Source organism: Dendrobates tinctorius, unplaced genomic scaffold (genome assembly GCF_039654945.1).
Source record: "Dendrobates tinctorius isolate UK_male_01 unplaced genomic scaffold, ASM3965494v1 ptg000039l, whole genome shotgun sequence".
In the NCBI taxonomy this organism is placed as follows: Eukaryota; Metazoa; Chordata; class Amphibia; order Anura; family Dendrobatidae; genus Dendrobates; species Dendrobates tinctorius.
Window position 1 is genome coordinate 40,119,018 of NW_027361707.1, and position 72,089 is coordinate 40,191,106.

Consider the following 72,089-nt stretch of genomic DNA (forward strand, 5'->3'; position numbering starts at 1 on the left):
AGCAGCGGAACGAGATAAGAACCAAACCGCCAGGATTATGGGGTTTTTTGGTCGCTGCAACATCGGAAAGTGGCATCAATAAAAACCCCTGGGGGCAAAGAATAACCCTCAGCCCCCGAAAAATGAGAACTCTACAGGAAAATGGCGACGTGATATGTATCTTATCACAACTGTAGAATATAGACTCCAGTCTGGTTCTTTGACCCCTAAAAAAAGGAAAGGAAAAAAGTTCTGGCTGTTACATCTATGACTGTAGAGCAGTGACTGTCATCTTCTGCTCATGCGCACAAGTGCAGGCCGGGACGGTCCAGCCCTGTATCCATGACTCCCCACCAGTCTGAGCCGCTCGGGCCCTGCTCTCGTTTCCCTGTGCTATGGCGCCATCTGGTGGCTAAAAAAAAACCACGGCTGTAGCTGTTATTCCACGCTTTGCCGCTGTGTGGCGATTCCCAGCTCCGGACATACTTTGTTGTTGGGAAGCACATTCTCTTCCGAAAATAAAGCATTAAAAAAAATCAGTTACCAAATCAATGATGGCGGCGTAGGGCGCATGCCAGTAGTGGTTGTGCAGGAAGACGTCCGGTGACGTCAGTAGCCCTGTTCTGTTCTTCTGTCTCATGGCGTCTTCTCTCAGCGGGATGTTCTCCGGGCAGCCTCCCGGGCCTCCGCCGCCCATGCAGCCTGGAGCAGGGCCTGGCCTGATGTCCACTCCTCCCGGGGCGAAGAACACCAACAGCACCCTGGTGGACGAGCTGGAGTCCTCGTTCGAGGTAGGAACGTGCAGACTGGAAACTGGGGCCGTCCGACTACAACTCCCAGCATTCCCTGATGACGTCAACATGCTGGGAGTTGTAGTTCCACAGCAGCTGCACAGTCTGCACTGCAGATGATGGAGGAGGGACAGGTGTATATTAGTAGTCTGCAGCCTCACTACAAGTCCCAGCATGCACACAGGACACTGGTGCTTCTCTCCCCCAGCTCTGGAGCACTGCAGCCCCCCCCCCCCAACAGCAGCTCTGGAGCACTGCAGCCCCCCCCCCCCCCAGCAGCTCTGGAGCACTGCAGCCCCCCCCCCCAGCAGCTCTGAAGCACTGCAGCACCCCCCCCCCCCCCAGCTCTGGAGCACTGCAGCCTCCCCCCCCCCCAGCAGCTCTGGAGCACTGCAGCCCCCCCCCCCCCCAGCAGCTCTGGAGCACTGCAGCCCCCCCCCCCCCCAGCAGCTCTGGAGCACTGCAGCCCCCCCCCCAGCAGCTCTGGAGCACTGCAGCCCCCCCCCCCCCCGAGCTCTGGAGCACTGCAGCCCCCCCCCCCCCCCCGAGCTCTGGAGCACTGCAGCCCCCCCACAGCAGCTCTGGAGCACTACAGCCCCCCCCCCCCCCCCCCCGAGCTCTGGAGCACTGCAGCCCCCCCACAGCAGCTCTGGAGCACTGCAGCCCCCCCCCCCCCCCCCAGCAGCTCTGGAGCACTGCAGCCCCCCCCCCCCCAGCAGCTCTGGAGCACTGCAGCCCCCCCCCCCCAGCAGCTCTGGAGCACTGCAGCCCCCCCCCCCCCAGCAGCTCTGGAGCACTGCAGCCCCCCCCCCCCCAGCAGCTCTGGAGCACTGCAGCCCCCCCCCCCCCCCCCCCGAGCTCTGGAGCACTGCAGCCCCCCCCCCCCCCCGAGCTCTGGAGCACTGCAGCCCCCCCCCCCCCCCCCGAGCTCTGGAGCACTGCAGCCCCCCCCCAGCTCTGGAGCACTGCAGACTACCCCCCCCCCCCCCCCAGCTCTGGAGCACTGCAGCCTCTGTCCCCCCCCCCCCAGCTCTGGAGCACTGCAGCCTCCCCCCCCAGCTCTGGAGCACTGCAGCCTCCCCCCCCCAGCTCTGGAGCACTGCAGCCTTCCCCCCCCCCCCCTGGAGCACTGCAGCCCCCCCCGAGCTCTGGAGCACTGCAGCCTCCCAGCTCTGAAGTACTGCAGCCCCCCGCCCCCCCCAGCAGCTCTGGAGCACTGCAGCCCCCCACCCGAGCTCTGGAGCACTGCAGCCCCCCCCCCCCAGCTCTGGAGCACTGCAGCGCCCCCCCCCCCCCAGCAGCTCTGGAGCACTGCAGCCCCCCCCCCCAGCTCTGGAGCACTGCAGCCCCCCCCCCCCCCCCCCCCCCAGCTCTGGAGCACTGCAGCCCCCCCCGGCTCTGGAGCTGTATACCTAACATCTTGGTCTGAGGGAAGAGATGATTTGTATTTTGCCTCCTCTATGGCAGACCCCGCTGACTTCTGTAACGGCGGCTCCGGTGTATTACCGGGGAGTTAGATGGAGGGGTCTGCATGCCGCCATGTCGGGAACACCGGGGTCTATGCACCACAATAACCAGCATTCCCTCTGTTCTAAGGGTGTGCTCACATTTCGCTCTGTCACCGTTCCTTGTCCCTGTTGGGGCTTATGTCCGAACCTCCCCGAAAAACGGGTTTCAGACGCATGAGCTGACGGGGCCATAGACTATAATGGTGGTGACAGGGCGAGCGTGGGCTCTGACGTGCGTCATTTTCAGGTGTATGTGACTACTGGAGGCGGCCGCTCGGACAGAGGAGACTGTGTCTAGTAGGTGTACACGCCCGAAAATGATGGACGTTCGAGCCCATGCTCGCTCTGTCAGCACCATTGTAGTCTATGGCCCTGTTGGCGAATATGTCCGAATCCTGTTTTGTGGGGGACGGTGAAGTAACCATCGACAGCGCCGCTGACCGGGGGGATAGACGCAATGTGAAGGCACCCTAAGGTATGTTCACACTGAGTGAAAAACAATTGGAAAACTTCCTATTCATTTCTATGGGAAATCCTCTGTGCTGTTCATATGATGAGGGTTTTCCTTTTAGAGTAGCTGCTGTTTTCATTTCTATGTCATGAATTGATAGGACACATGAAGATTAGACACGTTGTAATACATCAGAGAAATCTGCTTCTTTCTTATTCTCAAAATCCCATTACTGAGACAGGAGAAGACAGTTCACTGTAGAGAGGAGGGGGGAGGAGCTCTGCCTTTAGCCCCTCCTCCCTCATCTACATAGAATCTTATCGGCACCAACTGTCTTCCGTCTCATTAATGTAACAATGAATTCCAATTTTAACCAAGAATTGATTATTTTTAAAGTGATCAGTCCAGGAGGAGAAGAAATCAGATTTCTCTGAAAACATAGTTGTTGGACTTGTTTCCACTCAAGAAAGTATTGTGTGAACGTGTCCTAATGGTTTCCAGTGGTTTGTTAGGGTGATGCTGGGTGCGGCCACACAGAGACTTTTTCCATCACACAAGTTGGCGCAGTCTGAGATCGGTTACTGACTTAGGATAAAAGCCAAACCAGAATCTGTTTGCTGACACATGTTTGGAAGGTGTAACTCCCCCTCAGTGCAAAGCATGAGATCTGATTTGGTGTATGAGAGGCATCTGACTTGGGTCTACGGGGTAACAATCTCCATGTTTAGAGTGACATGTCTAGAATGCCAGTGTAAGGAGACTTAAAGGCCATACAATGCTCCTGGGAGGTATGTCACTCTCCACAAAGAGAGATGCCACCCTTTAGACCTCAGTCAGAGGCCTCTCCATACAGCAAAATTAGATCTCATGCTTTGCACTGAGGAGGGGTAATATCTCAAAACACGTCTGCAAGTTGAGATTTTGGTTTGACTTTTATCCAAAGTCATATGGCAAGGCTCGTTAAAGGGTCGATACTTAATTTTAGGATCGCTACTTCCAGTAGATGGCGCTAGAGTTCAAGTCCTCTTACTCTCTGAAGAGACAATTTGCATATTTAATTTCCCAGAGGAGCATTGTATGGCCTATAAGCCTCCTTACCCTGGCATGTCGCTCTCCAGGAGGAGAAACAGGGCACTTACATGTAAGTGCAGCCAATTTACATCTATGGTGTCTAACCTGTTAGGAAATCACAACTCTCTGCATGTGAAGATCAGCTCTCCACCCTCCTGTCAAAATCATGGGCGGACATACCGCCGGTTCAACCTGTGCAACTGCACAGGGGCCCAGAGCCTCCAGGGGGCCCTGCAAGGCGGCTAATGAGGAGGGCAATTTGGCCGATTTCTCCGGGCCCGAGGGGCAATGATATGATGGGGTGATGGGGAGAAGGCCGTGATGGGGAGAGGGCAATTATGGGATGGTGGGGGAAAATGAAATGATGATGGGGTGGTGGGGGAGAATGCAATGATGGTGGTGGAAAGGGCAATGAATGGGGGAGGTGGAGGTGGTGGAATGGGCAATGATGGGAGTGGTGGGGGAGAAAGCCAAAATAGTGGTGGGGGAGAAGAAAATGATGGAGGTGGTGAAGAGGGCAATGATGGCTTGGGGGAGAGGACAATAATGAGATGTGAGGGGAGGAGAACAATGAGGCGTGTGGGGGATTGGGATGGGAGGAAGGGGGACTTATAATTGCCTTAGGAACAGGGGGAGGTGGAGGAAGACATTATTATTATTACTTACTATGTCTAACACAGTCCCTAATTATATAGTGTACTCACTAATTCTGTATAACATCATCCTTAGTTACATAGTTTCCTCTTTTATTATGTATAACACCGTCCCTTATTACGTACCATCCTCTCTAGTTATATATGGTGCCGTCCCTTATTATATACCTTCCTCTGCTGTTATGTACAGTGCTGTCTCTTACATAGTGTATTCTTGCCCTCTTTTATTACATAGTCCCCTATCTTTTTAGATATAAAATGACTGCTGATCGAGGAGCCGGTGACCAGGCTACCAGTCCATCAGCTCCTCCATTAGAAAAGAAGCTTTCCCATGCTCCATCAGCCATCATTGCATTATACAGCTAACAAGACAGGACGGTAAGTAATAAAAAACAGGGCTCTATATAATTCAAAATGCAAGGGACCGTACTGTACATAACGAGAGGGCACACTGTAAGGGACAGCAATATACATAATAAAGGAGATTATGTAATATATATACATGTATGTGTGTGTGGCTATATACACACGTAGCTTTGACGCCATAAAAGGAGGGGGGCCCAGACACATTTCTTGCACAGGGGCCCCAAGCTGTCAGTGTCCGCCCCTGGTCAAGATCACACCTCACCACTTGTACGCTTGACCCACTCCCGTCCCACCTCATCCCTAACCTTGCCACAGTCTTCATCCCAATTCTAACACACCTCTTCAACCTTTCACTTACAAATGGTGTCTTTCCCTCTTAATGTGTACAAACTGTAAAGCGCTGCGTAATATGTTAGCGCTATATAAAAATAAAGATTATTATCCTTTAAACATGCCTCAATCACACCCATCCTCAAAAAGCCCTCCCTCGACCCATCCTCTGTGTCTAACTATCGCCCGATATCTCTTCTCCCTTATGCCTCAAAACTACTGGAACAGCATGTATATCTTGAACTGTCCTCCCACCTCTCCTCCTGTTCCCTATGTGATCGGTTACAATCTGGCTTCCGACCACATCACTCAACTGAAACTGCCCTAACTAAAGTCACCAAGGACCTACTAACCGCCAAGAGCAAGCGACACTACTCTGTCCTCCTTCTCCCGGACCTGTCTTTCTCCTTTGACACCGTGGACCACTCTCTCCTGCTACAAATTCTCTCATCTCTTGGCATCACAGGCTTGGCCCTATCCTGGATCTCATCATACCTAACAGACCGAACATTTAGTGTCTCCCTCTCACACACCACCTCCTCACCGCGCCCCCTGTCTGTTGGTGTTCAAGGCTCAGTTCTAGGACCCCTACTCTTCTCCATCTACACCTTCAGCCTGGGACAGCTCATAGAATCCCACGGTTTGCAGTATCACCTGTACGCCAATGACACGCAGATCTACCTATCTGGACCTGACCTGACCTCACCTCCTTACTGACCAAAATTCCACAATGTCTGTCTGCTGTTTCAGCCTTCTTTTCTGCTCGCTTTCTCAAAGTGAACATGGACAAAACAGAATTCATCATCTTTCCCCCATCTCACTCTACTCCTACACCAGACCTATCCATCATTGTGAATGGCTGCTCGCTTTCCCCAGTCCCGCATGCTCTGTGCCTTGGGGTCTTCCTCAACTCTGCCCTCTCTTTCAAACCACATATCTAAGCCCTTACCTCCTCATGCCGCCTCAAACTCAATTATTTCCCGGATCCGCGCATTCCTCAACCATGAAACCACAAAAACACTAGTGCATGCCCTTATCTCCTGCCTCGACTACTGCAACCCCCTACTCTCTGGCCTCCCCTCCAGCACTCTGGCACCACTCCAATCCATCCTGCACTCTGCTGCCCGACTAATCCACCTGTCTCCCCGTTATTCCCCAGCCTCCCCCCTATGCCAGGCCCTTCAATAGCTTCCTATTGCCCAGAGGCTCCAGTTCAAAACCCTAACCATAACATACAAAGCCACCCACAACCTGTCTCCCCCATACATCTGTCACATGGTCTCCCGGTACCTAATCGCACGCAACCTTCGATCATCTCAAGATCTCCTCCTCTACTCCCCCCGTATCTTTTTCCCACCACAACCACATACAAGACTTCTCCTGTGCTTCCCCCATACTCTGTAACGCTCTGCCGCAACACATCAGACTCTCACCAACAACGGAAACCTTCAAGAAGAACCTGAAGAACCACCTGTTCCGACACACAACCAGCACGACCTGCTCTACCCTCTCCTACTGTATCCTCACCCATCCCTGTAGACTGTGAGCCATCGCGGGCAGGGTCCCCTCTCCTTATGTACTTGTGTGTCCCTTGTCTTACAAATGTTTATTATACTTGTCTATATTTCTCATTTCACATGTAAAGTGCCTTGGAATAAATGGTGCTATATAAATGTATATTAATAATGTGTTAGGGCGTGCTGGGAGTTGTAGTTTTGTAACAGCTGGAAATCACTGAAATACGGAAGAAATTGTTAGTGTTTCCAGTACTCGGCGCATTGGGACAACGTCTGGTCTGTGCGCCCTGAGCTATTCACAGCATCCCTTACTACAATGTTTCTACTTTAGGGGTGTTTCACCCCAATCCTTCCCTGACTGCCCGGCCGTGCATGGAGATCAGACATGTCCTGTCCTCTTCTGGGTGCTTGCAGGGCAGCCATGTTCCTGCCCACTGTCAGTTTCATGGTTTTCCGCAGCATGTTGGAGATGGCAGCTGTCACTCACACTTGCTCCACAGAGAAGGACTTCTAGTCGGGGCAACGCTGTAACATGGCCGCCTCAGAAATGGTATAATCCATTGTAGATGTAATTCGTTTTCCTCTCTATTACAGGCTTGCTTTGCTTCTCTCGTGAGCCAGGACTATGTGAACGGCACAGACCAGGAGGAGATCCGCACAGGTAACATACGCCGAGATGCTGAGTCTCTGTCGTTTATAGGGATTTTACTTCTTTTACCAAATTTATCCAAATAGCTCTCCATACAAACCAGGTGATGGCACCATGGCTCAGAGGTCGTTATTACTCATTATTACCTTTTTTGATGCTGCTTTGGCTTTTGTTGTCTAAATTACATAGTGGGGAAAAAAGTATTTAGTCAGCCACCAATTGTTCAAGTTCTCCCACTTAAAATGATGAGAGGCCTGTAATTGGCATAATAGGTAGACCACAACTATGAGAGTCAAAATGAGAAAACAAATCCAGAAAATCACTTTGTCTGATTTGGCAAGAATTATTTTTCAAATTAAGGAGGAAAATAAGTATTTGGTCATCTAAAAACATGCAAGATTTCTGGCTCTCATAGACCTGTAACTTCTTCTTTAAGAGGCTCCTCTGTCCTCAACTCATTACCTGTAGTAATGGCACCTGTTTGAACTTATCAGTATAAAAGTCACCTGTCCACAACCTCAAACAGTCACACTCCAAACTCCACTATGGTGAAGACCAAAGAGCTGTCGAAGGACACCAGAAACACAATTGTAGCCCTGCACCAGGCTGGGAAGACTGAATCTGCAATAGGCAAGCAGCTTGGTGTGATGAAATTAACTGTGGGAGCAAAAATAAGAAAATGGAAGTCATAAAAGACCACTGATGATCTCCCTCGATCTGGGGCTCCACGCAAGATGTCACACCATGGGGTCAAAATGATCACAAGAACGGTGAGCAAAAATCCCAGAACCACAAGGGGGGACCTAGTGAATGACCTGCATAGAAATGGGACTGCCGTAACAAAGGCTACTTTCAGTAACACACTATACCGCCAGGGACTGAGATCCTCCAGTGCCAGACGTGTCCCCCTGCTTAAGCCAGTACATGTCCGGGGCCGTCTGAAGTTTGTTAAAGAGCATTTGGTTTATCCAGAAGAGTATTGGGAGAATGTCATATGGTCTGATGAAACCAAAGTAGAACTGTTTGGTAGAAACAAAACTCGTCGTGTTTGGAGGAGACTGTATGCAACTCCGCATTCTAAGAACACCATACCTACTGTGAAGCATGGGGATGGCAACATCATGCTTTGGGGCTGTTTCTCTGCCAAGGGACCAGGACGACTGATCCGTGTACACGAAAGAATGAATGGGGCCCATGTATCGTGAGACTTTGAGTGCAAATCTCCTACCATCAGCAAGGGCATTGCAGATGAAACGTGGATGGGTCTTTCAGCATAATGATCCCAACACACACCACCAGGGCAACGAAGGTGTGGCTTCGTAAGAAGCACATGAAGGTCCTGGAGTGACCTAGTCAGTATCCAGGTCTCAACCTCATAGAAAACTTTTGGAGGGATTTGAAAGTCTGTGTTGCCAAGCAACAGGCCCAAAACATCACTGCTCTAGAGGAGATCTGCATGGAGGAATGGGCCAACATACCACCAACAGTGTCGCCAACCTTGTGAAGACTTACTGAAATCGTAATTGGATTTGTTTTCTCATTTTGACTCTCATAGTTGTGGTCTACCTATGATGTCAATTACAGGCCTCTCTCATCTTTTTAAGTGGGAGAACTTGCACAATTGGTGGCTGACTAAATACTTTTTTTCCCTCACTGTATGTGAAGAACTACAGATCCAATGATTCCTCTTCCACCACACAGACATTTCTTATAGTTAAAAAGTAATTACTCACATAACACAGCTCCGGTACTGAAACTGTTCAGTCTGCTGCCCAGCTTGAGAAACACAATCCATTAAGAGACATGGAGGCTGAGGAGAGATGTGGGATCAGTGGAAAAGAGAGGTTTATGATGTGTGACGGCCTGTACTCGATGGTGGGGAGATTACAGCGTACTGGACGTAATACAAGGAGGGAATAAATGCCAGGAGCGTGGAAATGTGACTGCATTTGTGAGAGAGTTTAGATAAATCACCATAAACTCATGTGAGCTCCATTTATACTTTTTCTTTTTTTCTGAAAGTGTCCGTTATTCCAGATAGGCACAGAGACGTAGCAGACGGTCCCCTTACTGCTGAAATGTTTTGAAAGCGCTTTACTGCAAATGTCTGTCTACAGCCCCAGCCCAGGGGTCCATGCTGCGTCTGTTATGTGGTAGCACCAGTCTGAAACGTTCCCGGTCTTCTTCTCTCCTCCTCAGGTGTTGAACAGTGTATTCAGAAGTTCCTGGATGTGGCCAGACAAACAGAATGTTTCTTCCTACAGAAGAGATTGCAGCTGTCTGTCCAGAAGCCGGAGCAGGTTATTAAGGAGGTGAATATCCTACTGTGAGGACCATGTCATCTCCTCACTACTCCTAAGGATGATGTCTCCATAGCAAACTGGCTTATCTCAAAGAGGTCTCCAGGACTTAAACCCCATACACATTTGATTAATGTCAGCTGAGCCCACTGATATCTCCAGGATTGTCCCACAGTCTGTGTCTGGAATTCCTCTGACAGTTTGTTGGGGGGGCATAATGAAATGGAAGGTCTGATTTTTGGCCTGCCGATCGCATTGTCTCCCTGAGATAATCTGCAGCCAGACGTGCCAGGCGATGGCTCCCTCATAGAAAACGCGGGACGCGCGCCTCATGTGTATGAGAGAGGCGGCTGGAATGTCTGCCATCTGAATGATTGCTCAGCCAACAGACATCCAATGTGTTAAACATGTTTAAAAGAGACTGTTGGCGCTGAAGACTGTTCCAACCATGAACAGGCGCTTGGTGCACCATTGGTGTGGCCAAACAGTTCAGTGCACCTTTTCACATACTTGTTTTCACTTTTATCAGCGCCCTTTTACTGACTTTATAAAGCCAGAGCTGTCAATCAAAATAGAGGGGGTGAAGATGGTGGGAAACTGCACGGGACTGTTTGCCACATCAGAATAGTCATTCTCTGCTGACAGATTCCCTTTAAACATTCATGACCTGTCCTTAGGGCCCGTACTGATTAGTGCTATGAAAGGGCCAAAGCTGCAGCCCCATTCACCGCCACACTTGTATGTACAGGGCTGCAATAAGGGAGTTGTGCCACTAAGTCTGAGTTCACACGTGGCGTTTTTTTCGCGTTTCCGCGGCGGTTTTAACCGCGCGATTTTGCCGCGAAAACGCGAAAAATAAGCATCCCATGCATACCTATGGGATTCCGCAATGCTGTACTAATGCTGAGGTTTTTACCGCGGTGGAATCGCTTCGTGGTAAAAACCGCAGCATGCTCATTAATTTGCGGAATCGCGGCGATCCCGCACCCATAGGAATGCATTGTTCCGTTTACTTTCCGCATGTGGCTGTGCACACCATGCGGAAAGTAAGCAGAGCATTTGCGGATGGTACCCACGGTCCGGAGGAGAGGAGACTGTCCTGTAAAAAATAGAATTTAAAAATAAAAAATATTGTTATTCTTACCTTCCGGCGTCCCGCGCAGTCTTCCCGCTTCTCTTCACGCTCTCGTTCCCAGTAATCCTTTGCGAAAATGCCCACGATGGCGTCCGTTCTCGCAGGATCGCGAAGTCTCGCGAGAACTGACGTCATCGCGGGCATTTTCGCAAAGGATTACTGGGAACGGATGCGCGGGACGTCGGAGGGTAAGAATAACACCATTTTTTATTTTTTTTACATTTTATCTTTTACTACTGATGCTGCATAGGCGGCCTCAGTAGTAAAAAGTTGGTCACACTTGTCAAACACTATGTTTGATGAGTGTGACAACCTGTCAATCAGTTCTCCAAGCGATGCTACAGATCGCTTGGAGAACGCTAGCATTTTGCAAGCTAATTACGCTTGCAAAATGCTAGTTTTTCCGCTGGAAAATTGCGGGAATTTAAAATGCGATTTTCCCGCGGACTGGAATTCCAGAATTCTCGCGGTAATTTCCGCGAGAGTTCCGGTACGTGTGCACTTAGCCTTACAGGCATAACACGCTATATAAGACATGTGCGGCCCCATCCAGCCATGCCCAAGAAATAAAACCGTATATCACTTTACCTGGAGGGTTATCTATCTACCTGTGTACCCTAACAGACCTTACTGTAAGACAACATGGTCGCTCAGGTGGCAATAGTATCCATTGTAAGGCTGATGGAGCGCTGTGGGGGAACTAAAGGTTATGTCCACACTTTGCATGTTTGTGGCTGATGTCCCGTGTGGATTTGCATGTGGAAATCCAGAAAGTAATACAGTACCAGCTAACTGACATGATAAATCTCATTTATACAGTTAGGTCCATATATATTTGGACAGAGACAACATTTTTCTAATTTTGGTTCTAGACATTACCACAATGAATTTTAAACAAAACAATTCAGATGCAGTTGAAGTTCAGACTTTCAGCTTTCATTTGAGGGTATCCACATTAAAATTGGATGAAGGGTTTAGGAGTTTCAGCTCCTTAACATGTGCCACCCTGTTTTTAAAGGGACCAAAAGTAATTGGACAGATTAAATAATTGTAAATAAAATGTTCATTTCTAGTACTTGGTTGAAAACGCTTTGTTGGCAATGACTGCCTGAAGTCTTGAACTCATGGACATCACCAGACGCTGTGTTTCCTCCTTTTTGAGGCTCTGCCAGGCCTTCACTGCGGTGGTTTTCAGTTGCTGTTTGTTTGTGGGCCTTTCTGTCTGAAGTTTAGTCTTTAACAAGTGAAATGCATGCTCAATTGGGTTGAGATCAGGTGACTGACTTGGCCATTCAAGAATATTCCACTTCTTTGCTTTAATAAACTCCTGGGTTGCTTTGGCTTTATGTTTTGGGTCATTGTCCATCTGTAGTATGAAACGACGACCAATCAGTTTGGCTGCATTTGGCTGGATCTGAGCACACAGTATGGCTCTGAATACCTCAGAATTCATTCGGCTGCTTCTGTCCTGTGTCACATCATCAATAAACACTAGTGAACCAGTGCCACTGGCAGCCATGCATGCCCAAGCCATCACACTGCCTCCGCCGTGTTTTACAGATGATGTGGTATGCTTTGGATCATGAGCTGTACCACGCCTTCGCCATACTTTTCTCTTTCCATAATTCTGGTAGAGGTTGATCTTGGTTTCATCTATCCAAAGAATGTTCTTCCAGAACTGTGCTGGCTTTTTTAGATGTTTTTTAGCAAAGTCCAGTCTAGCCTTTTTATCCTTGATGCTTATGAGTGGCTTGCACCGAGCAGTGAACCCTCTGTATTTACTTTCATGCAGTCTTCTCTTTATGGTAGATTTGGATATTGATACGCCTACCTCCTGGAGAGTGTTGGTCACTTGGTTGGCCGTTGTGAAGGGGTTTCTCTTCACTATAGAGACTATTCTGCGATCATCCACCACTGTTGTCTTCCGTGGGCGCCCAGGTCTTTTTGCATTGATGAGTTCACCAGTGCTTTCTTTCTTTCTCAGGATGTACCAAACTGTAGATTTTGCCACTCCTAATGTTGTAGCAATTTCTCGGATGGGTTTCTTCTGTTTTTGCAGCTTAAGGATGGCTTGTTTCACCTGCATGGAGAGCTCCTTTGACGCATGTTTCCTTCACAGCAAAACATCCTAAATGCAAGCACCACACCTCAAATCAACTCCAGGCCTTTTATCTGCTTAATTGAGAATGACATAATGAAGGGATTGCCCACAAATGTCCATGAAATAGCCTTGGAGTCAATTGTCCAATTACTTTTGGTCCCTTTAAAAACAGGGTGGCACATGTTAAGGAGCTGAAACTCCTAAACCCTTCATCCAATTTTAATGTGGATACCCTCAAATGAAAGCTGAAAGTCTGAACTTCAACTGCAGCTGAATTGTTTTGTTTAAAATTCATTGTGGTAATGTCTAGAACCAAAATTGGAAAAATGTTGTCTCTGTCCAAATATATATGGACCAAACTGTACGTTGCTGATCATTTTTGTGCAGAAATTGACGCGTTAATCCGTGTTGTGGAATTGTAGATTTCACTTTCTGCAACGCATAGTCTGAAATCTGTTTCAATTTCCCAGCAAAACAGCTCATGTTACATACTGATAAGATGCAGAAGAATCAAATGCAAATCTGCTATTCATGGAGATATCCTACAGGGATTGTCCAGAAGGATTAGAAAACCATGGCTGCTTTATTCCAGAAACAGCTGTCCACGTTAATTTCCACGAAGCTGAGCTGCAGTACCAGACATTCCTGGCTGACAGATATGACACTTTCTAGAAGAAAGTAGCCATGTATTTTAGATCCTAGAAAACCCCTTTAAATATAACCATAGTAGACATCAGGGCTATGGAGTCGGTAAGCCAAACCTGCGACTCTGACTCCTCAATTTCCCTTACACCGACTCCGACTCCTCAATTTCCCTTACACCGACTCCACGACTCCGACTCCCACATATATTGCTTATATTTAAGTGAAAAATTTATTGTAGTACAATGTGAACATCAGACATTTAATCATTTCTATGATCCAATAATCAAGATATTTAGAACATAATATTTATTGGAATACAACTTTAGAACACAAAACTGTAATAAATTGTAAATATGTAATACACTGTATACATGTACATGTATATGGTACAGACCAACGTTTGGACACACCACCTCATTCAGAGTTTTCTTTTCATGACTATGAAAATTGTAGATTCATTCTGAAGGCATCAAAACAATGAATTAACACATGTGGAATTATATAAAGTGTGAAAGAACTGAAAATATGTCTTATATTCTAGATTCTTCAAAGTAGCCACCTTTTGCTTTGATTACTGCTTTGCACACTCTTGGCATTCTCTTGATGAGCTTCAAGTGGTAGTCACCAGAAATGGTCTTCCAACAGTCTTGAAGGAGTTCCCAGAGATGCTTAGCACTTGTAGGCCCTTTTGCCTTCACTCACCCCAAACCATCTCGATTGGGTTCAGGTCTGGTGACTGTGGAGGCCAGGTCATCTGGCGTAGCACCCCATCACTCTCCTTCTTGGTCAAATAGCCCTTACACAGCCTGGAGGTGTGTTTGAGGCCGTTGTCCTGTTGAAAAATAAATGATGGTCCAACTAAACACAAACTGGATGGAATAGCATGCCGCTGCAAGATGCTGTGGTAGCCATGCTGGTTCAGTATGCCTTCAATTTTGAATAAATCCCCAAGAGTGTCACCAGCAAAGCACCCCCACACCATCACACCTCCTCCTCCATGCTTCACGGTGGGAACCAGGCATGTAGAGTCCATCCGTTCACCTTTTCTGCGTCGCACAAAGACACAGTGGTTGGAACCAAAGATCTCAAATTTGGACTCATCAGACCAAAGCACAGATTTCCACTGGTCTAATGTCCATTCCTTGTGTTCTCTAGCCCAAACAAGTCTCTTCTGCTTGTTGCCTGTCCTTAGCAGTGGTTTCCTAGCAGCTATTTTACCATGAAGGCCTGCTGCACAAAGTCTCCTCTTAACAATTGCTGTAGAGATGTGTCTGCTGCTAGAACTCTGTGTGGCATTGACCTGGTCTCTAATCTGAGCTGCTGTTAACCTGTGATTTCTGAGGCTGGTGACTCGGATGAACTTATCCTCCGCAGCAGGGGTGACTCTTGGTCTTCCTTTCCTGGGGCGGTCCTCATGTGAGCCAGTTTCTTTGTAGCGCTTAATGGTTTTTGCCAATGCACTTGGGGACACTTTCAAAGTTTTCCCAATTTTTCGGACTGGCTAACCTTCATTTCTTAAAGTAATGATGGCCACTCCTTTTTCTTTACTTAGCTGCTTTTTTCTTGCCATAATACAAATTCTAGCAGTCTATTCAGTAGGACTATCAGCTGTGTAGCCACCAGACTTCTGCACAACACAACTGATGGTCCCAACCTCATTTATAAGGCAAGACATCCAACTTATTAAACCTGACAGGGCACACCTGGGAAGTGAAAACCTTTTCCAGTAACTACCTCTTGTAGCTCATCAAGAGAATGCCAAGAGTGTGCAAAGCAGAAATCAAAGCAAAAGGTGGCTACTTTGAAGAACCTAGAAAATAAGACACAGTATTTTCAGTAGTTTCACACTCTTTTGTTAATTATATAATTCCACATGTGTTAATTCATAGTTTTGATGCCTTCAGAGTGAATCTACAATTTTCATAGTCATGAAAATAAAGAAAACGCTTTGATTGAGAAGGTGTGTCCAAACTTTTGGCCTGTACTGTGTGTGTGTGTGTGTGTGTGTATAATAAACACACACACTATGACTTATCTCGGCTAAGATAAACCCTAGACCCTCAGGCTTCATTCACACTATGGGCGTAGCCAGGATCATACCTAGGGGGGGAGGCAGAATCTCATACTGTTCCGCAGAATTTCATACTGCACACCTCAGCTGCTGCAGAACCTCATACTTCACACCCCTACACTTGAAAATAAAGCCTGCATCTTAAGAAGATGTGGTGATTAATGCAGTCTATTTATTCCAACTATCAGTCGATGTTACTGAAGACGAGCAATGCCTGTCCTGGGCGTCCTTTTGGGCAGCTATGAGATGTACCTGACTGGTGCTAAAAAAAGGAGTGTTAGTCTGTGTGCTATCCAGCTTTCATTCTTTTTGGTACAGATTTGATATGGATAAATGGATAGATAGAGCAGATTTCTAATCTACTTTTGCTATTGAAAACATTATCTATGAGCTCGTGATGCGGTTTTTTTAAAAAGCTGATCTGCTTTTGCAACTGAAAAACGTATCCTGGAAAAACGCTGTGTGTGAATGTAGCCTTAGATCAGGAATAGAACAGCCATTTATAGGACATTTCATAACTTTCCCAAATTCATATGAAAAAATATTCAGCACATTCTGCATTGAACTACTGTACCCAATTTATTATATATTTTAGGAGTCGGTCCATTTTATACCGACTCCAACAAAATGAGCACCGACCACGACTCTGACTCCACGGCCCTGGTAGACATAACAGCAAACCTCCTCCTGCCAGGAAGCATTGTTTGCTGTTTGCCATCATCAAACCCTTGCTACAATATAAATTGCCTTTTTTTTTTTCTACATTTGCTCCTGATAGGATGTGACAGAACTGAGGAGCGAGCTGCAGAGGAAGGAAGCGCTCATTCAGAAGCACCTGGCTAAGCTACGGAGCTGGCAGCAAGTCCTAGAGGAGATTAATGGTCCGCCTAAGAAGCCAAGCGAAATGCCACAAGGGCCTCTGGCATTCCTGGAGCAAGCCTCTGCCAATATCCCTGCGCCAATGAAGCAGACGTGACCTGAAGGACAAATTGTAAAGAATTTTTTGTTTGTTTTTTATACTATATTTTGGAAAGGGGAGTCATCGGTTTGGACTGGGGAAGATTTCTGAGGAAAAGTTTTGAACAGCTGACATGTGCCCAGAACAGCCGTGGTTGGAATCGCGATCCACCCTCGGCTATTAACCCGTTAAATGCCGCTGTCAAACTCTTGACAGCGGCATTTAACACGCACTTTCAGCAAGCGAGCCGGAAATCCGCCTATCGGTGACCCCCGTCACGTGATTGCGGGTCACCGATGGGTTGGCATGACTACCATAGGTCTCCGGTAGATATCTATGATTGTCACTGCCGTATTGCTATGAGCGCCGCCCTTAGAGAAAGCTGGCCACCCCGGCGAAATGCACGTCAGTGACTTCATCCCAAGTAGAATATTATCTCAGACTAATGAAGGCACTATTCGTATATCCACCGCCACGCTACTCCCCGTCAGATCTCTGATTGAGACACGGGTAATGAGATTTAGGGACTGGCGGGCTGATATCAATCCTCACATGGTCTCCTGACACGAGACGTGAAGAAGAGCGATCTTAATTGCAGCGCAGACGATCCCCGTAGTTAACACCGACAGGTGGATCGGAGATCACCGGCATTCATACTTACTACACTATTGGCAGACGGCGGCACAATTGCCTATCTTCTTTAGTTTGCAGTTGTGCAACTAGCAGAGTGGTTTGAGTTGCAGTGCCGATGATACCCCCAGCCGACACCGATGTACTTCTCTGCCCACAGCTTTACAGTGCCACAATTATGTATCTGCAGGTAATACATAATAATAATTATCCAAGTGCTGCATAATACAAGCCTCTGAATTTAATACAATAACGGGAACGTTTAGGGTGTGACATCAATGATGGCAATCCAACATCAAGCCATTGGATCTTCTTAATGCCCATATTAAATTGAAACCCAGCCTATTATTATAGGATCAGTGGCTGGGATATCATATCATAATTCTGAGACAGTCACTTGGGAACTAGTGATCATAGTGGTGCTTATAAAATAAATACTATGATCCAATGTACATCTTATGATGTATGATAATTTCATTTAAATTTAATATTTTAATTTGATTTATAATAAAGGACAATTTTATTAACAACTCCCCTTCCCCTATTTCCCCCTTTTCTTCCTTATTTAAGGGTCAAGCCAGGACATGTTGTACAGTGCTGTGAAAATTAATTGGGACAAAGCATTTTTTTAAGTAAAATCGTAAGTTGGTTACCAGTCAGTGATTCAAACCAGTTTTAACTGCTTTGAACTGGCATTCACACCAGCTCAAAGCAGTTAAAACTGGTTTGAATCACTGACTGGTAGCCAACTTACAATTTTACTTTAAAAAAATGCTTTGTCCCAATTAATTTGCACAGCACTGTACATGTATTTCTGTTTGAAAGCCAAAGAAATATGGGACTGATCAGAAGAACAGCATACTTTGATTAAAAAAGATGATTGCAGAGGGTTAAATTTATGAAAAAGTGCAATAATAGGCCATTCAGCTAAAATGATCTCCAGTGCTTTAAAATGGAAAGCCAAACCAGAGAGACGTGAAAGGAAACGGAAGAAAAGCCAGGAGGCAAAGACTCAGCCAATAATCAACTCCCGGATGATCACAGACAGTCTCATGTTACCTGTAAGCACTGTGACAGAAGACGCCTGAGTGAAGCTAATATCTTAGGAAGAAGTTTCTGCGAAGTCCCACTGTTAAAAAAAAAACAAAAAAAAAAACATGTACTGAAGCGGATACAGTTTGCCAAAGAACACATCAATTGGCCTAAAGAGAAATGGAGAAACATTTTATGGACTGATGAAAGTAAAATTGTTCTTTTCCAGGACGTTCCTCCTGACAGCACCATGGAGGTTTTCCTCCTCCTGACAGGGACAGGAAAGCACACAAGAGGATAAAAGGCCCCTCCCCACCCCAATTCCCTCAGTGTTTTTCCTGTCTCTGCATGGAGGAATGCACAAGGGGAAGTTTGCTTACCGGATGGGCCCAGGGGGATCATGCAGCTTGTCCAATCCTTCCCCCTTTCAAGGAATCCGGGACTGACGCTTCCCTGGGTGGGAGTCCCTCAGCCTCAGAGATCAGTGAGCGGACGAGGCTCCTCAGAAGAGCCGCTTCCTCCCACAGGGAGGCTCTCGGCTCCGATACCGGTCGGCAAGTCATCGCTACTACCGGAAGTTGCGCGGTGGAGAAGGCCGTCGCAATTCCAGTGACGTCAGAGCAAGACGTCGGGGCAAAAGGTCGGTGTGCGTTCCAAAAAGGAACACGGAATTCGGCAAGACAGGTGGTGCCTTCCCTGAATCTCGCGGGGCACAGAATAACAGCAGTGCAATGGAGAATCCGGGCAGGACTGAGCAGGAAGGGGTAAGGGCGCTGTGCGCAATCCGCTGCCTCTGATCACAGCCCCTGACTGGTTCCCTCTTTTGCGCAGAAAAAGACAGAAATCAGATTTCGAACCAGAGAGAAGGAAGATTTTCTAAGGGGTGTTGCTGGACTCCAGTCACAGAACATCTTTCTTGCCAGTAGAGAAACAGAAATCGTTGAGGAGCAGAATGAGAGAGCTCCTGAAAGGTCACGTTTCCATCAGATCCGCAATGAGAGTTTTGTGCCTCATGATGGCTTGTATCCCCTGTGTTCTTTGGGCACAGTTTCAATCGAGCCCTGCAGAGAGAGGTCCTGTCAGCCTGGGATCGACGATAGTCTACCCTTGACAGAAGAATATCCTTATCCCCGGCAGAAAGGAGGTCACTACTTTGGTGGATTCAGCCAGGAAACCTAAAAGTGGGCATTCATTGGATTGCCTCTTCATGGGTGGTAATTACCACGGACTCCAGCAAGTAGCGATGCGGAGCGCACCTGGTAGGAAGTATTCTCCAGGTAGAATGGCCATCGGACATGCGTTCCAGGTCTTCCAACTACAGAGAACTCTACACTGTGTCGGAAGCCCAAAGATTTAATCGAGCACTGTTAAGGGGCAAGCACGTCAAGATTCTGTCGGACAATGTGACGGCGGTGTCCTTCCTGTGTCTCCAAGGGGGTCCCAGACATTGAATGCTCCAGGATCTGGCAAAAGAGATTTTTTTCATGGGCATAGAAGACAGTCCGACAGCAGTTCATCTCGAGGGTCTCAAAATGTTGTGGCGGACTACCTGAGCAGACGAAAGGTTTGGCAACGAAATGGGAGCTAAATGAGGTGTTCCAGTACTTCTGTCATCTCTGGGGAAGGCTTCAGAGAGATCTGTTCGTGACCAGGAAAAATGCAAAGACAGACGGATTATACTCGCTGAACTCATCATACAATCCAGAAGACGTCGACGCATTAAGTCAGAGATGGAGACGGTCCCTGTCATACGCTTCCCCCCCCCCATAGCACTCATTCCAGCCATCCTCAAGAAGATACAGGAGGATCAGGCGAAGGTACTTCTGATCACCACGTACTGGCCAAAAAGAAGTTGGTTTTTGCTGCTGGTAACTATGGCATTAGAAGACTTGGTTCTGCTTCCATGGAGTAAAGACCTCATCCATCAGAGCCCAGTCTTCCATCAGGATCCGGAAAGGCTTCATTTTTCAGCTTGGATCCTGAGCAGGACATCCTGAGAGCTTGGAGGCTGTCAGACCAGGTTATAACCACAGTCCAGGCCAGTAGGAAGCCAGTTACTTCTGCAATATATTATAAGATCTGGAAGAAGATCTGTTTTTAGAGTGGCAGTTCTGACTTTATTGCGGGGAAGCCCGATATCCCAAGGGTCTTAGACTTCCTTCAGGCTGGTTTTAATAAGGGGCTTAGACCCAGTACCTTAAAAGTCCAGATAGCGATGTTAGGCCGGGGTCAGACTTGCGAGAAACTCGCACGAGTCTCGCATCTCAATACCCGGCACTGCTACCGGCACGTGGGACCAGAGTGCTCAGCTGCATGGAAATACATGCAGCTGAGCGCTCCGGTCCCGAGTACTGGTGGCAGTGCCGGATATTGAGATGTGAGACTCATGCAAGTTTCTCGCAAGTCTGACCCCGACCTTAAGCACTTTCTTTGCCTACTCTCTGGCCACTCACCCATGGGTAATAAGGTTTGTCAGGGCAAACCAGTGTCTGTGCCCCACAATCAGGTGGTCAGTCCCCTCCTGGGATCTTGATTTGGTCCTTAGGTCCCCATGTTTGAAGCCTTATGTCCCTGGGGAAAAGATGTCCATTTCACAGCATACCGTAAAAACAGCATTTTTGGTAGCTGGTAGAGTTGAGCGACTTTTGTTTTTTTAGGGTCGAGTTTCGTTTCGTGAAACCCGACTTTTCCAAAAGTCGGGTCGAGCAAGATCGGCCGATTATAGGGAAAAGTCGGGGTCATCCCGAAACACGAAACCCAATGTAAGTCAATGGGGAATAAAAGTCGGCAGTGAGAGGAGGACAGGAAACACACCTACAGTGCCAATTTTAATGCCAAAAGCATCAATTCTTCTTACTTAAGCTTGTCAACCTTAATTAACTTCATAATACAAGTTATGCACTGAAAAATGGGGGTTATTTGGCTAAAGTTGTGGGGGGGTAGGGCTGGCTCCAGGTTTTCATGTGCCCTGGGGGAAAGAGCGTCCCTTTAACACATACCACAACTCATCATGCTCCGATACGGCAGAGAAATAGCGGTATAGTACAATGAAAAATACTTCACTTTTTACATCTCATGACGAGGCCCATCTATTTCTCCATACAGAATCATTGGTCCCATATAATGTTTGAAACAGTATATGATGAGCTCCACATAATGCTACAGTATATGTTGGTCCCCATGGATGAAGCTCCACTGTCTTATGGGCCCAAATAATGCTCCAAACATAGTGGGCCCCATTTCTAATGCTCTAGTGTATAATGGGCCCTGTAAATGCTGCTCCAGTGTCTGATGTCCACCTTTGAAATGTTCCAGTGTATGGTGGGCCCCATCTATCATTCTACAGAGTATAGTGCTCCCCAAAAATTGCTGTCCCAACATTGAAAACAATCAAAAAATAAGTCTCCTCGCTAGGGAATCCCTGTACTAGTCTGGACTCCTCGTCGTCCCCATCTTCCATCTCACTGCACAGTATTTCAACCTTGCAAGTGCTGTGATCCTGAGCAAGCAGGGGGGGCCCACTCGTTGGCGACGGCACTGGCACAGGGCCCCTGATAGTACGGTGGTGTGTCTGATGGCGGGTGGGCCGAACCTGCACTTTCATCTGCAGCTTCCTCTTTGTCACCGTGTAAGATGGAACTGTATATGGGAAGGGTAACCTGAGTTTCATCAGGGTCAGATTCAGGCCGTGTAGCGTGCGAGGGGAATGTAGTGGTCTGGGTCAATGTACCAGCAGATTCATCGAGCAGTGGCTGGGCATCAGTGCACTTGTGTCGCCCCCAGGAGTACGGTCGCCACAGTGGCATTACCTTCCTCCTAGGGCGTGTGATGTCATGCTTGGGAGCAACGAAGGATCTCTCTAGCAGGTTAACTGATTGGGCGGCGTTATTCCCACGAGTCATGACCCTCCAAACAGCGTTCATGAAGGCAAAGTGTTTGTTTTACATGGGCAGTATGGTTGCAAAGCTGAACCTTAAAGGAATGTCCAGAAGGGCACCACCAGGAGTGGAGCCTACGGTTAAATTCGACTCCACCTGGGAAACCTCAACCATGCCAGCTACAGAACAGATGCACAAATTGCAAGCTTAATTCCGTTAACGAACAAGACTCCGTCATGCCCCGCGGTCCGAGTCCGGCTTACTAGAGGGACACGTGAGGCTCTGGCACATGAGATTGGCCAATAACTGGTGTGTCATGCCCTTACATGTCCGTGGCTGCATGTGCGCTACACTGAAAAGGCCAGCGTTTGTCGCTTACAGGTGCAGATAACCCGCTGAACAACGTTAGTGATGGGGATCACTGATTACAATTATTACCCGCGAACAATGATTTCCCAGTAAGTGCAGGTCAACCGCAGTTCCGGAATTAGGCCTAACCGTCATTCCTGAAAAAATGAAAAACTTACGTGTGCAAACCACAGGTGCTGTAGCTTGCTTAACAGCTCGCCAGCCGTTCTCACGCCCAGTATGGATTACACGTGATTGCACAAAGGTGAGAAAGGGTACCGTATCCCCAGATAACATGTATGGATAGCGTACACATTCAAAATATATGTCTATACATCAGGAGGCAGGCTCAGACGGTGTTAGGCCCAGTATGGATTGCACGTGATTGCACAAAGGTGAGAAAGGGTACCGTATCCCTGGATAACATGTATGGATAGCGTACACATTCAAAATATATGTCTATACATCAGGAGGCAGGCTCAGACAGTGTTAGGCCCAGTATGGCTTGCACGTGATTGCACAAAGGTGAGAAAGGGTACCGTATCCCAGGATAACATGTATGGATAGCGTACACATTCAAAATATATGTCTATACATCAGGAGGCAGGCTCAGACGGTGTTAGGCCCAGTATGGCTTGCACGTGATTGCACAAAGGTGAGAAAGGGTACCGTATCCCCGGATAACATGTATGGATAGCGTACACATTCAAAATATATGTCTATACATCAGGAGGCAGGCTCAGACGGTGTTAGGCCCAGTATGGCTTGCACGTGATTGCACAAAGGTGAGAAAGGGTACCGCATCCCCGGATAACATGTATGGATAGCGTACACATTCAAAATATATGTCTATACATCAGGAGGCAGGCTCAGACGGTGTTAGGCCCAGTATGGATTGCACGTGATTGCACAAAGGTGAGAAAGGGTACCGTATCCCCGGATAACATGTATGGATAGCGTACACATTCAAAATATATGTCTATACAGCAGGAGGCAGGCTCAGACGGTGTTAGGCCCAGTATGGATTGCACGTGATTGCACAAAGGTGAGAAAGGGTACCGTATCCCCGGATAACATGTATGGATAGCGTACACATTCAAAATATATGTCTATACATCAGGAGGCAGGCTCAGACGGTGTTAGGCCCAGTATGGCTTGCACGTGATTGCACAAAGGTGAGAAAGGGTATCGTATCCCCGGATAACATGTATGGATAGCGTACACATTCAAAATATATGTCTATACATCAGGAGGCAGGCTCAGATGGTGTTAGGCCCAGTATGGCTTGCACGTGATTGCACAAAGGTGAGAAAGGGTACCGTATCCCCGGATAACATGTCAGGCACAGTATGGATTTGACGGCCCAGACTACACAGCGGAGGAGCAGGGAGAGGTAAAGATTGCAAATGCTGGGGCCCTGCCCAAGCAAGGGGGCCCACTCGTGGGCGTCGGTACTGGCACTGGGCCCCTCATAGTACGGCGGTGTGTCTGACGGTGGGTGTGCACCACCACCGTCAGAGACACTTGATTGCACTATGAGGGACCCTGTGCCCGCGCCCAAGAGTCGGCCTACCCACCTGTCCAGGGCAACGGCACTCGCACGGTGTCGTGCGCTAGGTGGTGACCCCGGCCATGGGGGGGGGGGGAGGCAGCACAGTTAGGGAGTTTTAGAAAGTAGCATATGTTGATGTTGGACATTCAGCTGATGCAAAAGGCGAAATAGGTCAAGTCCCAGGAAGAGGTGGACCAAAGCAAGCCATTTTTCTGTCACCCTATGTGTCATCAGGGGAAGGTGGGACAAAATCCTTGGAAACCCATGCATGGTTCATTTTAATGAAGGTTAGATCATCCACATTTTGGGTTGACAGACGGGTCCTTTTTTCTGTCAGGATTGATCCAGCTGCACTGAAGACTCTTTCCGATAGCACACTTGCAGCTGGGCGAGCGAGCTCCTGTAAGGCATATTGTGCCAATTCAGGCCAGGTGTCCAGTTTAGCGGCCCAATAGTCAAAGGGGAATGACCTGTGTGGGAGAACATCGATATGGGAGGAAAAGTAGTTTGTAACCATAGTTGACAACTGCTGTCTCCTGTCACTTTCCATCGATGCAGTATTACCAGTTGTGTGAGCGGTCCGTGAAAAATCAGTCCACAACATTGTCATGAAACCCCTGTCTCCAACGCCACTTCTGCTGTGTGCACCATGAACACCTCTGCCAAGCTGCCCCCGGCCCGTACGGCTCGTGTGAGAACCATCACCGCTGCTGTGTGCTGGGAATGCCTCAAGCAACCAATTTACCAGAGTTGCTTGTTTATTAGCCAATATTAGGTCAAGGTTCTCCTGTGGCATGATATTTTGTAATTTGCCTTTATAGCGTGGATCCAGGATGCTGGCCAACCAGTAGTCGTCATCGTTCATCATTTTGGCAATGCGGGGGTCCCTTTTTAGGATCTGCAAGGCATAATCTGACATGTGGGCCAATGTTCCCGGTGTCAATGATGCACTGCGAGTGCTGGGTGGAGGAGCACTTTCTGGCAAATCCACATCCCTCCAGTCACGCACAAACCCTGTACCAGACCTTGCCACGCCAACATTTTCACTTGCCCCACGAGATGCATCCTCCTCCCCTAAGTAATCATCCCCATCATCATCCTCCTCCTCCTCTTCTTCCTCCACCTCGTCCAGGAGAGGTCCCTGAGCAGACAATGGCTGAATGTCATCAAGGATTCCCTCCTCTTCCTCCTCATCAACATTGGCTGCAGACGCCTGCTCCTTAAGGTGCGTCAAAGTTTGCATGAGCAGACGCATAAGTGGGATGCTCATGCTTAGGATGGCGTTGTCTGCGCTTACCAGCCGTGTGCATTCCTCAAAATGCTGAAGGACTTTACAGAGGTCTTTCAGCTTCGACCACTGCACACCTGTCAACTCCATGTCTGCTCTCAAAGTGCCTGGCCGTGTATCCTCCCACAAATGCATTATGGCCTGCCTCTGCTCGCACAGCCGCTCCACCATGTGCAGGGTGGAGTTCCACCTTGTTGCAATGTCGATAATGAGGCGGTGGTTGGGAAGGTGGAGCAATCGCTGCAGCTTCTGCATACGAACGGAGTGTACAGGCGACCGGCGGATGTGCGCGCACAGTCTTCGCACCTTCTGGAGCAGGGCTGTTAACTCCGGATAATTTTTGAGGAAGCACTGCACCACCAGGTTCAAGGTGTGAGCCAAGCAAGGTATGTGGCTGAGTTTTGAAAGGGCTATGGCTGCCACAAAATTACGGCAGTTATCACTAACTACCTTGCCTGCCTCAAGATGTACACTGCCCAGCCATGACTCAGTTTGTCACTTCAAGTACTCGGCCAGCACCTCGGCGGTGTGTCTGTCGCCCAAACACATCATCTGCAACACAGCCTGCTGACGCTTTCCACTAGCTGCTCGATAGGGGGACACCTCGTGTGCAACAGTGGCAGCTGCAGATGGAGTGCTCGTACGACTGCGCTCTGTGGACGAGCTTTCGCTTCTGGAGGAGGAGGAGGGTTGAACGCCTACAGCCAACTGTTTCCTATACCGTGGGCTAGGCAGCACTGTCCCACCACCGCTGTCCCCTGTTAACCCTGCATCCACCACATTAACCCAGTGCGCAGTGATGGACACGTAACGTCCCTGGCCATGCCGACTGGACCATGCATCAGTTGTGAGGTGCACCTTTCCACTCACTGACTGCTTGAGTGCATGGACAATGCGGTCTTTTACATGATGGTGGAGGGCTGGGATGGCTTTGCGAGAGAAGAAGTGGCGACTGGGTAGGTCATAGCGTGGTACTGCATAGGCCATGAGTTCGCGGAAAGCTGCGCTTTCCACCAACCGATAGGGCATCATCTCAAACGAGATTAGTTTGGCAATGTGGGCGTTCAAATCCAGTGTACGCGGATGAGAGACTGAGTACTTTCTTGACCTACTCATAGTGTCTGGGAGGGTGAGCTGGACTTGAGAGCTGCATATGGTGGAAGTAGCGGTGGACAGGGCGGACTGAGAGAGGGTTGATGATGGTGATGGAGTTGGTGTTCTTTCTGATGGCCTAGATTCAGTATTTCGTTGATATAACAGTGGGATTCCCTGACTGCTGTGGCCTTGCAAAGACACCTCAACATTTGCTGCTGTGCTAACCGGTGGACTTACAGTGGGGGAAACAATGTAGCGTTGCTGACTACCTTCTTTGTGATCAGTTGCACATGTGGCACTTGAGGTTTGGTGTTGTGTCCACGCTTGCAAGTGCATGCTGGTTAAATGTCTAAGCATGCAACTGGTATTCAAATTTTTCAGATTTTTCCCTCGGCTAAAGGTCTTTGCGCACTTCTTACAGATAACCTTGGCCTGATCATGAGGATTTTGTTCAAAAAAGTGCCACACTGCACTCTTCCTACTTTGGCAGACATTTTGCGGCCTAGCACGCTGTGATCTTTTGACCCTCTGGACAAGCTGTCCAGCAACTCTTTTGATTTTTGGAACCTGTCTTTGGAGTGCTCCGGGCCTGCCAGATAACAGCTGTTGCGATGTCGATGTCTGCTGTGGATGCTCCTCCTCATCTGAGCTATTGGAAGCAGCACCCTCTTCCCCCAATGGATGCCAATCTGGGTCAACAACTGGGTCATCCATCACCTCCTCTTCAATGTCATGTGCACCTTCCTCTGTGTCACCGTGTATGGTGGTATAGTGTGCGGGAAGGGGCACCTGAGTCTCATCAGGGTCAGAATCTGGCTCTGTACACTGCGAGGACAATGTAGTGCTCTGAGTGAATGTACCAGAAGAATCATCTATCAGCGGCTGTGCATCAGTGCACTCCATGTCAGATTCATCTTGGCCTGGGTAATTCACCATTTCACTTGATAATCCAGGCATGGTATGTGAAAACAGCTCCATGGAGTAATCAGTAGTATGGCCTGCGTCATCCTTCAATCTTGGTTGGGGTGAAGGACACAAGGAAAGGTGTGGTTCATGAACATGAGCCTCCAATGATGACTCAGTGCTTTTATTTTTTACAACTTCAGAAGAGGAGGCGATAGAGCTGGAGGCTGAGTCAGCAATGTAAAACAAAACTTTTTCCTGAAGCTCTGGCTTTAAAAGCGGTTTGCCAACTCCTAGAAAACTAAGCCTTCGAGGCCTTGTGGAGCCAGACGATGACGCAGGCTCAACACCTCCTGCATTCAGTCCTATTTTGCTTTTGCCACTACCATCAGATCCACCACCAACACCATCATTACCAGCTGCCAACCCCCGCCCAATTCCACGGCCTCTTCCACCAGCCTTCCTAATTTTTGGTAGAAATGTAGACAAAATCCAACAAACTATATAGTAATGTAAAACAAGGTACAAGGTGTCCATAGGACAGGGGAGATTTTGAATTTCTGCAGACACTTGTGGACACTGGACACTTTTGGATTGTGTGAGGCCCACTGAATATCAGAGCGCTATGTCACAGGCTCGATGGCACAGGTGTGAAAAAAGTGACTAGAGGATAAGGGAGATTTTGAATTTCTGCAGACACTAGTGGACACTGGACACTTTTGGATTTTGTGAGGCCCACTGAATATCAGAGCGCTATGTCAGAGGCTCGATGGCACAGGTGTGAAAAAAGTGACAACAGGATAAGGGAGATTTTGAATTTCTGCAGACACTAGTGGACACTGGACACTTTTGGATTGTGTGAGGCCCACTGAATATCAGAGCGCTATGTCACAGGCTCGATGGCACAGGTGTGAAAAAAGTGACTACAGGATAAGGGAGATTTTGAATTTCTGCACACACTAGTGGACACTGGACACTTTTGGATTGCGTGAGGCCCACTGAATATCAGAGCGCTATGGCACAGGCTCGATGGCACAGGTGTGAAAAAAGTGACTACAGGATAAGGGAGATTTTGAATTTCTGCACACACTAGTGGACCATGGACACTTTTGGATTGTGTGAGGCCCACTGACGCTGTATGGTGTGAAAAAATGCATGCTCAGTACCTCAGCAGGACAAAAAAAAAAATTGGGATTGCTTTTAAAAAAGCAGTTTGCAGAGCAGTGGGTAAACAGCAATGCAGCTGTCAGGAAGCCTTAGAAGGCAGCCTAACAACCATCACCGCTGATCCACCACAATATAGCCTCCCCTTGCACTGCACACACAGTGACTGGTGTGTTGTACAGGCAAAATCGCTAGCAGCAGAAGCAGTTTTTTTTTCTTCTTCCCTGCCTAACGCTCTCCCTACAGAATCAGCAACCTCTCCCTATGCTAAGATCGGCAGAAGTAAGATGGCGGTCGGCGTGCACGCCCTTTTATAACCCCTGTGACGCCCACCAAAGCAAGCCAATCACTTGCATGCCCTTCTGAAAGATGGTGGTGACCCCTGCCTATGTCATCACATTGCCCACAGTGTCCGTGGATCCTGATTGGCTGAAAAAGAGCGCAAAATAAACTTTTGAAACGCGACTTTGGCGCGTAAGTCGCCGACCTCGTGGCCGACCTCATCCTAGGGTCGGGTTTCGTTTCATGAAACCCGACTTTGCCAAAAGTCGGCGACTTTTGAAATTTTTCGACCCGTTTCGCTCAACTCTAGTAGCTGGTACTACAGGAAAACATGTAGGGGAGATTCAGGCCTTGTCCATTCGGGACCCATAACTTCAGATTTGGGATGACCGTATAATCCTAAATTAAGAACGCCTTTTGTACCAACCAAGAAATTGTTCTACCCTCGTTCTGCGAAAACCCCTCAAATGAGAAGGAGCGGCCCTTCACAAGTTATATGTCAAACAGGTTTTCATCGATTATTATTATTTTTTTATTATTATTATTTATTTATATAGCACCATTGATTCCATGGTGCTGTACATGAGAAGGGGTAACATACAAATTAGAGATATCACTTACAGTAAACAAACTAACAATGACAGACTGATACAGAGGACCCTGCCCTTTCGGGCTTACATGCTACAGGATGGTGGGGAAGGAGACAGTAGGTTGGTGGGTTGCAGCAGTTTCGGTGTTGGTTAAGGTGAGATCACCGGTAGTGGTGAGAGAGAAGGAGGTAGCGGGGTCATTGCAGGCTGTAGGCTTTCTTGAAGAGGTGGGTTTTCAGGTTCCGTCTGAAGGATCCAAATGTGGTTGATAGTCGGACTTGTTGGGGCAAAGAATTCCAGAGAATAGGGGCTATTCGGGAGAAGTCTTGGAGGCGGTTGGGTGAGGATCGAATAACTGTGGAGGAGAGAAGGAGGTATTGGGAGGACCGGAGATTACATGAGGGAAGGTATTGGGAAATTAGTTCAGAGACATATGGGGGAGACAGGTTATAGATGGCCTTGTAGGTCAGTATTAGTAATTTGAACTGGATACGCTGAGGGAATGGGAGCCAGTGAAGAGATTTGCAGAGGGGAGAAGCGGAGGAGTAGTGAGGAGAGAGATGAATTAGTCGGGCGGCAGAGTTAAGGATAGACTGGAGAGGTGCGAGGGTGTTAGCAGGGAGACCACAGAAAAGGATGTTGCAGTAGTCGAGGAGGGAGATGATGAGGGCATGCACAAGCATTTTAGTAGACTGAGGGTTGAGGAAAGGACGGATTCTGGAAATATTTTTGAGCTGGAGGTGACAGGAGGTAGAAAGAGCTTGGATGTGCGGTTTGAAGGACAGGGCAGAGTCAAAGTTTACTCCGAGGCAGCGGACTTCTGGTATTGGGGAAAGTGTGATGTCATTAATTTTTATAGCTAGGTCAGGTAAGGAAGATCTGAGAGATGGAGGAAAGATGTTGAGTTCAGATTTGTCCACATTGAGCTTGAGGAAGCGAGAGGAGAAGAAGGAGGATATGGCTGATAGACACTCTGGGATTCTGGACAGCAGAGAGGTGACGTCTGGGCCAGAGAGGTAGATCTGGGTATCATCAGCATAAAGATGGTAGTGGAATCCGTGGGACTTTATGAGTTGCCCCAGACCAAGTGTATAGACTGAGAAGAGTAGGGGTCCTAAAACAGAGCCTTGGGGTACTCCAACAGAGAAAGGATGGGATGAGGAGGTGGTGTGGGAGTGGGAGACGCTGAATGTGCGATTGAAAAGGTATGAGGAGATCCAGGATATGGAAAGGCCTTTGATGCCAAAGGAGGAGAGGATCTGTATTAGGAGGCAGTGGTCAACTGTGTCGAATGCAGAGGACAGGTCTAGAAGCAGGAGTATAGAGTATTGTCCATTTGATTTGGCTGTAAGTAGGTCGTTAGTAATTTTGGTCAGGGCTGTCTCAGTGGAGTGATGGGGCGGAAACCAGATTGTAGATTGTCAAAGAGGAAGATAGATGATAGGTGGGAGGAAAGTTCAGCATGGACGTGCTGCTCCAGGAATTTGGAAGCGAATGGGAGCAACGATATTGGGCGATAGCTGGACATAGCGGTTGGGTCGAGGGTTGGCTTTTTAACCCCTTTCTGCCATAAGACGTACTATCCCATCCATGTGCCCTGTGACTTTATTCCCAGGGACGGGATAGTACGTCTAGCGCGATCAGCGGCGCCCACGTGGTGAGCGCCGCTGATCGTGGCCGGGTGTCAGCTGATTATCACAGCTGACACCCGGCACAATGTGTCAGGGGCGGTCACGGACCGCCCCCGACACGTTAACCCCTTGTACACCGCGATCAAACACGATCGCGGTGTACCGGGGGTTAAAGGGAAGCATCGGCAGGGAGGGGGCTCCCTCCGTGCTTCCCTGAGCCCCCCACGGCAGCGCAATGTGCAGCGCTGCTGCGGGGGGCTCTTTCCCTACAGGTCCCCGGATCCAAGATGGCGACGGGGACCTTTGGGGGCCTGTAGGGAGCTGACTTCCTCACTGCCTGCAAAGCGCAGGCATGAGGAAGTTTGCAGCAGTGCCTGTGACAGATCGCTGATCTGTCACAGTGATCTGTGATGTGACAGATCAGCGATCCGTCACACGACAGTGATGTCCCACCTGGGACAATGTAATAAAGTTAAAAAAAAAAGTGTAAAAATAATTTTTAAAAAATCACTAAATAAATGAGTAAAAAAAAATATTCCCCAATAAATTCATTTTTTGAAAATAAAAAAAAAACAATAAAAGTATACATATTTGGTATCGCCGCGTCCATAACGACCCGCCCTATAAAACTGTCCCATTAGTTGACCCCTTTAGTGAACCTCTTTAAAAATAAAAATAAAAAACCAAGCAAAAAAATAATGATTTATTATCATACCGCCAAACAAAAAGTGCAATAACGCACGATCAAAAAGACGCATATAAATATCCATGGTACCTCTGAAAACGTCATCTTGTCCCGCAAAAAACGAGCCACCATACAGCATCATTAGCGAAAAAATAAAAAAGTTATAGCTCGCAGAATAAAGCGATGCAAAAATAATTATTTTTTTATATAAAATAGTTTTCATTGCATAAAACCGCCAAAACATGAAAAAAGACCTAAATGAGGTATCGCTCTAATCGTACTGACCCGAAGACTAAAACCGCTTTATCAATTTTACCGCACGCGGAATGGTGTAAACGCACTCCCCCAAAAGAAATTCATGAAACGCTGGTTTTTGTTCATTCTGTGTCCCAAAAATCAGAATAAAAAGCGATCAAAAAATGTCACATGCCCGAAAATGGTACCAATAAAACCATCAACTTTTCCCACAAAGAATATGACCTCACATGACTCGGTGGGTCAAAATACGGAAAAATTATAGCTCTCAATATATGGTGATGCAAAAACTATTTTTACAATAAAAAGCGTCTTTTAGCGTGTGACAGCTGCCAAACATAAAAACCACCATAAATAGTAAATCAAACCCCCTGTTATCACCCCCTTAGTAAGGGAAAAATAATAAAATAAAAAAATGTATTTATTTCCATTTTCCCATTAGGGTTAGGGTTAGTGCTAGGGTTAGGGCTAGGGCTAGGGTTAGGGCTAGGGTTAGGGCTAGTGTTAGGGCTAGGGCTGAGATTAGGGTTAGGGGTGTGTTGGGGTTAGGGTTGGAGTAATAATTGGGGGGTTTCCACTGTTTGGGCACATCAGGGGCTCTCAAAATGCAACATGGCGTCTGATCTCAATTCCAGCCAATTCTGCGTTGAAAAAGTCAAATAGTGCTCCTACCCTTCCAAGCTCTGCCATGCACCCAAACAGTGTTTTACCCCCACATAGAGGGTATCAGCATACTCAGGACAAATTGCAAAACAACTTTTGGGGTCCAATTTCTCCTGTTACCCTTAGGAAAATAAAAAATTGGGGGCAAAAATATCATTTTTGCGGAAAAAAATGATTTTTTTTATTTTCACGACCAGGCGTTATAAACTTCTGTGAAGCACTTGGGGGTTCAAAGTGCTCACCACACATCTAGATAAGTTCTGTGGGGGGTCTAGTTTCCAAAATGGGGTCACTTTTGGGGAGTTTCAATAGTTTAGGTACATCAGGGGCTCTCCAAATGCACATGACACCTGCAGACCAATCCATCAAAGTCTGCATTCCAAAACGCCACTACTTCCCTTCCGAGCCCCGACGTGTCCCCATACAGTAGTTTTCTCCAACATATGAGGTATCAGGGTACTCAGGACAAATTGGACAACAACTTTTGGGGTCCAATTTCTCCTTTTACCCTTGGGAAAATAAAAAAAATTGGAGACTAATTGATCATGTTTGTGGAAAAAATACGATTTTTTTTATCTTCATGCCTGGGCATTATAAACTTCTGTGAAGCCCTTGGGGGTTCGAAGTGCTCACCACACACCTAGATAAGTTCCTTAGGGGGGTCTAGTTTCCAAAATGGGGTCATTTGTGGGGGGTTTCCACTGTTTAAGTACATTAGGGGCTCTCCAAAGGCAACATGATACCTGCAGACCATTCCATCAAAGTCTGCATTCCAAAACGTCACTCCTTCCCTTTCAAGTCCCGACGTGTGCCCATACAGTAGTTTTCTCCCACATATGGGGTGTCAGCGTACTCAGGACAAATTGGACAACAACTTTTGGGGTCCAATTTCTCCTGATACCCTTGGGAAAATAAAAAAAATGGGGACTAAAAGATGATGTTTATGGAAAAAATACGATTTTTTTATTTTCACGCCCGGGCGTTATAAACTTCTGTGAAGCACCGGGGGGTTCAAAGTGCTCACCACACATCTAGATAAGTTCCTTGTGGGGTCTAGTTTCCAAAATGGTGTCATTTATGGGGGGTTTCTACTGTTTTGGTACATCAGGGGCTTTCCAAACGCGACATGGTGTCCGATCTCAATTCCAGCCAAAAACGTCAAATGGCGCTGCTTCCCTTCCGAGCTCTGCCATGCGCCCAAATAGTGGTTTACCCCCACATGTGGGGTATCACTGCACTCAGGAAAAATTGCACAATATCTTTTAGGGTCCTGTAACCCTTGGAAAAATAAGAATTGAGGGTGAAAGTTCATTTTTGTGGAAAAAATATGATTTTTTAATTGTACGTCTGTATGTTATAAACTTCTGTGAAGCCCTTGTGGGTTCAAAGTTCTCACCACACATCTAGATAAGTTCCTTGGGGGGTCTAGTTTCCAAAATGGTGTCTTTTTTGGGGGGTTTCCACTGTTTTGGTACATCAGGGGTTTTCCAATCGCGACAAGGTGTCCGATCTCAATTCCAGCCAAAAACGTCAAATGGCGCTGCTTCCCTTCCGAGCTCTGCCATGCGCCCAAATAGTCATTTACCCCCACATATGGGGTATCAGCGTACTCAGGACAAATTGCACAATAACCTTTATGGTCCTGTTACCCTTGGAAAAATAAAAATTGGGGGTGAAAAGATAATTTTTGTGGAAAAAATATGATTTTTTAATTGTACCGCTGTACGTTATAAACTTCTGTGAAGCCCTTGTGGGTTCAAAGTTCTCACCACATATCTATATAAGTTCCTTGGGGGGTCTAGTTTCCAAAATGGGGTCACTTGTGGGGGGTTTCCACTGTTTAGGTACATCAGGGGCTCTCCAAACGCGACATGGCATCCGATCTGAATTCCAGCCAATTTTGCATTGAAAAAGTCAAATGGCGCTCCTTCCATTCTGAGGTCTGCCATGCGCCGAAACAGTGGTTCCCCTCCACATATCAGGTATCAGCGTACTCAGGACAAATTTCACAATAACTTTTGCAGCCCAATTTCTGGTTTTGAGCACCTTTAGGGGTGCAGTTGTTAGAATGGTGTCACTTTTGGGTATTTTCTATCATATAGACCCCTCAAAGTGGCTTCAAATGTGATGTGGTCCATAAAAATAAAATGGTGTTGCAAAAATGAGAAATCACTGGTCAATTTTTAACCCTTATAACTTCCTAACAAGAAAAAATTTTGGTTCCAAAATTGTGCGGATGTAAAGTAAACATGTGGGAAATGTTATTTATTAAGTTTTTTGTGTGCCGTATCTCTGTGATTTAAGGGCATAAAAATTCAAATTTGGAAAATTGCGAAATTTTCAAAATTTTCGCCAAATTTCCATTTTTTTCACAAATAAACGCAAGCTATATGAATGAAATATTACCACTAACATGAAGTACAATATGTCACGAGAAAACAATGTCAGAATCACCGGGATCCATGGAAGTGTTTCAGAGTTGTAACCTCATAAAGGGATAGTGGTCAGAATTGTAAAAATTGGCCCGGTCATGAACGTGCAAACCACCCTTGGGGCTAAAGGGGTTAAGGATAGGCGTGATTGTGGCATGTTTGAAAGCAGAAGGGAAGGTACCGGACGTTAGTGATAGGTTGAAGAGGTGGGTTAGGGATGGGATAAGTGTGGTGGTGAGGTTGGAGAGGAGGTGGGATGGGATAGGGTCGAGTGCACAGGTTGTGAGGTGCGATTTGGAGAAGAGATGACTAAGCTCCCCTTCAGTGATGTTGGAGAGTGAGGTTATGGGGTTTGGGCATTGGTTTGGTATACAAAGGGGTTGTGGTGGTTGAGTGATGAAGACTTGCCTTGTTTGGTCAATCTTGTTTTTGAAGTGTGTGGCAAAGTCCTCGGCAGAGATGAGGGAAGTTGGAGGAGGTAGTGGTGGGCAGAGGAGGGAGTTAAAAGTTTTGAATAGCTGTTTGGGGTTGTAAGAAAGGGAAGATACGAGGGTTCTGAAGTAGGCCTGTTTAGCAGAGGTGAGGGCAGATTTGAAATCGAGTGTTGCCTGTTTGAATGTGGTGAAGTCATCTTGCGAATTTGTTTTATTCCAGCACCGCTCTGCAATCCTGGACACTTGCTGGAGCTTTTTAGTGGTGTTGTTGTGCCAGGATTGTCTGTTGATACGTCGCATTCTGCCATGAACGAGAGGGGCAACGGCGTCAATAGCTGATGCGAGAGTGGCATTGTAGAAAGCAGTGGCACTGTGTGTCATGGAGTGAGGATATGGTTGCCAGTGGTAGAATAGAGTCAGAGAGCACGTGGGTGTCTTGGTGCGCAAGGTTTCTGCGGGGGTGCGTATGTTGCTGGACCTGGGTGCCTGGTGAGGAGGACAGGGATGAGAAAGTGAGTAGATGGTGGTCAGCTAGAGGGAGAGGGGAGGTGGTGAAGTTAGAAAGAGAGCAGAGACGGGTGAAGACCAGGTCTAATGTGTGTCCGTCTGTGTGGGTGGCTGAGGAGGACCACTGAGTAAGTCCAAAGGATGAAGTAAGGGACAGGAGTTTGGAGGCTGCTGACTGAAGGGTATCAGTGGGGATGTTGAAGTCGCCCATGATGATAGTGGGGGTGTCAGTTGAAAGAAAATGAAGAAGCCAGGTAGACAATTGGTCAATGAAGACAGTGGTCGGGCCTGGAGGTCGGTATTGATAAAATCTTACCATAAGACCTACAGACCCATCCTTATGAATGCCTGTCACCTGCCCGTTTGGTAGAATATCCCATGGCATCAATTTATGCTATTAAATCCATAGACAGCCTCTTCTGACCTTAGCACTCCGGTATCTTTAGTATTAGATCAGATAGACATGGTGGACAGCAGTGTGAGCAGTCTCCTCTTTCTGAATGAACCCTGGTATCTCCAGTGTAAGATCACATAGATAGGACACACACAAGTTTTAGTGGCCTTTTCTTACCGCAGCACCTCTGGGATCTCCAGTAGTATTAGTGGAGCACATCTTCCTATACATGAAGGAGGGCGCAGCGTCCTGCTGCACATGCTCGCAGGTACCTGTCCTCACATTCTAGGACAGGTTTCTGTCAGTTTAAGAGGATGGCAGCCATTTTAATTTTGGAGTGATTACCTCCTTAGACAAAATTATTATGATTTGATAATTAAAGGGAACCTGTCACCTCTTTTTGCCTCTATAAAAATGTGGCCACCGCCTTTCAGGGCTTAGGCTGGGTTCACATTGCGTTAGGGTCAATCCGCTAGCGCTATCCATTAGATAGCGGCGCAAACACTATCTAACGCATCTGTTAGCACAGCCATTGACCGCAATGTTAATAACGCATACTAACGCATGCCGAAATCGGCATGCGTTAGCAAGTATGCGTTATTTCCTAACGCACCCTTGAACGCTGCTTGCAGCGTTTTTGGGTGCGTTGGCATTAACGCACAGCGAACGGACCCTTTCACTGTGCATAGGAATGTATGGGCTAACGCATGGTAGCGCTAGGTACCGGAGCGTTACCATGTGTTAACGCATACAGTTAGTGTTATGGCGCTAAAGATTCCAAAAATGACATTAGCGTTAGCGCATCAGTTTAACGGATTCGTTAAATGGATGCCCTAAAGCCCCCGTTACACACTGCGATATCGCTAGCAATATCGCTGTAAAGTCACCGATTTTGTGACGTTGCAGCGATATTGCTAGCGATATCGCTGCATGTGATACTTACCTGCGACCGGCTCCCCCGCTGGTTATCGCTGATCGCGCGAGAAGCTCCTAGACCATTCCTCGTCGGTCACTTCCTGCGGCGCTTCCTGTGGCGCCGACGAGCGACGCATGGAGCCGGGTGGGAGGACGCAGGATCGCCGCGTCTGACAGGTAAGTAGCGATCCCCGTCCCCAACGATGTCGCTGGTGAGATCTGCCTGTGTGGCAGCTCACTAGCGACCACCTAGCGATTCACCAGCGATGCTGACCGCGTCATATCGCTGGTCGGGATCGCTGGTGAGTCGCTAGGTGTAACGGTACCCTAACGCAATGTGAACCTAGCCTTATCTACAGTATTCTATAATGCTCTAGATAAGCTCCCGCTCCGACCTGAAAGATAAGAAAAATAAGTTTTACTATACTCATCCGGGGAGGCGGTCCGTTGCAGGCCGGTCTAATGGGTGTCGCAGGACTAGGTCCGGCACATCCCATCTTCATGCAATGTCGTCCTCCTGCTTGCTTTGTGTCGCACTTCTGCGCAGGTGTAACTCTCTGCCCTGTTGAGGGCAGAGCAAAGTACTGCAGTGCGCAGGCGCTGGGCCTCTCTGACCTTTCCCGGTGCCTGTGCACTGCAGTACTTTGCTCTGCCCTTAACAGGGCAGAGAAGTACGCCTGTGCTGGAGCTCAATGCCGGGGAGCTATGAATCAAGCAGGAGGGCGGCGTCACAAGAAGATGGGAGGTGCCGGACCCGGACTGCGACACCCTTAAGACCAGACCGCATCGGACCGCCCCCCCCCCTCGGTGAGTATAATAAAACTTTTTTTTCTTATCTTGCAGGTCAGAGCGGGGCTTATCTACAGCATTATAGAATGCAATTTTCAAACTTTGAATTTTCATGCCCTTAGATCACAGAGATATATCACACAAAATAGTTAACGGATAACATTTCCCACATGTCTACTTTACATCAGCACAATCTTGGAGCCAAAAATTTTTTATCTTAGGAAGTTATAAGGGTTAAAAGTTGACCAGCGATTTCTCATTTTTACAACAAAATTTGCAAAACCATTTTTTTAGGGACCACATCACATTTGGAGTCCCTTTAGGGGTCTATACGTTAGAAGATGCCCAAAAGTGACATCATTCTAAAAACTGTATACCTCAATGTGCTTAAAGCCACATTCAAGAAGTTTATTAACCCTTCAGATGCTTCACAGGAATTTTTGGAATGTGGAAAAAAAAGAACATTTAACTTTTTCCACAAAAAAATTGCTTGAAACTTTTTTATTTTTACAAGGGTAGCAGGAAAAACTGGACCCCAACATTTGTTGTGTAATTCCTCTTGAACATGGTGATACCCCATATGAGGGAGAAAACTACTCTTTGCGTGCACGGCAGAGATCGGAAGGGAAGGAGCGTCATTTGACTTTTTGAAAGTAAAAATTCTTGGAATCCTTAACAGACGTCATGTTTCATTTAGAAAGCCCCTGATGAGCCTAAACAGTGGAAACCCCCCACAATTGACCACATTTTGGAAAGTAGACCCCTCAGGGAATGTATTTAGCTGTGTGGTGAGCATATTGAAGACCAGGTACTTCACAGAAGCTTATAACCTTGAGCCATGAAAATAAAAAAAAAAAATCACATTTTCCCCACAAAAATGTTATTTTGGCCACAAATTTAGCATTTTCATAAGGGTAACAGGAGAGATTGCACCATACAATTTGTTGTGTAATTGCTCCTGAGTACGCCCATACCCCAAATGTGGGGGAATACTATGTTTGAGGCACAGTGCAAAGCTCAGAAGGGAAGAAGCGCCATATTGGAGTTCAGATTTTGCTGGAATGGTTTGAGGGTGCCATGTCACATTGGCAGAGCGTAAGTACTGTGAAGGATAAATTTCAGCTCACCTTTAGTAAGTTCATGAGAACTGATTGAAAGCTCCGAGCACGGACACGTCTCTGCCAAGACGTATATGGAAGTCCAGAAAAGAGAAGAAAGGTCCAGCTCCAGGAGATAAAATCCAGAAATTTTGATTGAATCATGAATAAAAACAGATTCATGGCTGCTGTGATCAAATATCGGCAAACAAATTGAGTTACCGCGTGGGGATATTTCCAAAGATCTCTGTACGTGTATTGTAACTATACAATAGGTGGTTACTGTCCTCCCAGCAGGCTGCTTAACACCACTATTCATTTGAGTATTGGCGCCAGTGGACTCCTTTTCTTTCTGATATCTTATTCCATTTGCCTATATATTTCTCACATCTTTCAGCTAACTTGGCTTTTACCAACTATGTACAAGTTACTTGCTCCTGCCCATAGAGCTTCATGTATAATGATCTTTGTGTTACACTTTATTCAAAATCAATTTGGCGATGTCCCTTGATCTATTACTTTACAGGTGCATCTCACAAAATTAGAATATCATCAAAAAGTTAATTTATTTCAGTTCTTCAATACAAAAAGTGAAACTCATATATTATATAGAGTCATTACACGCAGAGTGATCTATTTCACGTGTTTATTTCTGTTAATGTTGATGATGATGGCTTACAGCCAATGAAAACCCAAAAGTCATTATCTCAGGAAATTAGAATACTTTATAACACCAGCTTCAAAAAATTATTTTAAAATCAAAAATGTTGGCCTACTGAAGTGTACTGTATGTATACTACATGCACTGAATACTTGGTCGGGGCTCCTGTGGCATCAATTACTGCATCAATAACAATAATAATCTTTATTTATATAGCGCCAACATATTCCGCAGCGCTTTGCAGTTTAACAGTTTCAAAACACAAGTCATAAGTAATGTGGCGTGGTATGGATGTGATCAGCCTGTGGCACTGCTGAGGTGTTGCGGAAGCCCAGGTTGCTTTGATAGCAGCCTTTAGCTCATCTGCATTGTTGGGTCTGGTGTCTCTCATCTTCCTCTTGATAACACCCCATAGATTCTCTATGGGGTTAAGGTCAGGCGAGTTTGCTGGCCAACCAAGGACAGTGATACTGTTGTTTATAAACCAGCTATTGGTACTGCTATCAAAGCAACCTGGGCTTCCATAACACCTCAGCAGTGCCACAGGCTGATCGCTTCCATGCCACGCCACATTGATGCAGTAATTGATGCAAATGGAGCCCCGACCAAATATTGAGTGCATTTACTGAACATACATTTCAGTAGGCAAACATTTTGGATTTTAAAATAATTTTTCAAGCTGGTGTTATAGAATCATAGAATCATAGAATCATAGAATCGTAGAGTTGGAAGGGACCTCCTGGGCCATCTGGTCCAACCCCCTGCTCAAAGCAGGATTCGCTAAATCATCCCAGTTAGATGTCTGTCCAGCCTCTGTTTGAAGACTTCCATTGAAGGAGAACTCACCACTTCTCGTGGCAGCCTGTTCCACTCATTGATCACTCTAACTGTCAAAAAGTTTTTTCTAATATCTAATCTGTGTCTCCTCCCATTCAGCTTCATCCCATTGCTTCTAGTCTTTCCTTTTGCAAATGAGAATAAAGTTGATCCTTCTACAATGTGACAGCCCTTTAGATATTTGTAGACAGCTATTAAGTCTCCTCTCAGTCTTCTCTTTTGCAAACTAAACATTCCCAAATCCTGCAACCTTTCCTCATAAGACAGGGTTTGCAGACCGGTCACCATTCTGGTCGCTCTTTTCTGAACTTGCTCCAGTTTGTTGATGTCTTTTTTAAAATGTGGTGCCCAAAATTGGACACAATATTCCAGATGAGGTCTGACCAAAGAGGAGTAGAGGGAAATAATTACTTCACGTGATCTAGACTGTATGCTTCTGTTAATACATCCTAGAATTGCATTTGCCTTTTTTGCTGCTGCATCACACTGTTGACTCATATTCAGTCTGCGATCTATTAGTATACCCAAGTCTTTTTCACATGTGCTGTCACTTAGCCCTATTCCTCCCATTCTATATATGCTTTTTTCATTTTTATTGCCCAGATGTAGTACTTTGCATTTCTCCCTGTTAAAAACCATTCTGTTAGTTGCTGCCCACTTCTCCATTTTATTTAAATCTTTTTGAATCCTCTCTCTCTCTTCTCTAGTATTAGCTATCCCTCCTAGCTTTGTGTCATCAGCAAATTTAATCAGTTTACCCTCAATTCCTTCATCTAAATCGTTGATAAAGATGTTGAACAATACAGGGCCCAGGACAGAGCCCTGTGGTACCCCACTTGAGACATTCTTCCAACTGGATGTGCAGCCATTTACGACCACTCTTTGGGTCCGATCACTAAGCCAGTTATGAATCCACCTAACAGTTGCCTTGTCCATTCCATACTTAGTCATTTTTTCAATAAGGATTGTATGAGAGACTTTGTCAAATGCTTTGCTGAAGTCAAGATATACTATATCTACAGCATTTCCTTGATCCACCCAATCAGTAATACCATCATAGAAGGAAATTAAATTAGTCTGACATGACTTATTAGTTACAAACCCATGCTGACTCTGTTTAATCACTTCATTCTTATCCAGGTATTGACATACATGTTGTTTAATAATTTGTTCAAAGATCTTTCCTGGTATAGAAGTCAGACTCACCGGCCTATAGTTGCCTGGGTCCACCTTCTTCCCCTTTTTGAAGATAGGAACAACATTTGCTCTTCTCCAGTCTTCTGGCACTTCTCCTGTTCTCCAAGAATTTTCAAAGATTATGGAGAGGGGTTCAAAAATATCTTCTGCTATCTCCTTCAGTACTCTGGGGTGTAATTCATCTGGACCTGGAGACTTGAATACATTTAGGTTAGCTAAGTGTTTCCTCACTATCTTTCTGTTTATAGATATCCTGGATTCTTCTATTCCCTTAATAGGACAGTGAATAGCAGTTGATGTTACATTTCCTTTCTGAGAGAAAACAGATGCAAAATAGGAATTTAAAAGTTCAGCCTTCTCAACATCCTGTCTTACCATTTCATCATTTTCATCCTGTAAAAATCCTATAGCATCTTTGACTTTTCTTTTACTTTTGACATATCCCCAAAATCCTTTATTATTGCTTTTGACATCTCTTGCAAGCCTCAATTCATTTTCAGCTTTAGCTAATCTGATTTGTGCCTTGCAGGTTCTGCAGACAGCATTATATTCTTCTTTAGATATGCCTCCTTCTTTCCATTTTATAAACATGTTTTTCTTCCTTTTTAGCATGTGCTTAAGTTCTGTGTTCATCCATCCTGGTTTCCTTAAATGCTTCCTATTCTTCCCTCTTTTCGGAATTGTTAACAACTGTGCTTTGAGAATTTCATTTTTCAAGATTTCCCATCCTTCCTGGACATTTTTGTCTTTAAGGATATCCAGCCATTGGATCCCTCCAATTCTCTTTCTGAATCCCTTAAAATCTGCCTTTCTGAAATCTAACCTTGACGTCTGAGTCTTCACAGGTCTTCCGCCTCTAGTTATCCAAAATTCTAAAATAGCATGGTCGCTACCTCCTAGGGTCCCAGCCACTTTTACCTCCTCAACCATTTCCTCCCTGTTTATAAGGATTAGATCCAAGGTAGCAGTTCCCCTTGTTTTCTCCTTTACCTTTTGGAAGATAAAGTTGTCAGCAAGAGAGGATAAGAATTTCCTTGACCTGTTAGTTTTGCCTGAGAGAGATTCCCAACAAATGTCTGGATAGTTGAAATCTCCCATGACAACTATGTCATATTTTTTGGAGAATTTGGCCATTTGATGCATAAAGAGTTCATCCATATCTTCAGCTTGCACAGGCGGCCTGTAGTAAATGCCTACAATGGTGTCCTTTCCATTGTTCTGTCCTTGTATTCTTACCCAAACAGTTTCCACAGAACTCCCAGTCTCTGAAGCTTCAATCTCTGTGCAGATATACGCATTTCTAACATACAATGCGACACCCCCTCCTCGTTTATCAAGTCTGTTTCTTGCAAATAAGTTGTATCCTTCTAGTCTTGTATTCCAATCATGTGTATTGTCCCACCAAGTTTCAGTGATTCCAATGACATCATATTTCTTTTCCTGTGTTAGTAGTTCCAATTCTCCTTGTTTGTTGCCCATGCTTTGTGCATTAGTATAGAAACATTTTAGTTTGTGATTGGTTTCTCTTTCTCCAATATTTTTTTTAATTAGATTCTTTCGTCTTTGTTCTTCCTTTCCACTTCTAATAGCAGAGTTCTCAGTAGCATTTGTCAGGTGTATGGCTTTTTCTGGTCTTTTGCTTCCCTTCCCATGTTGTTCTAGTTTAAAGCTCTCCTTACAAGTGTAGCAAGGCGACTTCCAAATACCTGCTTTCCAGTCTTCGTAAGGTGCACCCCATCTCTAGCAAGTAGTCCATCGTATAAGTAGTTCACTCCGTGATCCAGAAATCCAAATTGTTGCTGACGGCACCATCGACGTAGCCAGTTGTTCACCTGCAGAATCTTATTCCACCTCCTTGTTCCATGGCCATCCACTGGGAGGATGGAAGAGAAGACCACCTGCGCTCCCAGTTCTTTCACTTTCTTGCCTAAGTCTTCAAAGTCTCTGCAGATGGTTTCCAGGTCATTTCTTGCGGTGTCATTTGTCCCCACATGTAGTAGCAGGAATGGGTAGTCATCTGTAGGTCTGAAGAGTCCTGATATCCTGTCAGACACATCTTTAATTTTTGCACCTGGAAGACAGCACATTTCTCTTGAAGTTATATCCGGTCTGCAGATAGCGGCCTCTGTTCCTCTCAACAGGGAATCCCCCATGACCACCACTCTCCGTTTCTTCTTCACAACATTTTTCTTTCTCCATCCAGGAGGACTCTGAAGGCGTAAAAGGTTGCTGTTTGTTGGCAAAGTCTTATCCTGATGTATTTCTTCATCGTTTTCCTGCGTGAGAGCCTGGTACTGGTTTCTGAGCAGTATGGGTGCTGACTGCCTCCTGATCCTCCTGCTTCTCTGGGTCACATGTCTCCATTCCTCTGTTTCTTCAGGTGCACTTTGAATTTCTTCTCTTTCTGTAACATGAAGAGATAATTCTGCTCTGTCCAAGAACTCTTCACCTTCCTTAATGATCTTCAACGTAGCTAACCTCTCTTCGAGATTTTGCAACTTTTCCTCCAACAGGGTCACAAGCTTGCATTTGTGACATGTGAAGTTTGGCTTTTCCACTGGTAAATCTGTGAACATGTAGCAAGAAATGCAGCTCACCAAATGGCTCCTGGCCTCTTCCATCTTGAGATTTCTTAAAAAGATGAAAGATGAGCCAAAATTTCTCCTCCGATTTCCTCTTTTCAGCTGCAACGGCCAAAACCCAGTGATCGTTGAGCTCGCGGAGACTCTTCACTTATCCCAGAAGGCACTGGGAATATGCAAATGATCTCCTCAAGACTCTTCCCCTGGTTTCTCCGATTTCCTCTTTTCAGCTGCAACGGCCAAAACCCAGTGATCGTTGAGCTCGCGGAGACTCTTCACTTATCCCAGAAGGCACTGGGAATATGCAAATGATCTCCTCAAGACTCTTCCCCTGGTTTCTCCGATTTCCTCTTTTCAGCTGCAACGGCCAAAACCCAGTGATCGTTGAGCTCGCGGAGACTCTTCACTTATCCCAGAAGGCACTGGGAATATGCAAATGATCTCCTCAAGACTCTTCCCCTGGTTTCTCCAATTTCCTCTTTTCAGCTGCAACGGCCAAAACCCAGTGATCGTTGAGCTCGCGGAGACTCTTCACTTATCCCAGAAGGCACTGGGAATATGCAAATGATCTCCTCAAGACTCTTCCCCTGGTTTCTCCGATTTCCTCTTTTCAGCTGCAACGGCCAAAACCCAGTGATCGTTGAGCTCGCGGAGACTCTTCACTTATCCCAGAAGGCACTGGGAATATGCAAATGATCTCCTCAAGACTCTTCCCCTGGTTTCTCCGATTTCCTCTTTTCAGCTGCAACGGCCAAAACCCAGTGATCGTTGAGCTCGCGGAGACTCTTCACTTATCCCAGAAGGCACTGGGAATATGCAAATGATCTCCTCAAGACTCTTCCCCTGGTTTCTCCGATTTCCTCTTTTCAGCTGCAACGGCCAAAACCCAGTGATCGTTGAGCTCGCGGAGACTCTTCACTTATCCCAGAAGGCACTGGGAATATGCAAATGATCTCCTCAAGACTCTTCCCCTGGTTTATAAAGTATTCTAATTTACTGAGATAATGACTTTTGGGTTTTCATTGGCTGTAAGCCATAATCATCAACACTAACAGAAATAAACACATGAAATAGATCACTCTGTAATGACTCTATATAATATAGGAGTTTCACTTTTTGTATTGAAGAACTGAAATAAATGAACTTTTTGATGATATTTTAATTTTGTGAGAAGCTCCTGTATATGCAGTCATGGATCATTGCAGCCATTATTGCCATCTATACCATCCTTTCTGTTTAGTTTTATTTTTTTGTCTGCTTGGGTCTCTTATTTCTTTTTTTTAATGGTTTTTCAATAACGCTTTCTAATATTTTATATGTATTCCCTATCTGGCATTTTTTATTTCCTTCATTTTCTATTTGCGTTAATATCTTAGGACAGGATATTTTGCTGCTTCTTCGCTCTGTAGGTTTAGCAGTTTTTAATAGTAAACTTTGCAAACAGTGAAATAAATGATCTATGGTGAAAAAAACACGTGAGGTGCAAAATATGTCCAATATTTCCCATAATATGACGCAGCGCATCATTAGGGTATGTTCACCATTGGCGTTAGTTCAGCACGAAGATTCTATCACAAGATTCCATTATGACATCACTGGTGATTCTTGGCCATTGTGACATCACAGCTCAGTCACTACTTCTAGAATGTACACTGGGTCACCGGCGCCATTTTTGGTTCTATAGTGACTGAGAGCATTTGCAATTTTTCACTATGGCTGAATTACTTTTGGAAAATCATCAGGTACAAGCACTGTGGGAGATTGTTATCAATAATCGCCCGGACATTGTGCTTCTACCACCCGATGGCGTCCTCAGCTTCACTCACCAGCTGGTGCTGGAGCTAGTAAGGGATTGCCTGAGGAAACACCGACAACGTCGTCTAACGTCAGAGTATCTGACGGATTTATGTCACAACATCAGGACATTACTTCTCCAGGTAAATGGCGGACGCTCCGCACAAAACTTCTCCATAATCACAGAGAATAATGGTGGGAGAGAAGCTTCTTCTTTCCTCCAATATAAAACACGACGAGTCCCCAGATATGGAGTCGTTGTATCTGCAGAGAGGAGCAGATGTCACAGACAATGGCCGCCCCCATTATGTCCCTTCTCATAATCTCAGGATTTTATTTTTTCTTCTTTATAGGCTGAAATAAAATATCAAAATGGAGATTTGGCTTTTCTTAAAGAACTGGCCGAAGAAGTCCTGTATGTAATAGAATGTCCGACCCGCCCATTGGATCAACCGGTAAGGACCCATCCAGGGTCATGCATAGAAATCATGGGCCCCATAGCAGAAGTCGACAAAGTTGCCCTCTAAACACAGTATGATAACCCCGGGGATTTCTAAGATAGCAACATCCAGACGCATAGTTTGATGACCCTACATTACCCCCCATTCCGCAAAGTATAATACCCCACAGTGACCCCAGCACAGTATAATGGCCCTTACTCCTCTCCACACAGTATAATGGCCCCTGCAGAACCCTAATACACAGTATGATAGCCCCAACATAACCCTCCATATTGTATAATGGCCTCATCATAGACCTCTAAATAGTATAATGGCCAACGTATCGCCCCGTAAACTCTTTTAGGGCCCCGAAACAGGGCCCCCACTGTCAATTGCCAGCTCCCTCTTCCATCATTGCTTTCAACTGTATCTGAATCCAGGATGCGTAGTCTGCCACATTTACTGGTACGCCACTGGACTGGTACGCCACTGCACCTTCATCCTCTCTATCTTCTACAGATCACCAGTTACATATGGCAAGATCTGGTGTTACATTTTACAGGACTCCCTGTCAGTCCCTGGGTTTTGCTACCCAATCTAAGAGCATTATTATGTTTTGGGCTGAGACCCTGAATCCAGCGATGTATCACTTACTTTATTGGGTACAAAAATTGTGATAAAATCACTGTCTTCTATGCTGCAGATCTAGCAGTGCTCTGAATGCTGATCTCTGCATAACACCGCACACACCATTGATTGGCAGCTTTCTGTGTACACTGTGTATAGACAGAAAGCTGCAAATCATTGATGGGGGCAGGGTTACAGAGAACAATGGGACTACATGACACAATATAGCTAGTCCTTTTGTGACATTCTTCTGCTGATAAAACACTGATTTTATTGAAATACCAGCACATGGCATATTAAGTAACATAGCTGGAATCAGGGTCTCTACTCCTACAACATGCTGCTCTTACATTACATAGAAAAACCTGCTGACACATTTCTATTAAGTTCTTACCTGTGTGATCTTTCGTATTATCCAGCACTTTACAATAATACCGGTGTATAGAGGATCTCCCTTATATTACATCCATGAGGAACGTCCGGCTTGTATCGTCCCCTACATCGCATCAGTGTAAATCGTCTGGGACATAATATAGGAGAAGATTTTACATCCTGAGATGTTTTCCTGCAGCTTCTATATCTTAATATAATTTCTTATTCTTTTTTAGGACGTGATCAGATCATTGATCCCGGCACGAGAGCCGCGTATGAGCGACTATGAGACATCTACACTGATCGGCAGTGGAGCTTTTGGGTGAGATTTCTGTTCCCATAATCCCCATTTCTCAGGGTTCCCTATGACAATGCTGCTGCCTCTGTGCTCTGCCATTCAGTGTTATCATAGGGAAACGATCAGAGTCCACATCACTGTCCACATCTCAATGTCACTATTCAGCTCAGTTATATACAGCTGAGCGACCAGATCTGTAACAAATCAGCCTGTAAGGAAAGGGATGATACAATACATTACACCCACCGGTCCTAGACCTCATCTGCTCTAATGCTGCCACCTCCACCTCAGCTTCCCCGTCCTCCGAACCGATCTTCTGAGTTTCTTGGCTCCCATTATGAAGCTTAGAATAATGATTGGCTGCACACGGTCCCGTGAGGGGTGACACGATACTGACGCTAATGACATCTGCACCCCCACCCTCCACCATGACCATGTGAGTCCGATCACTGGCCTCAGCAGCAGAAGGGAGGACAACCAAAGACGGGCGCAGAGGATGGAGGACTTGACTCCTTCACTCCCATTTATTCTGCCTTAGGGTGTGGAGAACATAATAAGCGTCTTCTTCCAGCAAATAGAGAACTTTCAATTTACACCAATTTACAGTATATTTTGACTGAATCGTATCTACTGGTCGGTTATAGTGAATCTGCCCAAGATGAGTTTCGGTAGATTCTCTCATCTATAATGGGACCTGGGTGAGGGTCTGGCAGACGCGGCATTGTGCAGACCCCCATAGGTGATCTATGTAGTGTTATTTCATGGATTTCTAGTGATGGCCGGACTGCTGGTATTAAACATTAGTGCAAAAGATCATATAATGACTTGTATATACAGACTGTTAATAAGGGTTCATTATAAACCATGGATTCTCCTTCTCTCCAGGTCCGTCCACTTAGTGCGCCATAAAGAATCACAACAGATCTTCGCTATGAAGAAAATGGCCAAGCGGAACCTGGATACTCCACAGAAAGTGGAATGGGCCTATCTGGAGAGGGACATCTTAGCAATCGCAGATTGTCCCTTCGTGGTCTCCATGCTCTGCTCCTTCCCCACTAAATCTCACCTGTGTATGGTCATGGAGTATGTAGGAGGTAGGACACGTACATTGTATTATATTCAGCCCAGTCTGCTGACATCTTATCACCTCTCATATCATTAAGACTTGTCCTCGTGGACGGTTACATCCCCACACAGCATTTACTCACTTCTCATCACTCATCATGGTGATCTGCTGTAGAAACCCCTCACCGGTCATATTTCCTTTCTTCTATAGGTGGAGACTGTGGGACCCTTCTAAGCACCAGAGGTCCTTTATCTGTCCCGTTGGCCCGCTTGTACTTTGCAGAAGCGGTCCTTGGTGTGGAATACCTGCATAGTTACGGTGTGGTGCACAGAGACCTGAAGCCGGATAAGTAAGTGAATACCTGTAGTGTAGTAAAGAGTCAGAGTTATCATTTATTATCTCACAGTCTGTGAGACTAAACCCATCTTCTCTTTCACAGCCTCCTGATAACGTCTTCTGGACACATAAAAATCACCGATTTCGGGCTGTCAAAATTTGGTCTAATGATATCAAACACCAACATCTACAAGGAATCAGCAGAGGATATCAGCAGAGAGTTCCAGGACCGTGAGGTTGGCGTTACTTACAAGAACTCAGCTAGTTCTTTATAAAACTTATCACAGTACTGTCTCTTCTCTACGTTCTTCATTTCTAGAGAACTTTTCCATTGATGCTATCTTCTTTCTTTGTGTTTTCATGGAGAGAACTTGTAATAACTACAGTATAGTTTCATCAATCTGATCTTTTTTTCTGTTGGTTTCCAGGTCTGTGGCACCCTATATTACACAGCCCCCGAGGTCATCCTGAAACAAGGCTATGGAAGACCTGTTGACTGGTGGGCAATGGGGATCATCCTTCATGAATTTCTTCTGGGATGTGTACCATTTGATGAAGATTCCCTGAATAAGCTATATAAAAATGGTCTTCTTGGTAAGTAGAATAATGTAATAATTTTTGACTGGTTATATTGGTTTAGTTATTTCTTTTGCTTTATATTGCAGTTCATTTAAGAGATTTTATTTTCTATAATTTTCCATACAACAGGAGACATAGTTTGGGATTGTGACGGCGCTCCTCCCCTGGATGCTCAGAACATCATCACTGAGCTGCTCAGAACAAATCCTGAGCATAGACTTGGGACAGGTAACAGAAATAATAGAGTTAATATTTAGTTGTTACACCAAGGACATATCGCTCATGTCTATGAGGATCAGCTCTCCTCTATCTGCTCTTCCAATTCTTGATCTCCACACTAAGACTTTCAGTCATTTTCCTTCATGTCGGCTCAGTTATATCATTAGGTCAGATTATGATATACTGCTCAGATATGGAGCAGTGGCTGACAATATCGGCATCACTTTTGTTTTTCATTTTCCAGGAGGAGCATTTCAGATCAAGGATCATCCATTCCTTAATGACTTAGACTTTGACAACCTCCTAAGTCAGAAGCCGGAGTATGTCCCTCAGCTTTTATCAGGCATGGACACCAGCTGCTTCATCAGTAAGTAGAATGAGACGTCATATAGACTACGTGTCTGATTGTCTCCTATTCCCTAATATGTGACCATTGGTTCCCTTCAATATTAGTGATAAATGGAGACTGTGTTATACTGACAACCTCTAATAACACTTCATTACTTATGTCTTGTAGATAACTCTGATATAAACAACCAGCTGGTCTCACAGGATGAGGAGGACACTAGTGTGGACAATGAGAGTCTTGACTTTCTAAATTTTATGTCATCTTCTGAAAGGCATGCTAAAGTAAGTGTGTGATCAATAAATCCAAGTTAGGTAAAAAAATATTTAAGAGTGAAAACAATATTTCATATCTTATTGTTGTCCTCATTTAGCTCTCTACCACCGATATCGGGATGAAGAATGATGAGGAACCCAAGTCCCCTCCAGAGTGTACCTCAACATCCAACACTGACATCTCAGAAATGTGAGTAGATTATGGGGTCATTAATGGGAGCTCCAGGCTGATATATGTGCACAACACCAAATATAGGACATAAATACCGTAATATCACATGCAGCATCCACCACCCCATTGTTAGCATCATTGAGCTTTTGGCTTTAGAAGCCACTGGTGATAACAGCCCATGATTGCGGCCAGTCAAGCATTTTTAGTGCTGTCCCCCACACTGTAGGAGAGATGTAGTATTACATGCCAGACATTCTTGGTAGTTGTTTAACGCTCTGCTTTTTAAAACGTAGTTTACTTGTGATTTACACATTTTTCTTCTTCCAAACAGGCAGAAAGAATCTGTTTCTGCATATGATAGAGGCGATGATATTACCATCTTGACATCCTCGTCCTCACTATCAGGTATGTCCATGTCTGCAGCACCAACAATGTGAATGTTGACTTCAAGATTCAAATATTTCCACATGGTTTTTCTGCGATTGTTCTCCTATGGTATCTATATTTCATGGATCCCAATTGTGTTGACCATGGGCCCATACTGAATCCCTATTTCTCTAATTTGTACAGGACTTTTTATGTTTTCCTTGAATGACTTTGTAGCATCCAGGAAACTAGAGATAAATAGCGACTGTGTTATACTGACAACCTCTAACAATACTTCCTTACCTATGTCTTGTAGATCACTCTGATAAGAGCAACCATCTGGTCACAGAGGATGAGGAGGGCAAAAGTAAGAATGAGGAGAATGTTTTCTTCCTAAAAATAACATCTTCTGAAAGTCTTTCTAAAGTAAGTATGTGATCAGTAAATCCAAAATATATAAAAAAAACCTCTAAAATAAAAGACCTCTAAGAGTGAAAAAAAATATTTAATATCTTTTTGTTATCCACATTTAGCACTCTACCACCACTAACGGGACGAAGAACGATGAGGATCCCAAGTTCCCTCCAGAGAGTAACGGGACGATGAGCGATGAGGATCCCAAGTCCCCTCCAGAGAGTAACGGGACGATGAACGATGAGGATCCCAAGTCCCCTCCAGAGATTAACGGGACGATGAACGATGAGGATCCCAAATCCCCTCCAGAGTGTACCCAAACATCCAACACCGACAGCTCAGAAATGTGAGTAGATTATGGGGTCATTACTGGGAGCTCCGGGCAGATATATGTGCACAACACCAAATATAGGACAGAAATACCATAATCTCACATGCAGCATCCACAGCCCCATGGTTAGCGGTCATTGTGCTTTTGCTCTTACAAAGTGCTTGTGATAACAGCCCATCATTATTGCAGCCGGTCATGCATTTTTCATGCTGCCCCCCACACTGTAGGAGAGATGTAGTATTACATGTCAGACATTCTTGGTAGCTGTTTTCCTCTCTGCTCTATAAAAGTTAGTTTTGAGCATTAGACCTTCCCCACTATGACAGTCACATGTCCTATTAGGCCTTATAGTCGGTGTTCTTATAGTGAGACAACCCCTTATACTGGGTTTACCTGTGATTTACGTGCTTTTCTTTTTCCAAACAGGCAGAAAGAATCTGTCCCCGAACCTGATAGAGACAACGTTACTACCATCTTGCCATCCTCGTCCACACTGTCAGGTATGTCCATGTCTGCAGCACCAACAATGGGAATGTTGACTTCAAGGCTCAAATATTTCCAGATGGTTTTTATAGAATACTATAGGTTTCCTATGTCATCCATGTTATGACAAAGCAGATCCTATAAGGACAAATCGTTACTGACTTTTTTTATTTTCTGATCAGAATTTCCAGCTCAGGAAGAAAGAAAATCTGCAACAAATCTGAGTAATGATACAGAAAAACCAGAAAAGGGGAAAAAGAGACGAGGTAAGTGTGAGAATCAGCTCCATGTTATGTGATGTCAGTGAGAATCATTCGTGGGGAGCAGATGTCATCTGTCAGTGATGGGATTGTCACATGTATGATGGCTGACAATAACCCCGGACCTCTGTGTGATAATATTCCTCTGCCGTCCGGCTACAGTGACCGCACAGTAGTATCATGTCATATGGAGTCCCATCACTTTCATTATATTTACTTCTCTTCTCATAGGTTCCATCTTCCGCCGGACATTAGCATCCTGCCGGCGCGGATTATCCAGGGCTGCTCGCATATTTGCTTGTTGTTACTGTTGCCCTAGAACCAGCTAAAGGACAGGAAACCTAAGCATCCAGCGCCCTGAAGACCAGCAGATCCACCATCAGCGCTGGAGTTGTATAGAAGGACCTTCACCAGCTACCTGTGACCACTGACTCTCATCCTTCTATCCTAATTTTCTTCTTTTATTCTTTATTTATGCCAGAAATTATGATTTAACATCTTTGACATTGCAAACCATCATTTACAGCAATGAAATAAAACATCATATTAAATGACTTCTGGATATGGCACGGACCCTCATTTATTGCACATAACCCAAACTACATAGCCCAGTAATATAAAACAATGTAGGATAGATCTTCAGCTCACCTGGTTCAGCCTGCCCAGTCCTCCTTTCCATAATCTCGGTGCACGGAGTGGATCCATCCCCATCTGGGAGAAATGCTCAATGAAAAAAAGTTTTTTATAGTTCCAGCACACGATGTGAAAAAATTAAGAAAAGCCTTTATTTAATCCATAATTAAAAAATGCAATTCCAGTGATGATAAAAGCATGTGTAGGCTTACGCGTTTCGGATCATATTTGACCCTTAATCATAGCATAAAATACTGAATAAATGTTGCACTTATCAAGGAAAAGCAACCAGAGAAGGCTGCCTTGGGTAACACCCACCAAAATCAGCTGTGAAACTGACATCACTAATTCAAAGTTAACAATAGTACCTCACTGGTTTAACCCTATGATGCATTCATCTTATGCAAACATATTACAATGTGAATTCTCACTTAATAATAATCTGATGATTAAACCAAAAACAAACAAACTTCAGCCTCCCAAGTAGCTGGGATTAAAGGCACATACCACCGCACCCGGCAAAAGAAAAAAAAAAAAAAAAACATATTAATATAGATACATCAATTCATGCTTCAAATTTAATCCTGCTGGATATCTAGTATTAAGTTTTAGTATCCATCGAGCTTCAATCATCTGGAGTAATTTAATTCTATCGCCACCACGCCGAGGAGCAGGAACAAATTCCAAAGCACTTACTCGCAGGCTATTCAATTCTCCCTTATGTTCATGCAAAAAATGTTTAGAAGCCCCCGAAAGACTACGGGTAGTAATATTATTGATGTCATAAATGTGTTCTGACAATCTTTTTCTTATGCTACGACTTGTGGATCCTACATACTGTTTTCTGCATGTCGTGCAAAAGATGATATAAACACAGTAATCAGTGGCACAATTCATAAAAGTTTTGAGCTTAAATACTTGACCCTCATTACTTATAACAGACTTATTATTATTTATCATGAATTTACATAAACCACATAACTTCTGCCCGCATCTAAATGAACCTTTAGTAGATAACCATGTACAACCTATTTTATCTGTGTTCTCACTGAGTTCACTAGGAGAGATTATATTTCCTATCGTCAAAGATTTTTTGGGGACAAATTTGCAACCATTTTTCAAAATTTCCCTAAGGCCGGAGTCACACTGGCGAGGAATACGGGAGAGTGAGAGGCGCAAAAAGCACGCATTAGACACGGACAAATGATTTTCTATGGGGTCACTCGCACCAGGCGTATATTTCTCCTCAGTATCCTACGCTCCGTGCCACTCGCAGCATGCTGCGATTGTCAGCGTACTACGCCCGTAGTACGCCAATGCAAGTCTATGGGTGCGCAAAAAATACGGATTACACACGGACCACACATGTGACTTGCGAGAAATACGCACCAGGTGTCTTTTAGAAACCCTGTCATAGGGCTCCATTATATGTCCATTTTGCAATGTCCATTCCCTACCAAGCTTGGTCGGCATGTAACTGATTTTTTTTTACTTTACCCATTCTAACCTGTACTATTTCTGTTGTTCGACAGCTTCCTGTCCACTGGCCTGTCTTATGCCGCCCTCCACCATGAGTTTCTCATTGGAAAGTCAACCATTTCAGGCATAGTGAGGTCTACATGTGCAGAAATCTGGACAAAACTCCATCAGGTGGTCCTACCCGAGCCCAGGATGGAAGACTGGTTAAGGATTTCAAGGGACTTTGAGGAGGACTGCCAGTTTCCAAATTGTATTGGGGCCCTGGATGGCAAACATATCAGGGTGCGTAAGCCGCCGAACTCAGGCTCCCAATTCTTCAATTATAAGCAATACTTTTCTGTTGTATTGTTGGCTCTGGTAGACCCTCAATGCAAGTTTATAATTGTTGACATTGGGGCCTATGGAAGGACGGGAGACTCTAGAGTCTTCAATACTTCCATAATGGGTCGGCGGCTACGCACCAACCAGTTGGATCTCCCACCACCACGCCAGCTACCAGGCTCCCCCGAACAATCAGTCCCTTATGTCCTTGTGGCAGATGAGGCCTTTCAGTTATCACGTAATGTCATGAGGCCATATCCCCGGCGCAACCTTGACCACAGGCGCAGAATTTTTAACTTGCGCCTATCACGTGCTAGGCGACTGGTGGAGTGTTCCTTTGGGATTCTTTGTGCCAAATGGCGGGTACTCCAGTCTGCCATTCAGTTGAGTGAGCAAAATGTGAATGAAGTTGTCAAAGCCTGTGTTGTTCTGCATAACTTCACCAGGATACATGATTGTTCCTCCTCTGATGGTGTTGTGCGTAGGCCGGACAATGTGCGCAGGGTGAGACCACCTATCATCCCTCAACATAGACCGCTCTCTGGCCTCAAAGTGTGTGATATATTCACGAATTACTTTATCTCACCTGAGGGGGCAACTTCTTGGCAAGAGAATGCTGTGTCTATGTTATAATTTTTTTGTTTCAAAGTGGGTCTAAATATATATTACTCAAGCCCTTATGATTCTATGACTGTTTCATTGCATTGGTTGGTGTCTGTTAGTATGTTGTGAGGGATAGTGAGAAATCACACAGAGACGTTAACTAGAGTAGACAAATTTTTAGTTTTGCCTTTTTTTTTTGGGGGGTTTTGTTTAAAGGCAAACATAATTTTGCCATAACACAAATTTGGCAATGGCCAAAATGCCCCTTTGGGCCTTCTTTAACTTGGTGTAACATTAACATTACAGAAAAAAACTGCAACAACCATTATGCCATAACAACATTGCTGCATGCCTACATTAACCTTGATTAGGCAACAAAGGGTGAGCTCCATCACCAAAATAAAGTCAATAAGATAACACTCACATTTCCTCATAATGTTTTCCAATCATAGAAAGCTTCCACCATGACAGGCAAGGCTACCTCACATCTTTCACACAGATATTACCTGTCTGTAGAACAGACAATATTTAAGCATGCTATACTGGAAAGGATGAAAATACAAAACTCACTTGTTAAGACATAGAGAGAGCGTGATATTGTGAATGCTGGTCGCCTCAAATTGGTTTACTAGAGAATGCTAATAACAAAGTTGACTACTTAACTAAAGGCAAGCACGCCTTTCCTATGCAATAGCAAGTGATTAGTGTATTTTCATCCTTTCAGGTAACAGTATAGCGCATTTAAATCTTCTCTTTTATACACACATGTAATATCTGTGTGAAAGGCGTGAGGTAGCGTTGCCTGTCATGATGGATTGTTTCATATGTTTGGAAAACATTGTTTAAAAATGTGAGTGTTAAATTATGTTCTAAATGTTGGTGAAGAACACCTGTTTTTTTGTCTAGATTAGAAGCACCAGTTACCTGTTACTGGACATCTCCAAAATTTTGAATCATAAATCCTCATATGTAGGGGAAGGGGAACGGGGAGGAACAGCCTGTGGGTGCTGCTGGACATTGTGGGCAACATCGCCCTGTGTGGGGCCATACTGTTGCCCATGATGCTGTTGTTGTCCAGCCTCCTGGGCCTGTTGGTGATACTGGCCAGAGTAATAATGATGATGGTGAGGGGCTTCTTGTTGGCTCTGGTAGGCCCGTGGCTCATACCCACCAAGATAGCCAGATCGTCCCCAACCAGGTTGGGACCAGCCTCCAACACTGGGTGGGTACAAGTGGCCATATTGGTGGGGTTGGCTTGATGAAGACATTTGGGGCTGCGGAATAGAAGGATGGGTAGGGGGAGGAAGGGGTTGAGGTGTTGGCCCACGTATTAGGGGCTGCTCAGACCCTGCTTGAGCAAGCATCTGTGTGGATGGTCTCATGCGCATTAAATTTCTTGGTGAGAGCTGCCACATCTCCAGAAATTCAAACACCTCATATGGGGTATTGGGGGGGTGCTTGCATCAAGCAGGATCTGAATACACCCCCTAATACGGAGCCTGACCTCACGGGTAACGGCACGGAGATAAAGGGTGAGGCTACGTGCATAGGCCTCCTCACCATCATCTGTAGTGACTCTGGACAAGTAATTCAGCACCCCAGTGTCCACATTGGTCCTGCTCTCTTGAATGGTGACCTGGCGCCTTCTTATTCGCCTTGATGCTAGAGCAGCCTGTGGGGAGGGCCTGATCTGGGCAGTTGGGCTGCTGCTCAAGTTGCCCATCTCTTCCAGGATGGGTGAGGTTGCAGCTGCAGACCGTCCTGGTGGTGTGATGTGTAGGGCAGCCATTGTGTGTTCTGGTGAAGCCTCCTCTTCAGCCATCCTTCTTGTAGGGGGAGAAGATGGGCCAGCCACCTCATCCCCTACAGGATCTATAATGGGCTCTGCCTCTGAGGCCGTTCCTCGATCCGTAAGGTTGGATTGAGTTCTGTTATGAAATAGAACAGAGGCAAAAATACATCAATATTTTTGTCCCTGTAAAGTATTTGTGTAATGTTTTTTGTGTCATGTGGTGTGAGGTATGTACTTACGGTCTCAGAGCCAGAATTGGGGCGAGGAAGTTCAGCTGGTCATAGTATATATATTTGCGCTTGACATGGCCAGCATCCCCACTCCTGGACCGCTGCTGGCGTTCCCGCCGGTACTGGTCCCGGATGCTTCTCCACCGTTTCATCACATCTTCCACTGCAATGTGACAGGAAAGATTGTCAAAATCAGATATTTGAGAGGTCACATTTTCAAACAGTAGTCTAGGCATGGGGCCTTCTGGGGTGTGCGTTCTACCCATGGTGGCATATGTAATTGTGCCGATACCCAGGGTCTCATTAGCTCCCCTGAAACTAATTTTAGTGGCTAGGAGGATGAGGAGCTTGTGGCCTAACCCCTAATTATGGCTGTGTGAAGCCACGTGTCACATCCTAATGTAACGGCCTCATGAGGCTAATAAAAGTACATGCACAGGAAGGGGGGGGCTGATTGTAGATTCCTTTTATAGTGCGCGCTAAGGTTAATTATATTTTTATGGTTGCACTTACGAATTTTATGCTGCTCATCACGTGGTCTGTCACCAAAGTCATGGTACATCTGGCGACAGATGCGCCTCCATGACGCCTCCTTTCTTGTGCGGTTCGCATAGTTTGCGTCGCGTGGGTCCCATATTTCTGGACGCTCCTGCACCAGCACAATTATCATCTCTACATTAATATATGTGGACGCCATGCTGCTGCTGTACTCCGTGGAGGCGTACTTCCTGGATGTCTGGTGCGCTTTTTGACCTCATTTGCATGTCTAGGCTTCCTGATGATGGATTGGCCCATTTCCTGTTCACCAGCCAAAAGACCTGCGTATTGCTCGCAGGTCACACGTGTGGTCCGTGTGTAATCCGTATTTTTTGCGCACCCATAGACTTGCATTGGCGTACTACGGGCGTAGTACGCTGACAATCGCAGCATGCTGCGAGTGGCACGCAGCGTAGGATACGGAGGAGAAATATACGCCTGGTGCGAGTGACCCCATAGAAAATCATTTGTCCGTGTCTAATGCGTGCTTTTTGCGCCTCTCACTCTCCCGTTTTCCTCGCCAGTGTGACTCCGGCCTAACTCCTGTGTTGTAACCTTTTTTTTATTATGACATCAATAATATTACTACCCGTAGTCTTTCGGGGGCTTCTAAACATTTTTTGCATGAACATAAGGGAGAATTGAATAGCCTGCGAGTGCTTTGGAATTTGTTCCTGCTCCTCGGCGTGGTGGCGATAGAATTAAATTACTCCAGATGATTGAAGCTCAATGGATACTAAAACTTAATACTAGATATCCAGCATGATTAAATTTGAAGCATGAATTGATGTATCTATATTAATATGGTTTTTTGTTTTTTTTTTGGAGTTTTTTTTTTTTTTTTTTTCTTTTGCCGGGTGCGGTGGTATGTGCCTTTAATCCCAGCTACTTGGGAGGCTGAAGTTTGTTTGTTTTTGGTTTAATCATCAGATTATTATTAAGTGAGAATTCACATTGTAATATGTTTGTATAAGATGAATGCATCATAGGGTTAAACCAGTGAGGTACTATTGTTAACTTTGAATTAGTGATGTCAGTTTCACAGCTGATTTTGGTGGGTGTTACCCAAGGCAGCCTTCTCTGGTTGCTTTTCCTTGATAAGTGCAACATTTATTCAGTATTTTATGCTATGATTAAGGGTCAAATATGATCCGAAACGCGTAAGCCTACACATGCTTTTTTTTTTAAACTCTATTTTTATTACAAATTTTTGTTACCAGACAAAAAAGAAAATGAAACCACAGATACAAGTCAGGGTACATAATTGCATAATTTGGAGAAACACATCCTCGCAGCTATAATTGTAAACATGTACCCCTCGAAGCAGTCTGTCTAATAATCAATTAACGTCTCACTTCCTCCCTATGATTACCTATTAGAAGATCAACCTTGACCTTATTACCCCTAGCCCTTCCCAACAATCTCTCCCGCCCCCCAAAAACCCTAAGACCTTTTCCTCCCTTGCTTTATAGAGAAAAGAAAAAAAAGAAAAAAAAAAACTTACTCGCTCACAGACCCTAAGACCTTTCGTCTTTGGACTTTCTTTGGCTCACAGAAATCATTTGTTTCAATTCAGGCTTAATATTCCCAGTGTTCCCCCCAAGGATTCCCTGTGGTACCACGTTGTGTCTCTGAAAGGACCAACTAAGCGTTGTATTTCCTCCTTATTACAGTGCTCCACAATATAATGCCTCCATTTTGTAAAAAATCTAGATGTTTCGCAAGACTTCCTCTTCTCTGCCTCTAACCTCTCCATTAGCATTACATGCTTCAGGTGTCCCGAGAGTTCTTTTATGGTGGGCATGTCCTTCTGTAGCCAGTATTTTAATAGTAGTTTTTTCGTGAGCATTATGATTATGTGGACGACCTGCGGGGGCCCCCCCCCTACATGAGCATCGGGGGACCTTTCCCAGTGGTGAAATAAAACCAAATCTCTCGGGATTTCATCGCCCCAATCCCAAATGTTCTTTATATATTTTCTAACTGCACCCCACATGTCCGCCACCTGCTTGCAAATCAGCAGGCCATGAAGTAAGTCAGTATATGGGGTATTACATTTGGGACATTGCGTGAGTCTTTCTGGCTTATCAGTGCTCCTTGGAAATTGGAAGGCGTATATTGCCCTATGTATTATTTTGAATTGAGTTTCTCTCCAGCTTTCATTAATAAGGGACTGGCGAGCTTTAGTCCACCCCTTCCTTATTTTATCTCCAATAGCCCTATCCTCCAGTTGCGATTCCCATTTTTTACAGAAGGTATCTGGATGACTATCTAAAAGCACCCCTCTCAACATGCTGTACAGCATTGAAATAGACGAGAAATTTTTTGCTGCATCCACCATTCTATCGAACTCGTTGCATGTGAACTCCGCCTGTGTGTCAATTAAGTGGGACATGATATGATACCTAATCTGTTCAAATTGTACCGTTTGAAATTTTTGGAGATCAAATTTTTCTATTATTTCGTTTTGTTTTAGCCATCTATTCTCCGTAGGATGAGTCAGATGAGCTATCTCCTGTATACCCCTGTCTCTCCATTCCTTAAACAATTTATTCTCTACTCCCGGTAAAAACTCTATGTTATTCCACAATGGGAGGTATTTAGAAATTCGGAACGGAAGTTTGTATTTTTTTCTCACCGTCTTCCAGGTGGCAATAGTATCCCGGAATATCAAAGAATTTTTGATTTTGGCTGGAAGCACCTTTAGTCTTGCGTGCAACAAGGACCTGAGATCCCAAGGTTGGGCATAATCCCTCTCTATGGCATAAGCCGAATATTTACTCTCTCCATGCAACCAGTTTAAAAAATACCTTGTCAGGCACGCTATATTATAGTTTCTAACACTAGATAAGTTTAAGCCCCCTTCCATCTTTGGAGTCATCAACTTCCCGAGACCTATGCGTGGTTTTTTGTTTCTCCAAATAAATTTGGAGAACGCAGAATTCAAGGATTTTACATCATTGTGTTTCAGCAGGAGTGGGATCGTTTGAAGGTGGTACATTAGTTTCGAAGTACTCATCATTTTAATAAGTTGTATTCTCCCTGTCAAATTTAATGGCAGGTCCTTCCACTTTACTAGATCATTTACTATATTTGCTATTAAAGGAGGGTAGTTTAATTTGTATATAGATGATGGCTCCCCCCCTATTTTAATGCCTAGATATTTAATATAAGATTTCGCCATGCCCACCCCCAATTGAGCTCTGTTTAATTTCTGTCTATTCGCCGCGTCCCACCTTCCCAGGGGAAGCAGTTCGGATTTGATCTTGTTAATTTTAAAACCCGCATAGTCCCCATATGTATTGATCGTTTCTATAGCCGATTCCACCTGCACAAAGGGATCCCTTAGGAAAAGCAAAATATCATCGGCAAAGAAAGTAGCGCGCACTGCCTCCCCACCGATCTGAATGCCAGGAAACCGCTGCGGGTCAGACAGCTCTCTCACCAAAGGTTCCAGAGCTATATTGAATAGCAGAGGCGACAAAGGACACCCCTGCCTTGTTCCCTTGGACAGTGGAAATCTGTCCGAGAGGAAACCCGGAATGTAAATCTGGGCCTCCGGCTTTGAATATATCTCTGTGATGTAGGTCAGGAAGGAGCCGCCAAAACCCATTCTTGCCAATACCTTGAAAAGCCATTCCCACCTGACATTATCAAATGCTTTTTCGGCATCGATTGTTAGTAGTGCTGGCTTTTCACTTGGAGTGGGATTGAGGTTTACCCTGTCCAAAACCAACATGACTTTTCGCATGTTGCTCGTTGCCGACCTACCCTTAACAAAGCCCGCCTGTGATTCTGAAATTAGGTGTGGTAATATGTCTGCCAATCTATCGGCCAGTATTTTAGACATTATTTTGTTATCTACATTTATTAAGGAAATGGGACGATATGATCCCGGCGACAGGGGATCCTTTCCTGGTTTTGGTAGAACTTTGATATATGCTAATTTGCTGGGCCTCGTCATAGGTTTCCCTTCTAGTATCCCGTTAAATAATTTTTCTAAAACGGGATGCTTCGTCCTGTAAAATCTTAAAAAATTCTCCCGAATAGCCATCAGGGCCCGGGGCTTTCCCATTCCCCAAGTTCCTAATTGTCTGTTTAATTTCTTCTTGTGTGATGGATGTATTTAGGAATTGTTTTTGTTCATCTGATAACTTCGGGATATCTGGTCGGTCGAGTAATGTAGCCGTCGGTATTCCCCGATCCACCTTATCCATATAAAGGTTCTTATAGTATTTTCCCAGAATACTGGCTATTTCTTTTGGTTTATTCTGTATGTTGCCATTTTGATCTTTTAGATGAAAAGGGCCTTGCGCAAAGAATCTATTCCTGACCATAGAGGCCATCAGTTTTCCTGCTTTATTTCCATATCTATGGAATTTGGCCTCGCTAGATGATTTAAATAATTGTTCCCTCTTTGCCATCCAAGTATTAAATTCTCTTTGTTCCATTAACCAGTTATCTTTATTTAGTTTGTTGGGGTGGCTTTGAAATAGGGTATAAGTCTGTCTGAGCCTGTTCGTGAGTGCTATGTACTTTTCCTGTGTTTTTTATTTTAAAGCTGACGTGTATGAAATTATTTTTCCCCTCATGACTACTTTAATTGTTTCCCATAGTAGGGGTGAGTTAGTCTCGTGTGTCCTATTATCTTCTCTTATCTCTCCCCACCACTCCCTCAGTTTTAATTCGAAATCCTCGTTGTCGTATAAGTAACTAGGAAATCTCCATAGATAATCTGTTCCTCTAGGGAACGTATCTGCCAGTTCTATTATTACGGGCGCATGATCCGATATCACCAGATCGTGTATTGTAGCCGACAGCAATCTGTTAAGGATAGGTGGGGAAACAAAGAAATGATCTATCCTCGACCACGCATCCCTGGCGGGTGAATAGAAAGTGAACTCCCTATCCTGTGGGTGCAGATATCTCCAAGTGTCAGTCAGGCCCGTGTTTTTTAGCAATGGGGGAATTACTTTATCTTGGCCTCTCAGTCCTGGTGTCCCCCGTGATTCGTTTTTTCTATCCTCTAAGATATTCACCACCGAGTTAAAATCCCCCCCGATTATCAGATTCTGTGTGGGATCTTTCAATATTTCTTGTTCTAGATAATGATAGTATTTTTTGTTGTTTTCGTTGGGGGCATAAACGTTCATTATTTTGTATGTGTTACCAGATGCCGTTATGGTGATCGAGTGTAGCCTCCCCTCATGATCCGTTGTAGTGTTCACCATTTGGTGTTGGAAATTTTTATCTATTAAAATTAGTACTCCTGCCTTGTTATTAATAGCTGGAGACCCATATGTTTTGCCCACCCACAATTTTTCCATCCTCATGAAGTCCGACAACTCCAAATGTGTCTCTTGTAATAGGGCTATATCTGGCTTAATACGTTTAAGATGTCTAAGAATCATTAGCCTCTTCTGTGGGGACCTCAGGCCCTTTACATTCCAAGTAACTATCCTCATAAATATTTGTTTTTTTTAGGTGGGCCAACTATAGGTGACCTAATGACATCTAATACAGGGGCACGAACATGAGAGCTGCCTATCCTGCTTTGTCCATATGAGCCAGTTTTCTGTCGCCTTAACAGCCTACGAGCGCCATTTGCAAGTATCTTAACAAGAAAATCAAAAAAATCAAAATTACAGTTATACCCCCAGCAAACCAATTGAACCAAAATTAACATTTTCCCTGCCCCCTTATCCCCTAAGGGACCTGAAGAACGTCTCCAGGACCCTTGTCCAGAATGGCATACCAATCTTGACTTCACTTCTTCCCCGCACATTTTCCTTCCCTTGCTCCCCTCCCCCCTTTCCTCACTCCCATTATTGCGCGATCAGTTACAGTCAGACATATAGAAAAACAGATACCTCAGGCAGTCTGAGAGGTGATCAGACCCCAGAAAGAGAGAGGAAAAAAAAAAAAAAAAAACAGCTAAACATCAGGACCCCATTCTGTCCTCAGTAGCAACCAGTATACCGCTCTTCAAACCTTCCCGGACTGTTTGGACGTTCTCTGGGCCTTCGGTAGATCCGATGCTAGATTCGGGCTTCTATCCTCAGTGTATGTCGGCCATCTCTTTAGATGATCTCTGGGACTGTTTGCGCTTCCCTGCAATCTTGCATCCTGTGTGGTCGACTCCCAGGGTCTTGAGATATTTCTCTGCCTCTTTGGGATTGTAAAATGTATGTGAAGAGCCATCTTGATGTCTGATGTAGAGGGTTGCCGGGTATCTCAATTGGAATCGTACATTGTTTTTATGTAATTCTGTGCATATCACACTGAAAGCTCTGCGTTGCCTGGTCACTTCTGCAGAAAAGTCTTCGAATAAGAGCACCTTTTCCCCCCTAATTTCAAGGGGTCGTCTAAGTCTTTTATAGGACTGAATGACATCATTTTTGTCTGAAAAGTTCAGGTATTTGGTAATGATTTGCCTAGGTCTTATCTGGTTACCCACTTCGGACGAGTTCTTTTGGGGACCAATGCGGTGTACTCGCTCTATTATCTTCCCCGCCTCAATCCCCAATGCCTCGGGGATCATATTTTCGCACAGATTTCTTAAGTCCTTTATGGGGAATTTTTCGGAGATTCCTATGATCCGGATATTGCTCCGTCTGGATCTGTTTTCCAGATCATCAATTTTATATCTCAAAATCAGATTTTCTTTAGATAGTCTAGATATTGTTGTCTGGTCATCATAAACAGTATCCTCCAGTGTAGATACACGTGTCTCCACTGCGGACACCTTCTCAGCAGTTTCAGTCAGGTGCGTCTGCATGTCGTGCAAAGCTGATCCTATGTAGTCCTTCAGCTTAGACGTAATTTCAGGCAGCAAATGTCCTGCCACCTCCCCTGCCAGCTTTTTATAATCCATCACCGGTAACTGCAGCCTAGGGGGGTCGCGCTCCTCATAGTCGCCGCATTCCTCCGTGGCAGTAGGGGATGCAGGGGCATATAGCACGTCAGGGAGAGTGCATACCTTAGGGGTACCCTGGGTCTCCTTGGGCTTCCCGGTCGCGGTTTCCCCAGACTTGTGTGTTGTAGCCCTGCCATCTCTCCTTCCTCCCTGCTCCCCCTTCCTCTCCGTTTGCTTTGCAGCAGCTACTGCCGCTGCTGAGGTCGGCGCCGGCGCCATCTTGGAAGGCGCGCGTCTCTCCCTCCCTCGGCTTTGAGCTGCTCCCCTACCGCTGTTCCTGAGGACGTATCTGTCCATGCAGTGGTGCAGCAGGGCCGGACCTTCCTCTCCTCCCGTTCCCGGTACTCCAGAGGTCTGATGTGCGGTATAAATGCTGCCTTTTAGCAGGGGGTTGGGGAGCGCTGGAAGCCCTGCTCCTCACATGCGGGCGCCGGAACCGGAAGTCTTTGAAAACGCTTTGTTGGCAATGACTGCCTGAAGTCTTGAACTCATGGACATCACCAGACGCTGTGTTTCCTCCTTTTTGAGGCTCTGCCAGGCCTTCACTGCGGTGGTTTTCAGTTGCTGTTTGTTTGTGGTCCTTTCTGTCTGAAGTTTAGTCTTTAACAAGTGAAATGCATGCTCAATTGGGTTGAGATCAGGTGACTGACTTGGCCATTCAAGAATATTCCACTTCTTAGCTTTAATAAACTCCTGGGTTGCTTTGGCTTTATGTTTTGGGTCATTGTCCATCTGTAGTATGAAACGACGACCAATCAGTTTGGCTGCATTTGGCTGGATCTGAGCACACAGTATGGCTCTGAATACCTCAGAATTCATTCGGCTGCTTCTGTCCTGTGTCACATCATCAATAAACACTAGTGACCCAGTGCCACTGGCAGCCATGCATGCCCAAGCCATCACACTGCCTCCGCCGTGTTTTACAGATGATGTGGTATGCTTTGGATCATGAGCTGTACCACGCCTTCGCCATACTTTTCTCTTTCCATAATTCTGGTAGAGGTTGATCTTGGTTTCATCTATCCAAAGAATGTTCTTCCAGAACTGTGCTGGCTTTTTTAGATGTTTTTTAGCAAAGTCCAGTCTAGCCTTTTTATCCTTGATGCTTATGAGTGGCTTGCACCGTGCAGTGAACCCTCTGTATTTACTTTCATGCAGTCTTCTCTTTATGGTAGATTTGGATATTGATACGCCTACCTCCTGGAGAGTGTTGGTCACTTGGTTGGCCGTTGTGAAGGGGTTTCTCTTCACTATAGAGACTATTCTGCGATCATCCACCACTGTTGTCTTCCGTGGGCGCCCAGGTCTTTTTGCATTGATGAGTTCACCAGTGCTTTCTTTCTTTCTCAGGATGTACCAAACTGTAGATTTTGCCACTCCTAATGTTGTAGCAACTTCTCGGATGGGTTTCTTCTGTTTTTGCAGCTTAAGGATGGCTTGTTTCACCTGCATGGAGAGCTCCTTTGACGCATGTTTCCTTCACAGCAAAACATCCTAAATGCAAGCACCACACCTCAAATCAACTCCAGGCCTTTTATCTGCTTAATTGAGAATGACATAATGAAGGGATTGCCCACAAATGTCCATGAAATAGCCTTGGAGTCAATTGTCCAATTACTTTTGGTCCCTTTAAAAACAGGGTGGCACATGTTAAGGAGCTGAAACTCCTAAACCCTTCATCCAATTTTAATGTGGATACCCTCAAATGAAAGCTGAAAGTCTGAACTTCAGCTGCATCTGAATTGTTTTGTTTAAAATTCATTGTGGTAATGTCTAGAACCAAAATTAGAAAAATGTTGTCTCTGTCCAAATATATATGGACCTAACTGTACGTTGCTGATCATTTTTGTGCAGAAATTGACGCGTTAATCCGTGTTGTGGAATTGTAGATTTCACTTTCTGCAACGCATAGTCTGAAATCTGTTTCAATTTCCCAGCAAAACAGCTCATGTTACATACTGATAAGATGCAGAAGAATCAAATGCAAATCTGCTATTCATGGAGATATCCTACAGGGATTGTCCAGAAGGATTAGAAAACCATGGCTGCTTTATTCCAGAAACAGCTGTCCACGTTAATTTCCACGAAGCTGAGCTGCAGTACCAGACATTCCTGGCTGACAGATATGACACTTTCTAGAAGAAAGTAGCCATGTATTTTAGATCCTAGAAAACCCCTTTAAATATAACCATAGTAGACATCAGGGCTATGGAGTCGGTAAGCCAAACCTGCGACTCTGACTCCTCAATTTCCCTTACACCGACTCCGACTCCTCAATTTCCCTTACACCGACTCCACGACTCCGACTCCCACATATATTGCTTATATTTAAGTGAAAAATTTATTGTAGTACAATGTGAACATCAGACATTTAATCATTTCTATGATCCAATAATCAAGATATTTAGAACATAATATTTATTGGAATACAACTTTAGAACACAAAAAACTGTAATAAATTGTAAATATGTAATACACTGTATACATGTACATGTATACGGTACAGACCAACGTTTGGACACACCACCTCATTCAGAGTTTTCTTTTCATGACTATGAAAATTGTAGATTCATTCTGAAGGCATCAAAACAATGAATTAACACATGTGGAATTATATAAAGTGTGAAAGAACTGAAAATATGTCTTATATTCTAGATTCTTCAAAGTAGCCACCTTTTGCTTTGATTACTGCTTTGCACACTCTTGGCATTCTCTTGATGAGCTTCAAGTGGTAGTCACCAGAAATGGTCTTCCAACAGTCTTGAAGGAGTTCCCAGAGATGCTTAGCACTTGTAGGCCCTTTTGCCTTCACTCACCCCAAACCATCTCGATTGGGTTCAGGTCTGGTGACTGTGGAGGCCAGGTCATCTGGCGTAGCACCCCATCACTCTCCTTCTTGGTCAAATAGCCCTTACACAGCCTGGAGGTGTGTTTGAGGCCATTGTCCTGTTGAAAAATAAATGATGGTCCAACTAAACACAAACTGGATGGAATAGCATGCCGCTGCAAGATGCTGTGGTAGCCATGCTGGTTCAGTATGCCTTCAATTTTGAATAAATCCCCAAGAGTGTCACCAGCAAAGCACCCCCACACCATCACACCTCCTCCTCCATGCTTCACGGTGGGAACCAGGCATGTAGAGTCCATCTGTTCACCTTTTCTGCGTCGCACAAAGACACGGTGGTTGGAACCAAAGATCTCAAATTTGGACTCATCAGACCAAAGCACAGATTTCCACTGGTCTAATGTCCATTCCTTGTGTTCTCTAGCCCAAACAAGTCTCTTCTGCTTGTTGCCTGTCCTTAGCAGTGGTTTCCTAGCAGCTATTTTACCATGAAGGCCTGCTGCACAAAGTCTCCTCTTAACAATTGTTGTAGAGATGTGTCTGCTGCTAGAACTCTGTGTGGCATTGACCTGGTCTCTAATCTGAGCTGCTGTTAACCTGCGATTTCTGAGGCTGGTGACCTGGATGAACTTATCCTCCGCAGCAGGGGTGACTCTTGGTCTTCCTTTCCTGGGGCGGTCCTCATGTGAGCCAGTTTCTTTGTAGCGCTTAATGGTTTTTGCCAATGCACTTGGGGACACTTTCAAAGTTTTCCCAATTTTTCGGACTGGCTAACCTTCATTTCTTAAAGTAATGATGGCCACTCCTTTTTCTTTACTTAGCTGCTTTTTTCTTGCCATAATACAAATTCTAGCAGTCTATTCAGTAGGACTATCAGCTGTGTAGCCACCAGACTTCTGCACAACACAACTGATGGTCCCAACCTCATTTATAAGGCAAGAAATCCAACTTATTAAACCTGACAGGGCACACCTGGGAAGTGAAAACCTTTTCCAGTAACTACCTCTTGTAGCTCATCAAGAGAATGCCAAGAGTGTGCAAAGCAGAAATCAAAGCAAAAGGTGGCTACTTTGAAGAACCTAGAAAATAAGACATACAGTATTTTCAGTAGTTTCACACTCTTTTGTTAATTATATAATTCCACATGTGTTAATTCATAGTTTTGATGCCTTCAGAGTGAATCTACAATTTTCATAGTCATGAAAATAAAGAAAACGCTTTGATTGAGAAGGTGTATCCAAACTTTTGGCCTGTACTGTGTGTGTGTGTGTATATAATATAAACACACACACTATGACTTATCTCGGCTAAGATAAACCCTAGACCCTCAGGCTTCATTCACACTATGGGCGTAGCCAGGATCAAACCTAGGGGGGGAGGCAGAATCTCATACTGTTCCGCAGAATTTCATACTGCACACCTCAGCTGCTGCAGAACCTCATACTTCACACCCCTACACTTGAAAATAAAGCCTGCATCTTAAGAAGATGTGATGAATGCAGTCTATTTATTCCAACTATCAGTTGATGTTACTGAAGACGAGCAATGCCTGTCCTGGGCGTCCTTTTGGGCAGCTATGAGATGTACCTGACTGGTGCTAAAAAAAGGAGTGTTAGTCTGTGTGCTATCCAGCTTTCATTCTTTTTGGTACAGATGTGATATGGATAAATGGATATATAGAGCAGATTTCTAATCTACTTTTGCTATTGAAAACATTATCTATGAGCTCGTGATGCGGTTTTTTTAAAAACCTGATCTGCTTTTGCAACTGAAAAACGTATCCTCAAAAAACGCTGGAAAAACGCTGTGTGTGAATGTAGCCTTAGATCAGGAATAGAACAGCCATTTATAGGACATTTCATAACTTTCCCAAATTCCTATGAAAAAATATTCAGCACATTCTGCATTGAACTACTGTACCCAATTTATTATATATTTTAGGAGTCGGAGTCGGTCCATTTTATACCGACTCCAACAAAATGAGCACCGACCACGACTCCGACTCCACAGCCCTGGTAGACATAACAGCAAACCTCCTCCTGCCAGGAAGCATTGTTTGCTGTTTGCCATCATCAAACCCTTGCTACAATATAAATTGCCTTTTTTTTTTTCTACATTTGCTCCTGATAGGATGTGACAGAACTGAGGAGCGAGCTGCAGAGGAAGGAAGCGCTCATTCAGAAGCACCTGGCTAAGCTACGGAGCTGGCAGCAAGTCCTAGAGGAGATTAATGGTCCGCCTAAGAAGCCAAGCGAAATGCCACAAGGGCCTCTGGCATTCCTGGAGCAAGCCTCTGCCAATATCCCTGCGCCAATGAAGCAGACGTGACCTGAAGGACAAATTGTAAAGAATATTTTTGTTTGTTTTTTTTATACTATATTTTGGAAAGGGGAGTCAATTAAAAATGCTTCTATAAACTGGTGTATTTCAGTGTTTCTTAATGTTTCCAAGTGTCAGATTCAAAAAAGCTAAAATACTCTGTCCTGCGCAGTAAGTGTCATATGTATGACGGGCAGAGAACTGAGGTGGTGCAAAAATAATAGAAGTGTCCATCTGAGTACATGATAGAGAAAGGAAAGCGTACCTTGCGCAGATCGTAGTAAGAAAAAACAGAGTTTGGGTTGTTTTTTACCTGAGCCTGTTGTGTCAGAGCAGGCACAGCGCTGAGGAATAATGAGGCGATTCTGATTTTCTGTTGCTCCACCTGCTGGACTCTGACATCCAGGCAGAAATCCAAGGAAGGGAGAAAAATCGGGGTTTGGTTCAGTGCTGCCATGGATGATGAGGTGATGTACCACTGGGGTCATTGTATAAAAGCTTTCATCGTTGCTTCGTGTTTCGGAGACGGTCTAGCCCCTTCATCAGGCTGGACTATATACACGATGAATACCCATGATTTTATACACTCCTATAGAACATATATCAAATGAATCCAACTTGTGATCTGTTGGCAAATTAGCTGACACCCAGACCAGAGGTTGCTACCGTTGAAATAGAAAGAACGGTCTTAGTTGCAACAGATCCTTATAATTGTCCATCTGGAAATGAGAGAACACAATTTCTGCATTAGAATCCAGGCTTGTGCTCACAGGCTCTGAGTTGTGCAAAGCTGCCGCACATCTGCCTGGTCCTTAACCCCTTTCCGACATTGGGCATAATAATACGCCAATTTCAGACAACCTCCTTTTGATGTGAGCCCACTTCTTTTCCAGCACGTCAGCTGTTTTGAACAGCTGACATGTGCCCAGAACAGCCGCGGTTGGAATCGCGATCCACCCTCGGCTATTAACCCGTTAAATGCCACTGTCAAACTCTTGACAGCGGCATTTAACACGCACTTTCGGCAAGCGAGCCGGAAATCCGCCTATCGGTGACCCCCGTCACGTGATTGCGGGTCACCGATGGGTTGGCATGACTACCATAGGTCTCCGGTAGATATCTATGATTGTCACTGCCGTATTGCTATGAGCGCCGCCCTTAGAGAAAGCTGGCCACCCCGGCGAAATGCACGTCAGTGACTTCATCCCAAGTAGAATATTATCTCAGACTAATGAAGGCACTATTCGTATATCCACCGCCACGCTACTCCCCGTCAGATCTCTGATTGAGACACGGGTAATGAGATTTAGGGACTGGCGGGCTAATATCAATCCTCACATGGTCTCCTGACACGAGATGTGAAGAAGAGCGATCTTAATTGCAGCGCAGACGATCCCCGTAGTTAACACCGACAGGTGGATCGGGGATCACCGGCATTCATACTTACTACACTATTGCCAGACGGCGGCACAATTGCCTATCTTCTTTAGTTTGCAGTTGTGCAACTAGCAGAGTGGTTTGAGTTGCAGTGCCGATGATACCCCCAGCCGACACCGATGTACTTCTCTGCCCACAGCTTTACAGTGCCACAATTATGTATCTGCAGGTAATACATAATAATAAGTATCCAAGTGCTGCATAATACAAGCCTCTGAATTTAATACAATAAC

At 45.3% G+C, this 72,089-nt stretch overlaps 1 protein-coding gene across 1 annotated transcript; it reads left to right on the forward strand.

The window, feature by feature from the left end:
• The first annotated feature begins 436 nt into the window (after nt 1-436).
• LOC141088540 (mediator of RNA polymerase II transcription subunit 28) lies at nt 437-17,685 on the forward strand. Its single transcript, XM_073574651.1, has 4 exons — nt 437-770; nt 7,261-7,327; nt 9,515-9,627; nt 16,346-17,685. The coding sequence occupies exons 1-4, from the start codon at nt 618-620 to the stop codon at nt 16,541-16,543; spliced, it is 531 nt and encodes a 176-aa protein (XP_073430752.1). The 5' UTR covers nt 437-617; the 3' UTR covers nt 16,544-17,685.
• The last annotated feature ends 54,404 nt before the right edge of the window (nt 17,686-72,089 follow it).

Excerpts from the sequence above, each read along its gene's own strand:
- LOC141088540 (XM_073574651.1), top strand. The coding sequence starts at position 618 with ATGGCGTCTTCTCTCAGCGGGATGTTCTCCGGGCAGCCTCCCGGGCCT. Across the intron at positions 771-7,260 it reads AGCTGGAGTCCTCGTTCGAG|GCTTGCTTTGCTTCTCTCGT; the intron begins GTAGGAACGTGC and ends TCTCTATTACAG. Across the intron at positions 9,628-16,345 it reads CGGAGCAGGTTATTAAGGAG|GATGTGACAGAACTGAGGAG; the intron begins GTGAATATCCTA and ends TGCTCCTGATAG.